Source organism: Hippocampus comes, unplaced genomic scaffold (genome assembly GCF_001891065.2).
Source record: "Hippocampus comes isolate QL1 unplaced genomic scaffold, H_comes_QL1_v1.1 scaffold267, whole genome shotgun sequence".
NCBI lineage: Eukaryota > Metazoa > Chordata > Actinopteri > Syngnathiformes > Syngnathidae > Hippocampus > Hippocampus comes.
Window position 1 is genome coordinate 17470 of NW_017805049.1, and position 71712 is coordinate 89181.

At 41.9% G+C, this 71712-nt stretch overlaps 4 protein-coding genes across 13 annotated transcripts in view; 2 read left to right on the forward strand and 2 right to left on the reverse strand.

Moving 5' to 3' along the window:
• The first annotated feature begins 22144 nt into the window (after nucleotides 1-22144).
• On the forward strand, nucleotides 22145-46216 carry myocd (myocardin). Of its 8 annotated transcripts, none has more exons than XM_019864442.1 (13): nucleotides 22145-22735; nucleotides 26878-26943; nucleotides 32607-32762; nucleotides 36514-36698; nucleotides 37021-37125; nucleotides 37191-37504; nucleotides 38429-38582; nucleotides 38675-39187; nucleotides 39878-40369; nucleotides 41080-41226; nucleotides 41426-41539; nucleotides 42402-42459; nucleotides 44784-46216. In XM_019864442.1, the coding sequence occupies exons 1-13, from the start codon at nucleotides 22681-22683 to the stop codon at nucleotides 45365-45367; spliced, it is 2943 nt and encodes a 980-aa protein (XP_019720001.1). In that variant the 5' UTR covers nucleotides 22145-22680; the 3' UTR covers nucleotides 45368-46216. The 8 variants fall into 8 exon arrangements, with proteins under 8 accessions (XP_019720001.1, XP_019720002.1, XP_019720005.1 ...); XM_019864444.1 differs by having other exon boundaries at nucleotides 22148-22735; nucleotides 44862-46216; XM_019864443.1 differs by lacking the exon at nucleotides 26878-26943.
• A 4796-nt stretch (nucleotides 46217-51012) lies between these two features.
• Nucleotides 51013-61635, reverse strand: map2k4b (mitogen-activated protein kinase kinase 4b). 3 transcript variants are annotated; one of them, XM_019864451.1, is made up of 13 exons: nucleotides 61395-61635; nucleotides 60157-60192; nucleotides 58837-58869; nucleotides 57475-57577; nucleotides 55687-55861; nucleotides 55313-55432; nucleotides 55069-55188; nucleotides 54922-54973; nucleotides 53633-53760; nucleotides 53265-53342; nucleotides 52979-53127; nucleotides 51835-51880; nucleotides 51013-51591 (listed from the first exon to the last, which is right to left on the reverse strand). In XM_019864451.1, exons 1-13 carry the CDS (start codon nucleotides 61504-61506, stop codon nucleotides 51478-51480), a joined length of 1266 nt encoding a protein of 421 aa, XP_019720010.1. In that variant the 5' UTR covers nucleotides 61507-61635; the 3' UTR covers nucleotides 51013-51477. The 3 variants fall into 3 exon arrangements, with proteins under 3 accessions (XP_019720010.1, XP_019720011.1, XP_019720012.1); XM_019864452.1 differs by lacking the exon at nucleotides 58837-58869 and having other exon boundaries at nucleotides 61395-61633; XM_019864453.1 differs by lacking the exons at nucleotides 58837-58869; nucleotides 60157-60192.
• Nucleotides 61636-62603: 968 nt separating this feature from the next.
• Nucleotides 62604-64735, reverse strand: adprm (ADP-ribose/CDP-alcohol diphosphatase, manganese-dependent). The gene is made up of 3 exons (XM_019864454.1): nucleotides 63989-64735; nucleotides 63544-63669; nucleotides 62604-63249 (listed from the first exon to the last, which is right to left on the reverse strand). Exons 1-3 carry the CDS (start codon nucleotides 64560-64562, stop codon nucleotides 62957-62959), a joined length of 993 nt encoding a protein of 330 aa, XP_019720013.1. The 5' UTR covers nucleotides 64563-64735; the 3' UTR covers nucleotides 62604-62956.
• A 4663-nt stretch (nucleotides 64736-69398) lies between these two features.
• LOC109512599 (myosin-1-like) overlaps nucleotides 69399-71712 on the forward strand; it is a 17148-nt gene continuing 14834 nt past the window's right edge. The window contains exons 1-2 of the mRNA XM_019864441.1: nucleotides 69399-70353; nucleotides 70422-70565. Of these exons, the coding sequence (XP_019720000.1) occupies nucleotides 70156-70353; nucleotides 70422-70565 (342 nt within the window). The 5' untranslated portion in view covers nucleotides 69399-70155. The remainder of the gene's footprint in view (nucleotides 70354-70421; nucleotides 70566-71712) is intronic.

The following is a 71712-nucleotide window of genomic DNA, read 5'->3' on the forward strand; positions in this document are numbered from 1 at the left end:
TTATTTATTACATATGAGAATTTTCAATTTTGGTACATATTTTAGCAAGCATCATGGAAGTTGCCATGTTTGATTTGCTTTCGCGGGCCACATGAAACGATGTGGTGAGCCAGATCTGGCCCCCGGGCCTTGACTTTGACACCAGTGGCCGAGAGGAAACCTGTGAAGCCAACATGCTACATTCACGAATGAAAACAGATGGGAAAAAAACAACCTATTTGATTGATTGATTTTTTTTTTTTTTTTTTAGATGAGATGGAGAATTTTTGTCCTTACCTGCCTTTTGAGACCCCAAGATCTCAATCTCAAACGGGATTGACTTCATTTCCCTAATATTTTTCATTTTCTACTCCCTGTCATCATCCGCGAAGGTAGAAAAAGAAATCAAGGAACAAAGTAAGCAGTCGAAAGTAAATATTGGTCATAAAAGTCCAAAGTCGGCAGTCGAATACATTTTCAAGTAAGGTTCTGATCAGTCATGAAAGTATTTGTACTTGGTGATTTTCCACCACTGCCAATGCGCAACAGATTGACCTCAATCAGAGAACAATTTGCTCGATTGGATTATTTTTCTCAGCCAACTGCCCCTTAAATAGTCAAGTTTTTTTTTTTTTTTTTGAGTGGGGGGGGGGGGCGATGATGTCAGGGACGAATAATCAATGATGTCATGGTATTGCTGGGAAATCAGGTGTCTCGTAATTCCTGAAGACCCATTATAGGCCTCAGATCATTCCATTCTTTATATATTGCCGCAACACAACAGCATCTCGCTGCTTCCACAATCAGAAAAATACCGAAATAAAGAAATAATACGTTTTGAGTTCAACATTAAGGGAGTTAAAATAAATATTTCCAGTACAATTAGATCCTGTTTTCCAAGCACATCTCATGGACAGACCACTTTCCATCATTACTTTTGCGTCGAAATTTCACTTTTGACCTTTGACCCGTCATTTACGGCCACTGAAATCGCCCCCCCAACAAAAAAAGCTGCAACTGCAACACGTTTTTTATTGAGCGTTTTTTTTTTAACTGCAATCACAGATCATAAAAATATCACATTAAAGCCTTTCTGCTCAGGTTTTATTGCGCTCTTTGCATAGAAGCGGTAACCCCCAAGAACGTAGACATTTGAAAGAAATATGTCGATCGGCCAAGTACAAGTTGTCCTGCTTCTAATAACCGCGTGCCAATCGACACAATGCAGCAAAGGAATGTTGCATGCGAGGCAAAAAAAAAAACATTCTGTGATCCATTCCATTGTATTCTCGCAGCCATTCCACTAATGAATTAAAAAAAAAAGTCAAGTCATTTTTACGGGTTTACTCACCATCAGCCCAGGTAGGCATTCGTCAAAACATGGGAGAAAGTTCGAACCATATGGTAATTGGAGTTGGAGACACCTGGTTGTGATTAGGGCGATGCAGCAAAAGCACACGCATACACATATTAAGCTGAAACACAGACACAAAAAGTGGCCAACAATGAAATAACAACCACGTAGCACGTTCATGCGCAGTGTGCTGATAGCATGGAGCGTCTACCAAAATAATATACCTTTAATATTTCGAGGATACATTTTAGTTGTTTTTTTTTTTTTCCTGTGACTACACGCTACCTTCTACACTTAATCGACTTTCTGGCGCGTCACTTAGGGATATTGCAATAGAGCTGCAGGAATTAAACCTGCAACATTCCAGCTTGCCAGAGCGTTGTTGTTGTCAATGCAAAGCGACGAGTTTGTACCAGGATGGGCAACTGAAATGATGGAAGAGACCAGAATTTTTTTTTTTTTTAAACAGTGCTACTTGGGGTGGGGGTGGATATGGCCACTCACTTCCTAACCTGAAAAAAGATCCACTATTTAACAACAAAATGGTTTGAAGCAAAATAAATAAATCAATAACCACCTCTCTACTTAAAAAAAAAAAAAACATTCAAGGATGGCACAAAACTGCTGAACACTAAACCAACATGAAGTGCAAAAACTATTTGGTGCTTTTTTTTCCTCCCACAAAAATTAACTGAATAAAAATCTTAGTATAATGGAGGTACTGTATTTGTTGTGAATATTATTCAAAATCGCAAAAAAAAAAAAAAAAATTGGCAAACTCACATTGTAGTAATCGTGGGAGGGACGGATGCAACAAAATTCCCACGTCCACATCCCTGCAAGTTTATTAACCACCCTTTTACATCTTAATAGAAATAAAAAATGTCAGGAACGGCCAGGGCTAAAGGAGGCTTAACCAAAACATAAGGGGGCTGAGAAAATAATTGATAAATATATTATGGAATATGGCAACCCGGTGATTGATTGGTTTGCATGTTCTCCCCATGCCTACGTGGGTTTTCTCCGGGTATAGTCCGGTTTCCTCCCACATTCCAAAAAACATGCACGGCAGGTTAATGGAACTAAATTGTCCCTTGGTGAGAGTGTGAGCGTGGATGGTTGTTCGTCTCTGTGTGCCGTGCGATTGGCTGGCAAACGGTTCAGGGTGTCCCCCGCCGACTGCCCAAAGACAGCTGGGCTAGGCTCCAGCACGCCCCGTGACCCTTGTGAGGACAAGTGGATTCGACAATGGATGGATTATAGAATATAATACAAAATGGAGGGGGCTTAACTGGGGCTACACTGATTTCTGACAGGGCCCGAGGTCCGAGTAAATTTGAACGGCTGTGACATGACAGTAGGATGAAAAGCATCTTCGTTAGTTTGGCTAGTTTCCTAGCCAAGTCCACCCGATGCATTCTTGGTTTAAGCTACTGACTAACTGACAAGAACAACATATTGGGTATTCTTGGTTTTGTTCAACTTTCTGTTGGAACAGTACTTGGGCCGCGACTGACGACATTTTACGAGATCACAAGGGCATAAGAATGAACAAAAACGACAACTGAGAAACAGCGAACGTCTATTCCACATGAGTTCCAAGTGATACAAATGAAGGCCAAACCTTGCACACTCCAGCCAGTTATTGAATTTTTACTAGCGTATTTAGAAGTGTTATTAGAGAATTTAAAGGCACATTTAGTTTGAGAAAGAGGAGCACAATAGAGAATTCCAACTTGGAAGCGAAATACAATTTAAAAAGCTCGAGGCAGCACGTGCCATTAAATTGAGACCAGTTGAAATATTAGCCTTGTATGACCCGTGAAGTTGTTGGCGAAAAATCCTCCTTCTGGCTTCAGTGTGCTTATGGATGTTTTTATTTCAATCCGATTTTCTTTGACGCTCATGCAGAATTTTATTTTGGGGCATTCAAATCCATGAATCAAGCTCTACAGTGGCCAAAAGATTTATTTTATTGCAATGCAAACTCTCGGGAAAAGTTCAAGTGGCTTGTGCTGTTTTTTTTTTTATGTGCTGTAAAAAGTGAATTGACAGTGGAATAAAAAAAAAAAAAAAGGCTACACATCCCTGTTCAAATGCCAGATTTTTGTGATATAAAAAAAAAGTAAGGACCAGATAAAGGGGAGAAAAAAAAAAACTTTTCCACCATTAATGTGACTTACAACCCGAATAACCTGTGTGAAAAAAAAATATTTCAAAGAGACTCTTTCAGTAGTTCATTTTACAATTGCAATTTTAAAAATAAATGAGTACTTAGGCTAAAAAGTCAAATGCCGGCACACACGCACACACACGCACACACACACACACACACACACACAGAAAATTATATTTATATATATTTGTTTATTTATTTGTTTAATGTCGGTGGCACGGTGTTCGAGTGGTTTGCACGTCCGCCTCACAGTGCAGAGATGCAGAGTTCCATTCCGGCCTTCCTGTGCGGAGTTTATAATGTTCTCCAAGGGCCTGCGTGGGTTTTCTCCGGGTACTCCGGTTTCCTCCCACATTCTGAAAACATTTATGGCAGGCGAATAGAACACTCTAAATCATGGTGTCAAACTCAAGGCCCGGGGGCCAGATCTGGCCCGCCACATCATTTTATGTGGCCGGCAAAAGCATTTTCTTGTTACCAAACCCCTCATTACAGTAAAAGGTGAATAAACCATTATTCTTAACTTCTTTAAATGGTTTCAGTCGTAACGGCCCTCCAAGGGAAATTGTAACTAAAATCAGGCCCGCGACAAAAATGCGTTTGACACCCCTGTTCTAAATTGTCCCTGGGTGCGACTGTGATGGTGGATGGTTGTTTGTCTATGTGTGCTCTGATATTTTAAATGCAATTTTTCACTCCCGAAAACAAGATACTTGATGCGCGTACAGTATCACAGTCAGAGTTTTGCTCAAGTGTGAACACTACTCCAATGTAACATAACTGTCACATCAGTTGAAAACAGAATGCGCTGCCTTGACTTAAGCAGACACTGCATTAATAATACCGCTCCCATTGTGTCACCTGCTACCAAGGAATATTAAAACACTACCACAGAAGCTAATATTAGCTCAACGCTTTCATGCCCTGTCTTCTGTCGGGACATTTGTGCGTCATACCCATGTTTCTATTCTGACAATGTGACAAACATCCAAAAGAGGCCCAATCAGGAAAACGTATGCCCACCATGTGAAAATACCCTTACGTCGCTTTTGATTATGACCTTTGGATCATTTTAGACAAGTTCTTCATTAAAGCGTGGAAAAGGGAATCCGTGAAACGTTGCCTCCAAATATCTCCTAAATGCTGTCCATCCCATAGGCCAAGTATAACATGGCAGCGAGGGTCATATTTTTAGAGTTTTCGCCGACATACCAGAAGCTATGGGAATCAGCTTCAGCAAAAATAACACAATATCAACTTTTTATATTGCGATCACACTCGAGCCGATTGTATGTCGATGCTATCAGGGATAAATGTAGATGTTCTTCAATTAACGCTCAGGACAGCAATCTAGTCTGATCATTTTCTGTTTATGTATGTTGTCCTTCATTTTCAGAAGACCTTGGAAATTTCATTAAAAACCAAGAAGAACTAGAACAGGTATCTGGCTTTTGATCCTCTGTTTGCTTTGGTTTGACAGACGGCTGTCCGATGATACCAAGACACGCGCTGCTTGGCTTTACTATGAAATTATAAACGGCAAAGTCCCGCTGAAAGAATGTTTTGCATCTCATAAAAAGAGAACAGTTGGGTAAGATTAGTTTGTTTTACATGTAAAGTTAATCGGAAACTATCTTATTTACTGATTTAGTACTTATTTCAAAACTACCTCCAGTGTCCTGCCATGAAAACTTGAAAGATTCAGGAAATATCAGAACTCGATCCCGCTATACACGCGCAAATAATGTTTTAACCAAGTTTATGTCAATAGCGTAGTTTTGAATTTTGTAACACTGTACCAACATTTCCTGCCATGAGATAAACATGCTAATGAGATCCAATTTTGGAATCCATAGGCAACACCATTCATATAATTGTGAGTTTGACTTCAGCGAAATTACCTTTGGGATATCAGGGAGGAAGAAAATCAGTGCCGAACAAAGAGCTTTGTGTGTCTGCTCAAATTTTTGAGCAATAGAGAACAACAACCCCTGGTGACTGTTCACCGAGTGTAGAAAATTAGCATACGGGACCGGAATGTGTTGGGAATTCGATTTAAACTTCTCAGATTTGTTTTAATGGTACAAAATTAGAAGTAAAACATACTTTTGGGATGTTAAATTATTCCTTTGTCGGACACGCATACAGCCTTGTGGAGGCCATACATACAAATTAGCATGATGAGCTACTAGCTAGGCGGTGTGTTGTTTGTGCTCCCTTTTGTTTAAGCAATGTACACTACACCCTTTCTGCATTCCTTGTATATTTACTGTCAGCGTATTTTTGTGAAAAAAAGCCCATTTTCTGGATTTCAGTATATTTTATTTAGTGGAGTAAATGTAGTTTTTCCTCATCCAATACAAACAGCAACCAGGTTGTAACTTCACAACCGCTACCTTCCTGTCTGCCTGGTATGCAAGCCGATGGCCAGCGTGATCTCTGACCTGTCGAGTCTGAGCCAACAGCAGACCTTTAGAGAATTTCAGACAGCCGTCCCCACAGGCCATAAGCGTTCCTTGTGTCTGACAGGAAGGAATGATAAGGGTCGCCGTGCACCACGTTCCCAACCACTATGCAGCCAAATCCAGCCATTAAATACAAGGTCATAGAAAATATTCATACCAATCATGAGACGAGCACTCAGTCCTGGACAGACTTCAGGCTGAACTTCGCAAAAAAAAAAAAAAAAAAAAAGCAGCTTCTTCCTCTGTGAAAAAAAACCTCTTTGCTTTCCCTTTGATTTATTTTATTTTTTTGCGAGGGAATATATTTTTGAATTTGCTTTTATGTAAATCCAGGTAATCTACTGGGTAAACCAATTTTATTTTAGAGAGAATTGAAAACCAGCAGTTCCAAGCCCCCTGTCTGTCTTTGACATTACTGCCGTTTGTCAAACAGACGCACGTTGGAGGTTATCGGCGCCAAAATGACGTGGAAGTACATAGACGCTCCTTTTAAAAAATAAAATAAAATAAAAAATGTGTTCCCTCACAATGATTTGCGTTCCCACGGGGCAGCTGGTGAGGGAATTTAAAGTTGTCTTTGTTTGGTTTTTTTCTTCCACATCTCCTTAGGGGCTCCAATGAGGGCAAATGAGTGGTGGACAAATTGTGAAATCACAAAATGGCTGGAACATGTATGTATGTATGTAGGTAGGCAGGTGTGTGTGTGTGTGTGTGTGTGTGTGTGTGTGTGTGTGTGTGTGTGTGTGTGTGTGTGTGTATGCATTGCACCATGAACAATTATTTGACCAGTTCTAATTTTTTTTTTTTTTTTTTTTGGTAAAGTTTTCCCGCTACATTGTTTTAAGATCATCAAGCAAATGTGAAGATCAGACAGTGGTCCCATAAGTAAACATAAAAGGCAGTTTTTAAAAGGTGATTTAATTTTTTCAGGAAAACCAACTATTCAAACCTGGAAATTTGAGAACAGTTGACCAATAACGTAATTGACATCTATCTACGTTAGCTGTTTTTGTTAAGAAAGCTGCCTTAGGGCTACGGCTGAAAACTAGCATTTATGCTAAGTTCGGCGCATTTGATTCATGTGCACTGTCCCAATGACATAAAGAAATATCAGACAGGAAAGGGTTACAAAGTCATCCCAAAGCGACAGGACTCCCAACAAGTCACGGCGAGAGCCATTCTCCGCAAATTTGAGAACGCTTGGAACAGTCGTTGAACCTTCCGAAGTTTGTTAAGCATTGTGCACCGGCTATCTGTCTTAAGTCCTCTCCATCTGACAAGTGAGCAGACGCCTGGTTTGAGAGGTCTTGTTTATCTGACAAATTGCGACCTTAGACACGTTTAGAAGCCCAAACATTTCCGAAGCTGTCCGTCATGCCCCGGAACAACGGCTGAGGGGAGATTGCAAGCTCGTGTCAAGTATGCAAAGTTTGCAGTTCTCGCCAGTGCGACATGTGAAGTGTCTCCCCGCAGATATGAGTCACCAATGGGACTTTTATAGTCCGACAGAGAAGGAAATGTAAATGTCCAGAGTTGGTGAATGGTAAACTGAATGTAAAGAAACAACAAAGACAAATAACGGTCACGATTTAAGTCTTATTTGGTCGATTCACCACGCATTCCTACACTTGTGCACTGAAAATGTTTGACAAACGGAACATTTTGTCACACTGTTTTTATGTACATGTTCTCTTTCGAATACAATCTGTGGACGTGACTTGAGCTTGAATTCGTAACTACCTTGTTAGCATCTTTGTTGTTTTTCTATTTGATGATATGAAACGCATGTGTGTTTATTGAACGTAGAAACAGCTAACAGAAATTTGGCAGGAAGTAAAAGAAAAACTTTAAAAAAAAAAAAACAGTCATCATCCAGCACAGTTGACCTGTTCAAAGGAAATAGGAAGAAATTTACAAAAAACAAACTTATCTAGTCCTACCCCTTGTTCTTTGTGAAATTTTAAGTTGTTTGGTATTAATATAATAATAGAGCATTCATTTTGTACATCTCAATCTTGTGTGTTGCTTTTATTCTGCTCTAATAATGCTTGATCATGATCTCTTTTACTTGTTCTTATAATATTGACACATTTGTTTTTTATAGGCCTTATACTTTATTTCAGCATCTTTGGTTCTCAATTGTATGTATTTTTAAATCAAATAAATAAATACAATTCACACCACCCAACTTGGGAAAACAAAGTTGTCATGTGCATGCCAAATCAACAAGTGGCACTAGAGTTCCAAATATGTATTTTGTGTGTGTGTGTGTGTGTGTGTGTGTGTGTGTGTGTGTGTGTGTGTGTGTGTGTGTGTGTGTGTGTGAGAAGACTCATGTAGCTTGTGAGATAGACACAGTAGGATCAAGGGGTTTTAATTTACAAGTGTCGGAACACAAATGCGCACACACAGTCTCTATCGCTAGCTTATGCTAACGCTAGCTCATGCTAACGCTAGCTTATTCAAACACACAAGTAAAATCATAATTCAGGGAAATATTTGAACCAACAAAGAACAAAACACTTTTAAGATATGAATCAAATGAAAAGAAGAACTTTACTATGTTTGGCTTGCACATTGGATGGCCTGCTAACCGAGTCATTGTGTCTCGTTGACCTCACAACATCGTACAGCGGGACTGTCGTCAACCGGGAACGTCTTCAGGACAGATTTTGCCCCCCAAAAATAAAACCAATCTAAGACCCAAGCTGATTCTCCATAAGGGTTGTAATAGATCATTCGAGAAGACTCACACACATAAAAAAAAGGCTTTCAAAATCTATTGCTTGCGTACTTTGTCAAGTGCTCTCAATAGTCAGACGTTTGTGTAGATAAATGCAGAAAGTTTGTACCAGCAGGACATTATTCCGAAAGGAAAGTGCTGTCAAGATGTGGGTTCCGTACAAGGGTCGATGTGCTGTTATGTTTGGAGGCCTTGATGGAACGACTGGAAACGTGTGCTCAGTGCGTACATTTCTGTGCGGTCGAGGACACTGTGGGGTCGTCACAATCCCTCCTTCCGTGGCGTTTACGCTCTATCCCTCCCCCCCGCTTGTCCTCCTAGCCCTTGTGGAGTCTATGAGTTGTTTGGCCTGCGATCGTGGCGCTATTCCATGACTCCGGGAGCCAGTGACATCATCCAACATCATTTGCCGTGTGTGTGGAAAGTGACACCTCTGGTCACTGTGACACACCATCGCCTTGTTCACACTATAAAACGCCGATGCCGGCCCATAAGAGTAGATCTTAAGATGATCTAAACAGCAGAAATCACATTATAATCAGACCGCAGCGTTTATGACACGTCATTGATCATTTTTCAGACCCAAGTTGCCACTTCAAACTTTTCATTACATCATTTCACACGTCTATTGCGGAATGCTAAACCGCGAACTGATGTGAAAAGCGGCGTAGGTTTTAAACTGCGTGACATTTCACATAATTTGCGATGGCACCGCTGTCATTTCGGCGGAGCAAGTCCTTCGACGCTGTTCCAAACATTTTGGACACCGTGACCGTACACGGGGTAATAATCAGGGAGTATGGGAGCAATATGTGTTGCAAACCTGTCTGCTCGGCAAAGAACGAAAGGTCAGTCATAACTTTGTTCGATCCTGAAAAGGTTGCAGGGAGAGCCATGAAGCTTGGCGTGTCATTTTTCGTATGGCCGCGTCACAAAATTTAGTGTTTCAAGTGATAAGGTTAGACAAAGCAGACACATTCGTTTACAATGCAGCTATCTGTTGTGTTTTTCAGGATCCACATCCGACAGATTAGGTAATAATATTGCAATAACAGTGTTAATCACTCGTTAGCAGTAAACACTTACTGCCTCCTCCAACTCCGAGACTAATTGCGCATTAGAGAAGAAGAAAGAGCAGGTACCAGCGAAAAGCAGCACAACGACCAATTTCGGTAAAGAAAATTGTGGGAATAATGAATATGCCCTATGATTGACTGGTAACCAACTAGTCCAGTTTACTGTTGGTCAAAGTTAGCTGTGATCAGAGATGGGTGTTCCGCCTCTCGGATGGACGGACGTCCATTTTGGGAACAGAGGACGAGATGTTTTTTTTAAAAAGGACGAACTAAGCTCGGACGGAAGTGGGTTTTCATCTGTTCCTTTAATCGCCCCTAACCAGGTTAAGTATCTGGTGTCAGGAGGCAAAATAACAAGGCCAGAGTGTTTTTTTTTTTCTGTGCAGGTTTCTGACAGTTTATCTTGGGCTTCAAGTTCAGGGTAAAAATCCACGCCGAAGAAAAAAAAAAAAAAGATGTGTTGAATTTAAAGAATGTTATTTCCTCAGTGGCTACACAAAATAAAATCATCTGGATTCAGATCCATTTTCTAGTTGATGTATCGTCTTAAAAAAAATGTACCTGGATCCAGATGATTTTATTTGAATAAAAAGGAATTAAATACAAATAAAAATAGTAAGTAAAATTCAACAAAATATTTTTCAGTGCACTATATATGGGGGGGGGGCGGAATATTATACAATTTTATATTGTGTATTTTATTTGACAGACAGTTAGTGCTGATAAAAAATAATAATAATAATAATTGGAGCGGGGGAGGATTATCATTCAGTAACGTTTATTGTATATTATGATATAACAAACTCTATTTCAGAAGCTTTGAACAAATACGGTTCAAATTCTGGATAGTGTGACCTCAGGGTTGTTCAACTACAATTGTTCACATCATGAATCGGTTTGTATTTCAAATGAACTTTACAGGATTTTTTTTTTTTGGGGGGGGTATGTACACAAAAACTTTAATCAAATTAACAGCATACAGCCGCAATCAAACACATTATGACGGCCTATGACTTGAACCGTGACTCTTGGAAGTTTGTTTTTGGTTTGACTTTCATTCATTCCCCAGATCTTTTACTTAAGCAGTCTGCCACCGGGGGGGGGGCTGTGAAAATTGCCATAACCAATGAAGTAAAGGCACTTGTTTTCCACTAAGCCTGTTAGCCAAGTCAACAAAACCAGCTGGAGTTGATCCCATCAGTCTCAATCATGACGTATGTCAACATAAAGCAACACGCAAGGCTGGAAAGTTACACTGAGGAGAACTCGTACACAGACTGCAAAATGGACAATTTTTTGCCGACTTTAGAACCTAATTACATTTGATCACTATCAGTAAGACATACCCAGGAGACCAAAAGCTACCACGACTAAGTTCCTATCAGTGAACCGACGTTGTTGCAGCTTATTAAATCGGGCAAGGAAGAAAGAAAGGCTCATCGGACTCAAAAATAAAAAGGTCCCGGGACTGAATTATTGGGCTTTAGCATGACCGTGGTATGATTTCTTCCTGACAAGTTGCATAAGTCAGACCTACGAATGTTGCGCTGAATGGCGATAGCGCATGAGGGCATGTGTTTGCTTTGAATTTGGAATGGTAAGAAAAAAAAAAAAATGTCACTCCTGATGAATGCAAGCTAGTACAGATAAGATGCGCTCCCTCCCTCTTGGTGTCCATGCAAACACATGCGACACACACATGCAATGCGCGCACACACACACACACACACACACACACACACACACACACACACACACACACACACACACACACACACACGGTCCTATAAATAAGTCTTTGGTATTGAAGGGTCAAGTGGAGTCCAGTCCCGCAGATACCAGCCCTGTACTCAGGAATCAGTCTGTAGCCCTTGGCAACCTCTGGTTCTGTTCTCGATCTGTCAAGCACCTCCAACACTGTACCCAGATCAGATTACGTCGCGGCGCAATCTCCGCGAGAATGTAAAATCTCATAACTGATCGGGTATCAGCGTCTGAGGAAACTGAGTGTAATTATGCCATTTTATGTCCCTGCAGGGGTAGAAGGTTTTTTTTTTTGTTTTTTTTTTTTTAGGAGGTTGTGGGGAGGACGGGGTAGGGGCATACCAACAACAACATGGCTCTGTTTGACCCTCATTGAAAGAAAATATGTGCTGGCTGACAGTCCATGTCAGTGACACAACATGGCTAAATATTTGCACGATTGGGTCTTTATATTGGCAGCACTGCGAACCAGTGGTTAGCACTGTCAACCCCACAAAGACATTTCCGGGTTTGGAGATTTCTGCTTGGAGCTCGCATGTTCTCCACAAGCACTGTCATCACCTCTCCCAGAGTCTCAAAACACGTACAGTTGTAGCCCTGAAAATGTAACTCTGCCAAAGTTGCGCAATTTTGAATGTGCTAGACTTCAAGAAATAAAAAGACAGTCAAACAAAGTATCAGACTGAAGATAAAACAATGTACCAGTAATTTATAAATGATGAAAGAATGAAATCTGAAGCCCCAACCCCCCCCCCCAAAAAAAATCAATACTCAGCACAACCACTAACTATACTGAAAAATGTGTCCAGTTGTATTCTCATTAGTTTGTCCGAACAGTACTTTGAGGATGACAGTAAGCCGGATCTGAACAAACAAATTCAGTTAAAAAAAAAAAAAATTGAAGATTCAGTTCCTCCAAAATCGAATTTATCTTAAAGGGAATTAATTATTATTATTATTAATTATATATATATATATATATAATTATTATTATTATTATGACTATTAGTGAACGTATACTTTTTATTGCTTGTACACAAATAACACAGTAAATTTCATAGAGTAATATACTGTATTTTACTCTTGAAAGACGATATTTGGTCCCAGGCTAAAGAGAGTAAAAATTGAGAGTCTGATTTTTCAGAGTAAATTATTTACACACACACAGACAAAAAAAAAATTGAGTGATATTTATGTTGAATTTTTTTTTCACTCAGAGTAAATTTTACAGGGAGAGTTTTTGAGGATTTTATTTAAATATGAAATGACAAAAGTAAAATTTACTCAAAAAATCTCCTTGTAAAATTTACTTTCAATTTTTGAGTGAAACAACAGAACCGTTTTTTTTTTCAAGTAAATTTCGCTCCGTATTTTTTTCAGTGTAAAGTTTACTCGCAAAGTTTTACTCTTAAAATGGACCCTGTTCAGACTGGGACCAAATATAGTCTTTTTGTTGTAAAATGTACTCTGTGAGCAAGCCGTTATAATTTTCTGCCACACCGCCGTGAAACAGTGGGACTTGGCCGCTAGACTGAGCACAGATCCAGAGCCACTTTCAACTGACGGAGTCCTGCCGCCAAATTTCATTTTCAGAAACAGGACATCAGGGTGGCGGCCCGGTGATCCAGTGATTAGCAGATCGAGCTCACAGTGCAGAGATACCGGGTTCAATTCCAGCGGAGTTGCATGTTCTCCCTGGGCCTGTGTGGGTTTTCTCCGGGTACTCCGGTTTCCTCCCACATTCCAGAAACATGCATGGTAGGCTGATTGAACACTCTGAATTAACCCGAGGTGTGAGCGTGAGCGTGGATTTTTGTTCGTCTCTGTGTGCCCTGCGACTGGCTGGCAACCAGTTCAGGGTGTCCCCCGCCTACTGCCCGAAGACGCCTGGGATAGACTGCAGCACCCCCCTCGACCCTTGTGAGAATTAAGCGGATCGAAAAATGGATGGATGGAAGACATCAGGCTAAGCAGCGGAGGTTTTGCATTTTTACTGTTTGGGAAATTTGTACGATGATTTGCAGCTTAGTGATGAAGTGCTGCCTCCAAGAGTGAAAATAGAATCAATTTGTCTTGTAGTGGCTTCGAAGTGCTGTTGTTTTTTTTTAAAGATCTGGTGGGCACTAAATGCAGCCACTCCTTCGCCCTAATTGTCATAGGAACAAAATCTATCCTCGCCATTGGCGGTTTGGTGTGTTCAACGAAGGCTTCAGATTTTTTTTTTCTTTTTCTGAACGACAGCAAGACAATAAAAAGTGTGCATTAAAAGTGTGGTATAATTGTTAATTCTTAGGATTATTTTGAAAGCTTGTCAAGGACAAATTGTTAAAACACATGGGAAATGTTTTTATTGGCAAAAAAAAAAAAGAATAATTTTAAAGGCATATTACAAATTCATTTAAGGCCTAAAAGATTCAGCGTTGCAGCCGACACGCACGGCATGTCTCGTTTTATCCCTAGCGGTTGACCCGGTGTTATTTCAACTAATATTGACACGCTTTTATTTCAATTTCACCAATTTTTACTTCATCAGTTCCTCTTCATAATTCGTCAAGCATGATCATGGAAATCGAGTGAGAGATGATTGCTCGACTAAATGTGCCCTTTCATCTGGTCCGTTTCGTCACGGGTACACGCGTTACCAACAACAAAGTCGACTTTAAGTTATTAAATTTCTGATCGAGAAAAAAAAAAAAAAAAATCCAGGAATGCCCCGCAAAGCTGACAACGTAGCCCCTCGGTAATAGGCAGGTGTTAGGAGTTAAGCCGTGGGCGATGCGAAGCTCGACTCCGAGCTTGAAGCCTCGCAGACGTGGACCCCCGCTTCTTGGTCAGCCCACAGCGCCGTGGTGGCCCCTGGCCAGGCCCTCGCAGACTCCATCTGAGTCAATTGCGAAAAAAAAAAGAAAAAAAAAAACCAAAAAACTAAACAACCAAAAAAAAAACATAAAACAGTATCTCCCGGCGCTGTGTTTACGTCCAAGATGGGAGACAACCTATCTCCCTCCCAGAGCTCTCGCAGTGTTTGTGGATTCCATTTGGAATTGGCGGCAGACATGCGCCGCTCTCGCTCCATGGGTCCAAAGTGAAGGTGACCGAGCCACAGCGGCGGAGATAAAGAAAAGCAGAAAAGATTTAAGAAAGGGGGACAGGAGGGGAGAATCCTGGCGAAGCCTTAGTTGGGTTTTCTATCACTTTTGGTTTGGCTTTTCGTTGAAATGTCTTTCTTCTGAAGCCCAGTTTGAAGACGGAGGAGAAACGGATGGTCAAATCCACACCCCTGTCCTTGCTTTCCCAACTCTTCTCCTCCGCTCCTCGGAAAATATCGCCGAGTTTATTTTGTGCGCTGTGCCCTTGGCCTCTATTTTCTCTTTTTTTTATTATTATTATTATTTTTATACCTAATTTGTTTGCCTTCATAATTCCTCCACTCCCATCTTTTTTTCTTTCGGGACTGCCAGCTCGCATCGTGGGAAAAGCTCACCGATTTTCTGATAAGACTGATTGAGTACTGAGAAAATGACCGAATCGCGTTCGCTCTAGCGACTAACAAATGAAAGTTCCATCATTCAATGTCGCAATGCCAGCATGGCTTTGTAAATGTGAGGAAGAAAAAAATTACGAAATGACAAATTATGAAACGTAAAATACATTAAAAAAAAAAAAAAAAAAAAAAGGCAGGACTATTTAATATTTGGAGAAACTGAGTTTGACCTTTTTTTTTTTTTTGGATGCTTCCAGGCTCTCCTCACAATTGTATAATTTATTTTTGTCACCAAAATACAGACTGTATGCCTTTTTGTGGTCACTAATGCACTTCGATGACCTGACATGCTGCTTGAGGCCTACAACGTTCTGGAAGGCAACTTGATTACTTTTTAGGTTGACTGAAGAAATGGTCTCTCTCTCTCTCTCTCTCTCTGACAAGATTTTGAAAATGTTGCACCTTATTGGCCAATCGTCCATCCATCCATCCATTTTCAACACCGCTTATCCTGAAGGGGGTCGCGGGGAATTGCTGGAGCCTATCCCAACTCTTTGGGCGAAAGGCGGAATAACCCCTGAACTGGTCGCCAGAAGGTCACAGGGCACGCAAAGAAACAAACAACCATACAACCCCACATTCACACCGTCACCGAGTGGGAACCGATCCCACGCTGCGCGCACACAAGTCAGGCAGGTGCACCGCTACACCAGGGGTGTCAAACTCATTTTTGTCATGGGCCACATTGTAGTCACAATTCCCCTCGGAGGGCCGTTATGACTGTGAAAATGTAGAAATGTTTAATCACCTCCATATATTTTTACATATACAGTACACAATGAATAGATAAATCATTTTGAAATCAAAAGTCAAGGGGAGGAGTTTGTTCAACTGTTGTTCAAGTTTCTGTCATAATGTAAAACAAGAAAATGCTTTCAGTAGCTCAACACGATGATTTATTACATATGGCAATTTGAAATTTGGTCCAGATTTTAACATGCGTCATGGAAGTTGGCCTGGTTGATTTGCTTCCGTGGGCCACATAAAATGATGTGGGGGGCCAGATTTGGCCCCCGGGCCTTGAGTTTGACACCAGTGCACTGCACCATCAGCGACTGTTTCAATCATGTTTTTCAATTGTGTAAAAAAAAAAAAAAAAAGGAAAAAAAAACTATGAAACAAATGGTGTTGACTGGAATAGCATTTCCAAACATATTTTGAGGGGCTTCTATGTCCGCAAAAATCCCCAAAATGCAAATTAAGCCTACTTGAATTCCACAGGTTGCAGATTGGGGATCTGCTCTCCAACACTCTTCTCAACACAATTCCAAATTGCTGCTTATTAACCCTTTCCCGCACCCTGTAACCTGATAACATGTTAAGCCGTCCTCTGTAGTGACCCTCAAAGGGTTGAATTGTATGCACGACAACTTAAAATGCAAATTTGACTTGTTGTTTCTCGTCATATTTCATCATTTCTTTGCAATATGCAAAGCAATGCCAACTTGCCGCTTTTCTGACCCTTTAAGCAACTCCTTTTCCAACTTTTATTGTGCTATTAGAGACTTTTTGGACAATCTGAGACTCCCCTCTAGAGCAAAGGATATTCACAGGAAGAAGATCAACGGATAAAAGGAGTTGTAAGCCTTCCAGTTTCCTCTCATGTCGTATTACAGCCAAGTATCAAGGTGTCTCACAATTGCTCCATTCAAAAGTACAATTACGGCATTAGGTCGTTGGCTGAGTGACAGTTTGCTGCCCGTCCTGGCCGATCATAATTTACACGGCAACCCCCTGTCAGCATAAGTAAACCCGCCGCTATTTCCTTGATTTATCAGGACGGACTTCAACAACGCGAACGCTGACATTCCAAACCGAGTTTATTCGGCGTCTGTAATTCTTGTGTTGATTCCAGATGTCAATTAAACAATATCGTGCGCAAATTTTCGCCAGTTACGTCGGCGTTCTCTAAAACACAAGAAATCACAGAAAATACAAAATGTCATTCGGTGATCTAGATGTCTGTGCAGATGGCCAATAAACATTGTGGGGTGTGTTATTCACATGGCCAATGCGAACTCCTTATTGTATATTATATTTACAACAAAAAAAAAAAAAGTGCACTCATATCAATCTATTTGATGTTTGATGATCTTTGGCTTTTTCTTTTGTCTCGCAACTACACATGAACTTGTCCAGGCGGTTCAGATGAGACTTGTCACGACTGTTGACATAGGGCCCAATTAAAGGGGAGGATTAAACCAGGGCTGGGTGACCTCTTTCGGAATCTCTCCAAAATACTCTGTGTACACTGTCAAACCCTCTGACAGACCTTCCCCCTAAAGCACTTTCACCTGCTAATTAAAGACACCCATGCGCAGTGTAGTGTGCGCTTGTGCTTTCATTCACAGCAAATTCGAGACAAATGTGCCCGTCCGTCTGTGTCAGCGACAGATTTGCAGCCCGAGTAGCATCTGTGTAAATATTTGAAATTTTGTAACATTGTATGGCTCTTTCTGGCGTACGTTCCGACACCCGTCGAGTACGCAGGCAAACAGACAGGGTGTTATTTATGCGATGAAACGATTCGATGCTGCGGCGCATGCATCTTATGGGTATGCGCGTCGAGGCTCTTCTGCAACAAGGGTCGAGCGGTGTTTATGCTTGGAAGAGATTAAAATGGATAGTAAAGAGCAGTGAGCTGGAGCTGGGCAAAGCTCTCAATGCTCTGTGACTTATTAGTGCTGTGTCACAGCGGTCTCGTATAGAATTCGGACAACAAAGGTCTGTCGTAATGTCATTGTCGGACGTGAGGCTGAACGTGTGGCCGAAGGGTCCATTTTTCACTAAAAAAAAAAAAAATGTAGACAGATATTGTTCAATTCAAGATGTGAACGGTGTAAAAACTGAACTTGACAACGTAAAATCGGAATTATTCATTTGTTTCGAATTATTTGTGACCAGTGTTCCAAATCCAAAGTGCCTCAGGTTCCCCCCTGTTGAATGTCAATGAGCGACTGTTCGTCCTAACCGGCTGACCGGGGGCGGAGTTAAAGGTGGAGCTTGTTGTGATTAAGCCGCTGTATTACATTTTCAGCTGTATGGTCATGCAGAATGGTGGCTTTTTTTTTTCGTTGCAACAGGAGAGCTTGAAATATTCTCTCAGTGTTTGTTTTTTGTTGTGATATTTCTGGAAATGCAGCAAGACAGTGCCACTGGTGTGTGGCTCTGTAGGCACTTTAGGAGTGCAAAAGAGAAGACAGACCGGGGGAGTTGGCGTAATAATTTAATCTAGCCACTGTATTTGTGAGTGGCCACACATCAAGCAACCAGATCCTATGTCTACATCGCAGGTGTCAAAGTCAAGGCCCGGGGGCCAAATATGGCCCGCCACATCATTTTATGTGGCCCGCGAAAGCAAATCAAGCATGTCAACTTCTTGAACAACTTATCGGGTCTTTGATTGCTCCTGACGGGCATGCATCATATTCAAATTGAGAAGACACTTGGAAAAAAAAATAATACAATCACGCTCAACGGTTTGAACATTAAATATCTTTTCTTCCAAATGTTTTTTTTTTTTAAATACGTTCGGAAAGGGTTTAAAAATCATGGTTCTGTTTCCATTTACAATACATTATACAAAACACACCAAATCATCAGAGTTTGGGTTCGTATATGTGCACTCGCAAACCAATGAAGGGTCTGTACTCAAAATTCAGTATGCCACTTAAGTAGGTGATCCGGTGAGCTGAGGAAATTACTTCATATTGTTGTTGTATCATTACATGACTAATATGTTCCCCCACCTCCCGCACTAGAACAACAATAGCTGTTTTTAAAGCACTCAAACAGTCTTTACTGTAAATGGTTTTTGTGTCACTCGTTTATGTATTACTTTACATTCCAGCCTCAAATGAAGCGAGTGGATAAACAACCACAGAGAAGGTCTTGGCATGACCAGTAGACATCCCCTTGTTGACGGATGGTTTGGAGGAGAGCGGGCAAGCAGCTTAGTTCTGCTCTGACAAATGTCTGGCTGGTATGTAGGAGCTGGAGGAAAGGGGTGACTTGTTAAATACAGAGTGGAGCATCTGCATCAAACTGCTGATAAGATAATCCCGCAGCTCAGCTGCTGGGAGAATGACTAAACTGCCAATTCTATTGCACGGTGCCAGTCAGACTCATAACTGAAATTCGACTGATGTTTTTATAACTGTTCAGTTATTTCCGTTTCTTCGCGGTCCTCTGAATCGGGATCATCACTCAGCATGGAAGAATTACTTGGTTTTGTACTCTTTGATTATTTATTGAGGCACACAGCAGGTACACAGCAACTACAAAACTAATGTACCTATCGTCATGCATCACAATTTAAATAATGTAAGTGATAGATATGAATTTGTAAGTTGAGGGGTTCGTTGTTTTTCATTGGATGGCTCTTCTTTACGAATGACAAAAGGAGAGATGGAATCCTTGAATGCAGTTTATTAAAAGGAGAAAGAAAAAAAAACGTCTGCACCTCCGAACGGATGAACGAGAACAGACCCCCCTTTCAGTCACGAAAGCACTTCCTGTTTCTCTTTAGCCAATCAGACGCAAGCAACATAAGACTGTTTCAACAATCATTAAACAGAATATAATTTAGATAACTATAACATAAAAGAATATAATGCTCAAATATAAAATGAAAATAATAATTTAACATAAGCTTACAAATTCATTAACTTAATACCTTCATCTTCACAATAATGTGGTCAAACTAAATATTAACAATCGTGATTTTATCACAATGTATTGACTTTTAGCATGACGTACTGTCATTGTCATCGTTATTATTCGTAATATTTTACATTTAATCTCAATTATTCCTCGTCGAAAAACAATGAGTAATCATACAAGTGGCACCTGAAAAAAAGGACTACAAATCCCAGCGGTCGAGCCCGAAAGCAAAGCGCCAGTACGATTAACTCCGTAACGCAATACCGTCATTCAAACATTCCAGTGCAACCGGACAAACGTGACATGGCAACACTCCAACAAAACAGAACCAAGAATGGACACCACTGCGATTGCAAGCCTTAACTTGATCATTTTTGCCCACGTCGTTTCAACGCTACTCGAGCGAGTCTTTGCACCGCCGATTGCGACTGCGAACAGCAAGTAACGTTCAGCGATGCAGCAAACAAAAAGCGCGACTGACGCAAAGCAAAGCGGACAAACAAAGCAAAGAAGCCAGCATGATTGATTCTAAAAGATAATTCTCTAGATCTGACAAAGAAAATCGGACATAACAAACGTAGCTTACCATTGGGGTAATGCTGCCGAAGTGTTTTTTCCTACTGAACCAAACTGCGACACCTTTTTTTTTTTTTTTTTTTTAATACGTCAGGTGAATGGTCACCTGTCGGTGGGCGGCCCCGCCCCATTTTAATGCCCCAGGTAAATCCAACAATAGCGCTGCTTTGCCTTGTTCCATGACATTGTCATTTCGACGCAGATGCACATTAGGTAAGGCTACAAAAAAAAAATAACCATTTCCAGAATAGCAGAAAAAAAGCAAATAATGGTGGAGGCCAATAATTTTCATCAGTGCTTCTTGGAGTCTGGTAATATTATTCCAAATGTGCATTGATACATCCATTCATCCATTTTCCGATCCGCTTATCCTCAGAAGGGGGGTGCTGGAGCCTGTCCCAGCTGTCTTCGGCAGTAGGCGAGGGACACCCTGAACCGGTTGCCAGCCTGCACGGCCAATCGCAGGGCACACAGCGACAAACAATTATCCACGCTCACGCACCTAGGGACAATTTAGAGTGTTCAATCAGCCTGCCATGCATATTTTTAGAATGTGGGAGGAAAACAGAGTACCCGGAGAAAACCCACGCAGGCCCGGGGAGAGCATGCAAACTCCACACAGTGAGGCCGGAGCTGGAATTGAACTGCACTGTGAGGTCGACGCGCAAACCACTGGACCACCGGTCCGACGCATTGATACATAAGGAAGAAAAAAAATTACTGGTAGTTAAGGAAAAAAAAGTAGTAACATTTATTCTTAGCATTAAGCAAAACAAATGATTCTGTTCACATCACATACCTGTCAACTTGTACGTTTTCCCCGTATTTTATACGTTTTTTTTTTAATCATTTCAAATCATGTACAGCGTATTACAACATTTATACGGGAATTTTTTTTTTAGTATTTTTTTTTTTTTTAATTGTGAACCGATCTCACAAAGACCATTTTGGCTCAAATCCAGATCGTCTCACCTGCTGGTAGCCAACGACAATGCCGTCGTCGATCGCTATTATTGTCACGGCAAACCAGCAAAAGTAATCCTCAATCGTACATTTTTTTTTCCATCGCTATGTACGGTAGGATACATAAAGCATGATGTGGGCATGCGCAGGAAGCCATTGTAAGGGTTGTTTTTTTTTGCTTTGTAAGGGGGATTGTAATCATTTATAAGGGCAGCTATTAGCCAAGGTTGACAGGTATGACATCATAGTACTATTATGACATATTGAAATGAAGTTATCAGACTTATTGGACAAAAATGTTTCATGTTTATTGCTATTCAAATGCGTGCAAAGGGAAAATGTACTTTTCAAGTCCTGTTGAAGGAAAGAAGAAAAAAACGTTCACATTAATGGCCTCTAGATGATGCCTCCGTTACACCTTTCTGTTCTGTTCCAACAATATTTTGCTTTCGGATGTCATATCACAGGCTGAATGCTTCCACATCAGACACTCACTCTTCCCCATCGTTGTTTTAGCAATATAATTTAAGCCTAAAAAGGTTTTAAACATCACACCAGACGCGAGGACTTCATTGTGATTTCTTTGAATCGACATGGAGGTAAAATCATATCCCGGACACGTGGGTGTGGCAATGTGCCGTGTTCTGTGTAGGAAGCAATGGCGGCCTATTGAGGGATGTTCTGAAATGGGTTCTCCGCCTTGTCTTTATGCTACCACTCGATTAGCACCATAAATAATTTGGATCAAATGGACCTATGAGGTCCCTTTTTTTTTTTGGGATATGTCTGGAAGTCTGATTTATCGGCAGTGTGAAAAGTTTTTTTTTTTTTTCCCGTCCGAAAGCGGAGCTTTTTCTATACGACTCTCCCTCTTCTGTCCCCTTCAATAACACACAGCAGGGCTGATAGGCAGATATATTTACACCGGTATCATGGGAGGAAGAAGTCATCGGCCAAACCCCCGTCCAGCCTCCGTCTCCTACGGGCGGGTCTGTGGCGCAACCCCCAGGCCGCCTAGCCCCTCCCCAAGCGGGGCATATCTCTGTGTGCTTCGCCTGGCTCCCAACTCAGAGCTCTCAGCTTAGATGGGACCAAAGCCTCGGCGAGACTCGCACTACTTCCACATCGAGCCCCCCGGGGGGAGAGAAGGGGAGCACCCGGAGATCCGCTTGCTAGTGTCAACACCGGCGACTGAGAGAAGCTCTGTTCTTAATTTGTCTCATTGGTTCAATTTTGCCAAGATCTGTAGATGAGGTAGGCACGGTTTGCTGCAACTCATCTCAGTCTTGGGGTCCAGAAGACGCCAAGGCCCGGGGGCCCAGGTGTGCATGACTGTATCTTGCAACTTTTGAACCCTGGAACTGTACTCCAAAGCATTATGACTCTTCTGGGCTCTGAACACTCCGTACTGATACGAAGCAAGTTCAGATCAGGTAAGGACTTGGTGGTTTTCAACACCCATTGTTGTTATCCGATAGATATATTCCATATGCGCTGTCAGATTCTCCAGTGAAATCTTCGCGGTCATTCCGTACGTGCCTTTGCGAGCCGTTTGGCTCTCAACACTTGACATTTACAGGCGACGCTGTGCTCATGATGTCCTTTGCCCGTCCCTCAAGAAGGAGCCGTGTTGACACTCACAGCGGCGGCGCTCCTTAGCTCCCAAGTGACAGGTGCTCGTAATAGACGCGGGGGGGAACAAGCCGAACAACGCCAGGAAAGTTAACTAGCTGAAGCTCTTTGGTCAGTGACATCAAAAGTGTGACATTCAAGAGTGACGTTTGGGACAGGTTAGGGGCACTTGTGGCGTGTCAGACGCTGAGAGAAGCCAGTTACGTTCACACTCTGGCTGGATGGATGCTGATAAGGGAGATTAGAAGGTTGGAGGTTATCTTAATAAGGTGGAATTGGAAGCTAATGGTGCATGTATGTGTGTGAGTGTGAGTGTGTGCGTACCTGGTCTTATCAAAAGGAGGTGAAGTACGAATTAAAACGGTCGCTGAAGACAGCGTGGCGGTTCCGTCTTTTGTATTCATTGAGATTTTGAAATCCAAAACGCCTAATTGGGAATCAGCAACAAATTGTTCATCTTGTATTTTATTGATTTATTTTTACGCATACCAGAATTTTTTTTTCACACACTGGGGAAAAAAAAAAAAAATGCCCAGAACGAGTTGGGTGCCAAAAATGCGACGTGTTCATTTTGTGTCCGCAATAATAATTTTTTTTTTTTTTGTGAAATTTTGTTGACAAACAAAAAGGAACAGCATCCACACAACCTCGTTGGAGGAATGGAAAACTGTCTTTGAGTTTTTGTGTCGCGCACCCCAAAAAAAAAAAATGCATACGCTGAGCAGTAAGCCAGTTGAAAGTTGGATGGATGGAGAAATTCAAAGATGTCAACTGAGCATTTGTGCTTGCGTCGTCGGCTTTGTGTACAGGACGCGCGTGTGCAACACTGCCATCTCCCTGAGGAAAATGTAACGGAAGGTGGCGCGGATAGAAGCTCAAAGCTTTTTTTTTTTTTTCTTGAAAGTTCACCTTTTTCCAAGTCGAGACTCGCGATGCTGCAAGTACTCGCGGATAACAAGTGCGCCTCTTATTTCGGTGTCTCCGAAAAAAAAACAAAAAAACATGTAATTGCGTCGCAGGAGTGGCAGACAAAATGGGGCTTTTCCTTTTTGTGCTGTTTAGAGTAGATTGGCAGGGTGGGAAATGACCCACAGTGCTCAAGGGAACGCGGGCGGAGGGTTCAAGAGAAATGTGATGGTTCAGGTTGTGTGTTGCTGGGCGGAGGGTTGGGGGGGTGGAGGAAAAAAAAAAACCACACATGGAGAAAAAAACACACACACACACACACACACACACACACATGCAGGAGCTGCCTTAATTTGTCACAGATGTGGAGACGTTGTCTTTATTCCCATAAAGGTCATTTTACTCCAGATCTGATTGATGATACGGTCGGGATGGATTAATCTCGAGCGGGGCCGAATTCATGAGTTGAAAACCGTCCGTCCGCGCGTGAAGTCAAACGTCTTGTAAATTCAAGCGGCTTTTTGTCGCTCGATGAACCCGTTTTTGTTGTGTTTTGGAATTGTAGCTCACGTTTTTTTTATTGCGCGACCGAGACGAGGCGATTTGTTGATCGTTTTACAACCCACTTGAACTATACTATCAAAGCCATGGGAACTGTCGCCGCATGGTTGAATTTAAAAAGAATCGATAACGATCTCGCTTAAGTGTCCCCCCCGCGGGGACCGAGCGGCGTTTGTCGCGAGTCCGCGGCGCGGAACTGACTGGTTCTCACGTTGATTTGATTCGCAAGTCCAAGAGCCGACTGATGTTACGTAACGCGGAGCGACTAAGGTGTCCAAGAAAATCAAAGTGGTGTGACAGGGGTGCCCCCCCCGTATTCCAACGCCGGAGCTAAAAAAAAAAGCAGATTTGATCCCTACAAAAATTAGATTGACATTTTCAATAAACCTCTCTGTCAAAGTTTTGTTTGACAAATAAGCATCACCACATCAAAAAAAACGACAAGCTGGGCCGAACGGTAAATCGTGGCAATTTAAAAAAAAAAAAAAAAAAAAAAAAGGGGTACACCCCGACTCAAATCTGACTTGAACGTGCCGCCATGTTTTCTTTATTTGTTAAGTTGTCGCCGTTGTATTTTCGATGAATGTCTGAAATGCCTTGAAAAGTCCCTTGCAAAAAAAAACCTCACAAAAAAAAAAAAAAAAACAGTCGTCTTGGTTCCGCGTTGCTTTTCTATCGGCGAATCGACAATCGTCCTGCGTACCTCAACATCACTGCAATGTCCAGCTGTTGCCTTTGAGTCACTGTCAGTGGATCTGATCCCAAAATCTGTATTTTCGCCGTGACCTGTTGACTCTTCCGCTTTACTACCTTCGGGCTCATTTTCACAAATCTGCCATAGATTGTCCCTCGTGCATCGGGATAAGACGGGGCGAGTTTATGTTTCGTGGAAATTCACTGGTATGGGTTTAAAATAAACAGTAACATTCTATTTAGGAATACCTGTTTATGAAAAGTTATACAGTTGTGCTCATACATCCCCGCCCCGAGCACATTTCTGTCTGCTCGAAGGGAAGTTCTGGGAATTGATGAAAGCGACTAGTTTAGCGATTTTCACTTCATTCCTGCATCGCGCCTTTCGTAAATCACGAAATCGCCACGGGTGCCGCGCGGAATTAGCGCCACTTTACCAGAGCCAACCAATTTATTTACGCAATCAATCTGAAATGCTATAAATACGGCATTGCGTTTGTGTACCAGAGACGGGCCACGCGGGGAAAACAAATGTCCTGAAAGAAGGGGGGGGGGGGGTCATATGGTTGAAAGTCCGCTCTCCATAACAATGAGGATTTCATGGCAGCTGGTGCGCGTCTCCCAATGAATTATTAACTTTGAGAGGAAGAGTTAAAATCATAGACGATGTGGTGGGTTTTTTTTTTTTTTTTTTGGGGGGGGGGAAAAACACCTTTTTCTCTAGCACAAGTGAGACCGAAAAGAGGAAAAAAAAAAAAAAAAAAAAAAACAAAACAAAAAAAAAAAACCCCCAATGGGGGTTGTTTCCGTTCCATGTTTTTGGTCGCGGCGCATTCCGCAACTACATCCTCTGTGTTATGATGCGACGAAGGGGTCGTGACCTCGGGTCACTGTAAACTCACGGCAGATGTCAGAGGAAGGCAAAAAGCGCTTCGAGCTACGTAACAGAGGTGCTTCGCCGCAAGGGATGGCGAGTTGATAGACTGACGTCAAATGAAGAAGGCATTACAAAGTTCGGATATGGGAGCGGGGGGTCAAAGCTGCGTAAATGCAGACCACCTGAAACGGATAATGAGCAATCGGAAAAAAAAAAAAAAAATGAAATTAGGATTCGGATAGGAGGAACATTTCATACTCGCGTATCACATCCAAGATGTCCAAAGACGACCGACCTTCAGATCGCGGCAGGGAGGGGAAAACGCGCCGCGAAACAAAGAGCCGGAAAAAAGGGATAGCCACCGACACGAGTCGACCGACAGACGTGGGGGAGTCTTGATGTTTATGACCCCGCACTCCCACATTGAGTCTTCTTCGTCTACAATTCGACATACACACATTTGAGCATGCGTGGAGTGTGCGCGCACCCCTCGGGGACCACACACTGCTTGAACAGATCTGTTTAAAGCCAGGAGCAGTGTTTATCACTGCCGACATCCTGCTCGCAGAAATATTTGTGAGCAAGCTGCTTTGTTTTTTTTTGTTTTTTTTTCGTCCCCGCCCCTGTTTTGAACCAGCATGCATAGAACACACGCGCGCCTATCCATTCAGGATCGATTTCATCACCAACCTGTTCGTGTACTACAAATACGCTCCATGCTTTGAATTCATCTCTGCGACAGCAGACGGGCTGTATAATTTTTCCCAGCTTTTTAAGAAAAAAAAAATATTATAACTGTCCCTTTTCTTTCTCCGTCTGTTATTTCTTGCCTTCTGTTGGTCTTTGCTATCTGTCTGCCTGACTCTATCATCATCCTCTTCCTCCCTCCCTCCCCCTCACCTTCAGTGCTACAGTTAAGACTTCAGCAGAGGAGGACACGAGAGCAGCTGGCAGACCAAGGCATCATGCCTCGTGAGTAACACCCTCCAACGCAGCTGCAGACAGCCATATACACACACACACACACACACACACACACACACACACACACACACACACACACACACACACTTGAACATACCCCTGACCCCGTCTAAATGGAGTCTTGGTAGGCCTCTGCATCAGTTCTAGGTCCCTTGCAGCGAGTCCTCACGCCTGCGCAGAAATACCAGCACGCACACACACACACACGCACACACACACACACACACACACACACACACTCATACGCACGCACGGTTGTATAGTTATTATTAATCATCAGATTGAAATAATGTGTAGCCAAACCTGCAACGCTTTTGTGATCGCGTCGTAACAGAAAAAGATGAGGGAAAGCAGAACGCGCGTGTGGAACTATGAGGCGGTGAAACGGATCAGGGTGGGTCGATAAAAATTCAGATAGCACGGATTTGGATTTCATCGGTTGTCGTTGTATTTTTTAAATTATTTTTTAAAAATCAATTCTTCAGGGGAATGACAGTTGTTTTTATGAACACCGTAACAATCATACACCAAACAAACACAATCGACATCACAAAAGCCCACGTTGACAAAAAGACACTAAAACTTGAGTGCATCAAGGACAAAAATTGAAGTCGACTCGTGTCTCAACGAAGATCAATAAAGATCAAAATCCAGGCTATATCCATATTACAGCTGCTTGTCCCATTTTTTTATTTCCTTGTTTGTTTGTTTGAGCCATGAACCCCTCCGATATACGTTATGTCACCTCATATAACTTTTGAAATTTGTTAGAAAAAATGTTGCCAATAGCATAAGTGAGTTTAGAACATCAATATTCTGATTCAAGGTGGATATATTGATATCTATTCGCAGGTACACCAGGTCTGCCCAAACTTTTTTGACCAAAGATCTACTTTTCGATCAGCCAACCTCCCGCGATCGACCCGTTACCACACACGGGCATATGCACACCCTGATGCGCAATAGCCATAACCGAAAAATAAAGCAGACACAAATGTTTGTGAAAAGCAAATCACTGCCTACCTTAGCAGAGAACTGACGCGGATGCATCGGACGCACTTTTGCAGCGTCGATCTTTTTTTTTAACCGGTCGATCGCAATTTACATTTTGGGCACCCTTGAACGAAACTATGCAAAACTGTGCCGTTGGCCCATAATTTTTCCCAAGATGAAAGCATTTTCTCCAGTCACTTTAAGGTTAATTACTTCGTGAATAATGCATGAACCTGAGAGAAAATGTATTTGACTCATTTATCCAGTAGGTGGGTTTTTTCGAAGCTACATTATTTGGTATTGACCCAAATTAGGATTGCTAAACCTTTTGCTAAAATCCGCTCCGCTAATTGCTTGGGTTATGCGCGTGGCTGTTGAGGAAATCAGGACAATCTGAAGCACCAGGCAGAGATGCGACGAGACAGCAAAGGCCGGCGACTCGGCCGACGGTCCGGTGAACAACTGCCGAGGAATGCTTTCATGTGGAAAACGCTCACATCGAACGCGACCCGTTGACAACGCTGCATCCGAGGAGTGCCGCGTGGCTGCGGAGGCCTTTGCCGACAGAACGGCACCAAACGGGAGCTGCCAAAGAACTTTACTTGAATGCTAAAATGTCACCTGAAGACATCATGATGAGGACATGAAGACCTGACTGGACTGAGAGTGCACTTAAATCTTTGCCATAATCCAGATGAATGGTCTCCGCTGCTTTTTCAGGTCAGGGCTGTGCAGTAAAACTGCAGCAAATTTGTTTAGTATTGATTGCCAACACCCAAAAGGCCCATTTATCCGTTCTACACGGACTGTCAACTCTTCATATTGATCGTTTCTCAAGTTGAGAGTGAAATACTCTCGTGTTATTCCGTTTGCAAGGTTGTGGGTCAATATAGACTAAAGATGACTTTGGTGTGGAAGGACCCAAGGGTCTTTACCTCAAGCCCACCGAACACCTTTGAAAAAATCCAGAACAGGTCGACCCTTGTGTTCAACTTTGGTGACTCTGAATCTGAAGTTCTCACAGACCAATTCCTAAATCTTTGTTGAAACTCTGAACAGAAGACTGCGGAATCAGACACATCTTCAAATGTGGAAAGGGGGGGCTTCCTTTCCCTTGTTTCTGGTTCCTCTCTGAGCAATGATGAGCCGCCCTAATTCATTCTTTTGTTGTGTACTTGAAGTCATAAGCTAAAAGCAGTCATGAGCGGGTTTTCGTATCGGCGGGAGTTATTTGCCCGCGGGATCAACAGGACGGGCGGGGGCTTGAACTTCAAGCAAAGGATTTGTTGAACGATATCTTTGGCACTGTTTGCCATTTCACTGAGTCCCCCCCCCCAACCCCCCGATAAAAACCGTTGTTGCTAAGTGTGTAAGGGAACAGAATCCAGAGGTCTGGCGCTGTCCTATCAGGTTGTTGGAGTCTGTCGCTGATAAGGCGGCAGCAAACGGAAACGCGACGCATTTGAATTGGCTTTTTAATCTCTCGATTGCGGGAAAGTCGCATCGGTTTTAGTTTGTCGAGGCCTTCAATTTAATGTCGGGGTATTTGGCCTTTGTGTTGTTTTCAGAGCAACGCGTTAGCCCTTTGTTAGCATGTTTGCCTGGCAGCATTATTCCAGTTGGGTAGATCGACATGGCACCCGGTTTTTGGATATATTACCGAGGGAACATCTGCCGTTTATTATCCTCTTTCAAACCATCTATCAGTTCTGACTGGCGTGTGGCCTTACCTGCCGGCCGCACACACCAACGATGCGCAAGCTAATATAAGCGAATATAAAGTGTGGCTGCGGGTTGAGTGGACGTCTTCTTGTACGAGTCCCCAAGTAAAAAAACCCGTTTTCATCACGAGCGCCATGTTTAATCCTTTGCGGATCGCCTAATGCACCATACGTCCTTCCTCTTAGCGTCGTGTTTACATTTAAATAAGACGGTCAAAGGGTATACGTACTACAATAGCTTTCAAGTGACATCGCCTGTTTTAATTCGACCGGTGAATGTTTGAAATTGGCGTAAGTCGGCTTCAAAACTCACCGGCTCGTGTTACATTCTACCTATGTGGGCCCGTTTTTGCAGTTGTTGGACAGATTTTTAGGCAGTTTGGTTACACAGTTTAAACACAGTTAAAAGTCTGTGATATTAAATCAGGCCAGGCAGAGACAGGAGAGGTGTTTGGGACAGCAGGGCAGACTCCGCGGCTATAAACAGATGATGATGTCATTGTGACGGTGGGCAGCAAATGGCTTTTCAACGTGACAACTTGTTCTTGAAGGAAGCGTGGTTTATCCCTGAGGCTGGATCATTTGTGGATATCAATATACCTGACAGTAAATCACCAATCGCATTTGGCCTGGAATTGCTGCATTGAATTGTGTTGTCTGACAAACTTACATTTTCGTCATTCAGAATATTAAGAAGCTCAACGCTTCATGCTTCAATATAGGTCCCATTTTCACTTATGTATTTGGAGGTGGAATCCAGATAAACACACAAAAAAAAAAAAATGTTTCCCAGAGTTAAAGAAAAACCCCATAAGATAATCCTATTGATCAGGGATGTCAAACTCATTTTTGTCACGGGCCACTTTTGAGTTACGTCTTCCCTCAGAGGGCCGTGATGACAGTGAAACCACAAAAAATGTTTAATCGCACCTATCGCATTATTACTTTGATGGGTAACAAAATTATTGCAAAATATCAACGTCATTTATTAAACATCACAATTTGACATTTCAGTGCATTTTTTCACAAGAATCATGCAAGTTGACGCACCTGATTTTCTTTCAGGGGGCCACATAAAATGATGTGGCGGGCCGGATCTGGCCCCCGGGCCTTGAATTTGACACCTGTGCTATAGATGCTCACTAAACTGAAATATCACAAGATTTACTGGCATTTTACGGGATGTCACCCATGAAGTTGTTGCTTGACCTTTGAGGCATATATTTTAAAAAAAAATTGTTCGACTTTGGGGTCAAGCTACTGTACAAAACACTTACAGAAGCCGAAAAAAAACAGCTTGACATTAGCATAGACATAATCTTGAAGTATATTTGTAATATAATGCAATACCTTTTTTAATCAGACATGAATACCATTACCTGGAGTTGTCCAGCGCAGATCTCAATATCCTTCATTTGCTTCTGGCACTCGATCCACAGTTATGGCCTGTCAAAAATCAGACTCAAATTCAGTTTGACCAAATAAGTTTCTGTTGCTCTTTCTCACACTCAGATAATCAAAATGATTCGGTGCGCTCGCTTCACTTCCAGGTAATCGCTCCTGCGAGTGCTGCAGCGAGATGTTTAAGCCGGTTTGCCCTGCGTGTGATTATTTGGACTAGCTTAGCAGAGCGAGATTGGTGAAAGTTTGAAAATCTCACCTGCTGCAGCCCTTTAATTACAGCCAGTTCATTTATTTTTCTAGTAAATCAACATATCTTTGGCTGCACAAGGCATGAGGCCACTGGACAGATGACAGATACGGGAAGAGTAAAAAAAAACACCATGGGGAAAAAAAGTAAACACTTGCAAAGTCTCTTGGCTTGGTTTGGTTGCATTTTTAACCACTCAAAATATGCACAACTAAAAACAAGATGGTTAAAAAGCACACACACATACAAACAATACAGATAATATTTCAATATGCATGTACAACATTCATTTCAAATTATTTATTGGGATTCAATGCACACTGTGGAAAATGAATCAAAGATCCATTCGTCCATTTTCTGATCCGCTTTATCCTCACAAGGGTTCCCAGCTGTATTTAGGCAGGGGGACACCCTGAACCGGTTGCCAGCCAATCGCAAGGCACACAAAAACGAACAACCATCGGCGCTCACACTCGCACCTAGTGACAATTTAGAGTGTTCCATTAACCTGTCATGCGTGTTTTTGGAATGTGGGAGGAAACCGGAGCACCCGGAGAAAACCCACGAAGGGCACGGGGAGAACATGCAAGCTCCACACAAGAAGGCTGGAGCCAGATAGTTAGCACAATGTAGGACTAGCAAGTCTGCCTCACAGCCAAGGTGGTGTTTTCTCATGAAATAAAGTAAATCTTGGTTTGAATCTTGGCTCAGGTGCTCTTGCCCAGTTTGCACGATGTCCCCGTGCTTGACTGTGATTTCTCCAGGTAATGCAGTTTCCTGCAAAACATGAATTGCATAGTTGGTGAGTTGAAGACTTGGGGTTCTACTTTCGTCGACAAGCTTGTGTATCTTGAATTTCATTTCGTACGAGTGCAAGTCTTGTGTTGGGGGCGGTCTACAAACGTCAACTTCACGCAGTACACCGTGTCGAGCAAAAGAATGATCGGAGCCGCTTTGATTGACCATGAGAGAAGTCGGCTGTGACCACTCCCAGAGTGGCGCACCACCCCACTTTTTTCAGATCCGCCAGCCTATGTTAATCTGCAAAATTACCAGCACCGGGTGGCACCCACCTCAGTGCAGTTACGAGGTGTGCCAAGCAAAACGACAAGCAGTTCTTGATGTTTTTATTCAACGGAGTCATTTCGGATCTGGTGAATGTTATTAAGTTATCATTTCTCTCACTAACGGCAGACTGGAATACAAGCCTGCAAGTAAATGCGATCCAATACTCGATGTGTGGTGTGACCCCTGTTGATGGTGTGGCCCTGCTGTGTGTTCTCCAGACTCGGCCTCAGTCAGGTTCTCACTGGAGGACCAACTGAGGGTAAAGCGAGGCCGTCTCGCAGAGGAACTCAATGAGAAGCTGGCTCTCAGGCCGGGGCCCCTGGAGCTGGTCCAAAAGAATATCATTCCGCTAGACTCTGCCCTCGCCATGACAGGTATTCAGAAGAGAGATGTTCCACTCGTGTATGAACACACCATTGAATGCACCTGCATCTCAACCCGAGTGGTCCCACATTAGCATTCTCAGCATGCTGAATTTCAAAGGAGAGCATGCTGCTTTTCTAATTATACCTGAATAAATTGGAGCACACTTGAGACACAGTAGTATGGTGAGTGTGCACTTGAGTTGATGTGTTTTTCCGTGTCTGCACCAACTAAAATTAAACGCGAACTTCGAGCTCAGCATTATGACTCAGATTACTACACTAACATACTGTGTACTATCCATCCATCCATCCATTATCTGATCCGCTTATCCTCACGAGGGTCGCAGGCGTGCTGGAGCCTATCCCGGCTGTCTTTGGGTAGTAGGTGGGGACACCCTGAACTGGTCGCCGGCCAATCGCAGGGCACACATTGATGAATAACTATTCGTACTTACCATTGGACAATTTAGTGTTCCATTAACCTGCCATGCATGTTTTTGGAATGTGGGAGAAAAACAAAATACCCGGAGAAAAGCCACGCACGGGGACAACATGCAAACCCCACACAGCAAGGCTGGAGCCAGAATCGAACCCTGCACCTCTGCACTGTTAGATGGACGTGCTAACCAGTTGACTATTGGGTGTACTAATATAACCATATATTTACTTCATGTCAAAGCAACAACTGGTGCAACAAAACAAAGAATCTTCGATCTACAGAGTGTCTTCTTGAAAAAGCGGATTTTTTTTTTTCATGAGGAAAAAGTCCTTTTGTGATTTACATTGCAAGTCCATTGAATATTTTATTTGTTCCAAACAATCTTTTGGTAGAATTTCCGAAATGACTATTATTATTATTATTATTATTATTATTATTATTATTATTATTATTATTTCGAAGAAGTCTACAATCTTTGAAAAAAAATCCGTGATGCTCTTAAAATCCCTAGCCTGTGAAGTCGTATCAAAAGAAAACATCAAAATTGGCCATACTGCACATGCTAAAGAGACAAAAAAAAAAGAATTCACAACTTGCCAAAGATATCAGTGAAAACCAAGATCAACTCTGAATCTCCCAAATTCGTATTTTCATGCATTAAAGCCATTTCTTTTGGTCTCAAGGTTTTCTCATCGTTTACTGGGGGGGGGATCAAGTGTTTGGGGAGCCATCTTGAAACGCCCTCCCGCTCGCCTCTTTGAAACGCGACTTGATTTAGCACAACGCGTTACGTTGGGTCTTGGGACTGTTTGTCTTGTAATTCTCCCCATCCATGTTTTGTGCTCTCTTTATATCATTCCTGACAGTGTAATGTTGTGTACATGTTTGACTATGGCGGTTAGTGGTTTTGTTTGCCTTGATCATTCGGTAAACACTCGGCGTTAAGAAAGATGCAGTCAACGAGTTTACACGACCGCCGCAGAGGGATGGAAGTGCTTTATTGGGATGAGCAACAGCTGTATTTAGGCCACCCTTTTTCTTTCAAAGTGTGTTTGCAAGCATGCGCGCGTGTGTGTGCGTGTAAAAAGGGGGGTGGGGGGGTGTACGTGTGTATGTTTGTAACAACCTCCCCACCTTTTAGCACTTGTCTCAGCTTTAACAAGTCCGCGTGGCTCCGGCGAGCCACCTACAAAGGTTTCTGACGCGACCAGGCTGTCGCTTGCCTGCAGCGTGAACCCCTCACCTTAAAGCGGTTAACCGTGAGCACAGTACTTCCAACCTCGGTGTGGTAATACTGGAAACTATGTGACCCCGCCATAACTCCTAAACAGCCACTTGAACAGTGGAAGTGGCCAAAGGCTCGTAGAAGTCCCTTCATTGTGCCACCTCAGTCTCTTCATGCGATCCGATTGACGCGGTTTCATGAAGTGGACATGTACTTCACTCCCTGAAGCTTTGTGTGCGTGCGAATGTGTGTTGCGAAGGGGATGGGGGGGGGTCAATGGGTTTCATAAGCCCATGGCAGTGACTGAAACCAGGGATATGTTCTTGGGCGTCACGTGTGGATTCAAAACGGCAATCTTGTATCCCTCACACGTACGCGGCAATCGACACCGCTGCCCTCTCGCAGATAGGCACTCTCGGCTCCTCCAATCGTGGCTCAGGCTCTTGTCAACCCAGCCAATCAGGATGTGAAGTGGCTGTGTCAGTGTTTCACCGACTCGACTCAACTGTATTTATAGAGCACTTTAAAACAACCACCGCTGAAAACAAAGTCCTGGACGTGCAGCAAAAAGAATTCAAACAACAAAAACAAGAACAGCCAAATTAAAAATCAAGTCTCGTGGTGAGTCAAAAGCCAAAGAATAAAAATGAGCTTGGAGACGAGTTTTAAAGATGGGCAGCGGAGGGGGCTTGCCGAACATTCAGTGGGAGGTCATTCCGAAGAGAGCGGCCATAAACGGAAAAACCAGTGAATGGATGCCAGAGTTGGGAGTTATGCAGCATTCTGGACCAACTGGAAATGCTTAATGGAGGATTGACTGACTCCAAAGTAAAGTGCATTACAGTAATCCAGCCAGGATGTGACGAAGGCATGAATGACTGTTTCAAAGTGCTCTTGAGAAAGGAGTGGCTCATTATAGAATAAAGAGTAATTGCACATCCACGGTGACATTGTCGCTTTCACTGTCAGAGTGTAAAAGGAGTTGGAGTTTGGTTTCATTCCTTAAACTCGCCTTATTTCAGCAGAAAATGATTTTCAGGTTCAAACCGTTTTTTTTTTGTTACACCCCTAATATATAAAAAATAAAGAAAGGAAATTTTTGTGGCTTGATCCCTTTGACCATCCATATCGTCAAAGAGCGCAAGCCATTTTCAACACTTATTTTTATGTAAGAGAGCCGTTGCACTGTGGGAAAAACCAAAAACAAAATCATAATATGCAGTTACATGATTTTCTGTTTTAAACCCTTTGTTTGGGGTTAGGATCATGCAACTTTTACACATGCATAGAGAAATGCATGATTAAAAATAAAAAAAAAAATATTAAAGAGCATGTATGTTGCATGTATATGGTCCAGGTCTTTTTGATTGAAGTTAAAGAATGAAATGATATAATGGCCTCAAAAGAATCGATACAGTATTTCTGTTCCTCTCAACTTGTGACAATGGATATCTGGACATTTTGTCTCACAAATTTTGACCCACATATCAATCAGCAACTTTATCGTCATCTTGCCGCATATACCAGGAACATTTTCAAAGGCCCGCGGCATTTGATTTGTTCCAACAAAGCAACTGTGATAGCGGCCTTTTTATGTTGCGATTCTTTGCCATTCAAACAAAGCGGACGGGATGACTTGAGGAGCGCGTTTTGAACGACAGTTGGGAGAGTAATAGACACGTGGTGTTAAAAAAGGTTGCGGTCTTGACACGTTTACAACAGGCGGGAGTTGTGAAAATAATCTTGATGTGAAGAGTTCACGTTTTTCATCAGACAGCAATGATATTCAAGTATGAAAAATAACCCACAATGGGGTTGTTTGGTCTTGGCGGAGGCCGACTGTGATATCATTCACGTAGAGGAGGATTTCTGGTTCAAACTCATTGGTGGAAAGGTCGATCTGACTTTTTTTTTTTTTTTAACGGCAGAAAATTGACAAATCCAACTATTGGGTTCACACTCTTTTTTTTTATTTATTTATTTTTTATTGCGACGCGCCAACGCTTGAAAGAACGAGTGCGGCCTTTCCTATTTCCACTTTATTTGGCTTATATCGCATGTCTAAAATGCTTCTGGGTCTTTTTTTTTTTTTGCAGTAAACCATGGCAAGTTCCCCAAGCAAGAGGACTCGTACGCCTTCGAGGAGGACAGCAGCAGTGAGAGTTTGTCTCCCGAACATCATCACAGCGACGAGTCTCAGGGCTCGGCCTGCCCTTCGTCGGAGGCGGTCGGCAGCATGCAGTCCTCCTCTTCCTCCCCTGCACTCGCCGGCGCACAGCAGGTACAGACGACCTTGCGCTGTCTTCAAAACATAGTTGCGAGATTTATTCGCGTCGCTGATGTTTGCCTCCGGGTTTGTTTCTGCCCACTTTGACATTGACGGGTTGTGACGTCTGTTCCAAATATGATCTTAGCCTGTTCTCCCACCATGTGGCTTCACAGTAAACTACCTCCCACATTTTTATGCGTAATATTACCGGGCAAGCAGTTTACCCCACCCGGTGGTACAAAACAAAAATAAACCCAAATGTATAAATCTGTAGATTACGAGACGCGGCAAACTGACAAAATAATTATCTAGATGTGTTGACGTTTGCCAACAGGAAGGCACAACCAGAGACCCGTCGGACCAAAGCCAGGACGAAGGACTATCTGGAGTTTGCAACAACCATGCCAACCCCCCACTGGCAGTTCCCGCTATTGTCAAGGTGAGCAATAAAATGCTCTTACATTTGACAGCGGATCTAAATATTTTGTTTGACTTTCCGAACAGTCCAAGACATCAGACAAGAACCGCCATAAGAAGCCCAAAGACATGAAACCCAAAGTGAAAAAGCTCAAATACCACCAGTATATACCGCCGGACCAGAAGGCTGATAAGTCGCCTCCACCTATGGACTCGGCGTACGCCCGACTACTCCAGCAGCAGCAGCTGTTCCTACAGCTGCAGATCCTCAGCCAGCAGAAACACGCTCACACTCACTCCCAGTCTCAGCAGCACACACACGCAGGACAGATGCCGAGCCAGTCTCAACAACGGCAGCCTGCCTTCAGTTACCAGCCGCACTCGCAGACGCAGATGCAGAAGTAAGCACGTGGCAAAAATCAAAGTAATGACTGAACAAAAAAAAAAAAAGTGACACACTGTCTTGCCTTTCGGGTCAGCCCCGAATTACACTTAATGTAACATCAACATGATACTCTGCAATCGAGAAACAAGTGTTAGTCGAGTCAATATTGGAGTATCAAGTACCGTATTTTCCGGAGTATAAGTCTCACTAGCCATAAAATGCATAATAAAGAAGAAAAAAAAACATATATAAGTCACACTGGAGTATAAGTCGCATTTTGGGGGGAAATTTATTTGATAAAATCCAACACCGAGAACAGACGTGTCATCTTGACGAGCAAATAAAAATAAAAATATAGAGAAGAACAGGTTGAGTAAGTGTTCGATATGCTAACAATACATGACGTATAAACAACGAACTGAGAACGCGCCCGGTCTGTTCACGTAACATTTTAAGAGTTATTCAGATAACTATAGCATAAGAAGATGCTAACAAGTTTTTCCAAACGTCATTCCAAATCACTAAATCCAATGAAATCTTCATCGCATAAGAAGATGCTAACAAGTTTACCAAACCACCGGTGTCACTCCAAATCACTAAATCCAATGAAATCTTCATCCTCCGTGTCACTTTTAAAGAACTCTGCCAACTGCGCTTCCTCTTCTATGTCACTTCCGTCAAAGTCATCGTCAGTTGTTTTTAATCAGTTCCAGCCAATGTGGAAAGTATCAACACAGGCCTAGAGCGCCCTCTTGCGGTTTCATGTGAAAATAACATGTGAAATGATAAAATGTGTTCATCATTTCACACACAAGTCGCTCCAGAGTATAAATCACACCATCGGCCAAACTATGAAAAAAACTGTGATTTCTAGTCCAGAAAATACGATATGCTGTGTTGCTCTTCTTCTTAAGTAATGCGTTCAAATCTGTGATCCCAGAGGGTCCGGCGAGCAGCTGTCCGTTTGTACGGCCAGCGGTCCATCGAACGCCGGAGACGGCAGCTCTTCCTCGCCAATCAAGACCACGTATCCCAACCAAAACATCTCCCCCGTAAAGCCTGGACCCCTGCCATCCAATCTGGACGACCTAAAAGTAGGTGCTACAGTTTCGTACCATTGTGTGCTTCCGATTCCCTTCCTGGAAATGCCAAAGCGGGTCAACATACATTTTTTTCTTTTGCAAAGGTATCAGAGCTCCGGCAGCATCTGCGTATCCGCGGATTGCCCGTGTCAGGTACCAAGACGGCTCTTATTGAACGACTCCGGCCCTTCAAGGACTCCAATTCCGGCTCATCTCCATCGGGCTCCTCGGATGTCACCACCGTGACCTTCCCTGTGACTCCGACAGGCTCGCTCTCTTCTTACCAGTCTCCATCCTCTTCCCTATCGCAAGGAGGCTATTACCCTTATCCCAGCACCTCTTCTACCCCGCCAATCTCACCAGCGTCTTCGGAGCATTCCCTCAGTGGCTCGCTCCCAGACAGTTTCAGCGACGTGCCCATGTCCTCTCCGCCGCAGTTTGCTCTGCAGGCATCTCCGGGCCAGCTCGGCGCGGATGATGCGCTGGGAGCGGGTGGATCGCGAGCAGGAGAGGGTGGAGGGATGGATGGCGTGGACGCAGAAAAAGACAAAATGCTGGTCGAAAAGCAAAAAGTGATTGAAGAGCTGACATGGAAGCTACACCAGGAGCAAAGACAGGTGAGAAGAGCAAGTGTTCGGTCACATTATTTGCAGCGTTGCTAATAAGTGCACATGCTCCTCTCCAATTCCCTTTTTATTCAGAAAATCTACGGATTTGACACACTAGTTATTAATAGATATCAACCAGATAGACTCCTGGACAACTTAGCATGCATCAGTCGCACATGGTCCAATATTTTTTGTCAAACGTGAACAATGGGATGGCTCAAACAAAAAAAACAATGATCTTCTAAGTTAATATACTGTATCAGATTTAGAAAACAATCAATCTCTTGTCTCATATTAAAAAAAACAAAAAAACTGACATCCCTGTTCCGATACTTTTGAAAAACGATGTTCACTTCATAGTAAGTTTTCTTGAGACGGTAATAATAGGAGAATGCTAATTTTTGTTTGATCTCTTCACATGGGGACAAACATTCATACTGTATACTGTCAGAAAAATATAATGGGGAAAAAAAAAAAAAACGGTTTATCTCTCAACTCAACTTTATTGAGAAAGCGCTATTAAAACAATCACGGCTGCGTAGAAAGGCCGAACACTTAAAAATGTGTTTTCAGACGACAGACAAAGCGGGGGGGGGTGCATTTAAAATGATCCAAAGAGAGCTTCAATTTCTCTGGAGACATCGTACAGTACCAATCGGAATTCAGTCAAACGTTTATTCCTCTGCCCACGCTGTTTAGGTTGAGGAGCTCAAGATGCAACTTCACAAGAGAAAACGCTGCTATGGAGCAACCGTCGCTCCATCTCAGCCCCACAATCTGTCCATGCATAATCCGACTCCATCGATGATGGGCCATCACCCCTACGAGGTGAACATCAAACAAGAGCCGATGTCATTGTCCTCAAGCTGTCCGCTCTCCTCGCCCAAACATATCAAGAGCTCCCCGGGGAACTGCATGGAGGACATGGGACAATGCAACGCCATGATTCCAAATATGGGGGGAGATTGCGGGCCACACTGTATGAACGCCGCCCCTCCCTCGGCCAGCCCGTCCACCATGACTGCTTTCCTCAGTCCGCAGTGCTCACCGCAAGACTCACCCATCGGAAAGCCTTCCGGAAGCCCCCAGCCATCGTCACCAAGCAACCCTTACATGCTATCACCTCCAGTGGGGAGGGACGGCTGCAGTCACCCCGCATCCCACTGCGGCTCCAGAGGATGCATTATGCAGGTATGATGCAGTAAACTGGAAAAATGTGAGGTCGAACAGTAATCCGCAAACCTTAAATACCGTATTTTCCGCACTATAAGGCACACCTAAAAACATTCAATTATCTCAAAAGCCGAGAGTGCGCCCAGAGAAGCTTTGATAAGGTCAGATCGATACCATGTCAGTCAGTACACTTTTGGCGAAATGAAAATGGAGGATTACCGTATTTTCCGTAGTATAAGGTACACCTAAAAGCATTCCATTTTCCCAAAAGCCGCCCTATAATCCGATGCGCCTTATACATGGAGTTACAATCTCTTTATAGTCCCCATTGAGTTATTTCCCGGTTGGTGTTCCGATGCCATCTAGTGGTGATTATTAGCAGGAACCAATTGTAACCTAAAAGGGTTCTGCCCGACATGAATTGACATGTGCATTCGCTAACACACACTCCGACAACTACTTTGTGAGCTCTGCGCAGCCGTTATGAAAGGACGACAATACCAAAAGCATAGTTAACTACTGACTAAACGAAGGAAGAAGGAGACAAGCAAGATTTCTCAGGATATTTAGCCCTTTGTGGATGTGAGCCCACGAGGTTTTTGTGCCTTTTGTCGGATCAATTGTTTGTCTTTCATTTTTTTGTTTTGTCATGCCATTTGTACGTATATGTTTCATGTCCGTGTTTGCGACCGCTTCTCTTTAACATTGAGCATGCTCTCTTCCTACAGGTACCTCACAAGGGTGCTTGTCAACCCATCAACTGTTCTTATCCTACCGACCAAAGAGGCCTTCAGGGAGTTTATTCCAATCCATCAGATTATAGCCTCAATCACAATGGCTCAGCCAAGCCTGTCAACCCAAATATGCAACCAAAGGTAAACAATCATCACACAGACTCCTCCTGCTTTGTACTTTATTTCAGTGACATTATCGTCGCGTTCGCAAAACCACATCATCCCATGAACAAAGACAACCATTCATTGTTCCTTCCACTATTTTTCTCACGAGCTAAAAGACACCCGGGTGGTAAACTCCAGCTAAGAGCTAATGTCACTTTTCACCTGTTTCATGTAGATGTCATTTTTGCCCCCTCCTCGTCACGTTGGCCAAAAGTGCCACGTCTCCTTCAATAGCTCACATTCGTCTGACTTAAGCCGGCCCCCATGCTATGAGGATGCAGTCATGCAGGTAAATTTGAATCCAAGCTTAAAATTCTACAAATCGTGGCTGGCCCTTATTTTTTTTTGGGGGGGGGAGGGGGGGATACTGGCATTTCTCTGTATTCTGTTTCCTGAGACCCCTCACCTGTTGAATAACTTTCTTTTTGCATTTGCTCTGTCCTCTGCACTGTTTTTAGGTTGGAGTATATTTTTTTTAAAACATGCAAAATGGATGCAAACTGTCAGGCAAAAACAGCAAATATAGCGGCACCTCATTTCACGAATACCCTAGTCTTGGCATGGCCGCAGAAGGTTCATTTGTGCTATTTCTTGCACTGCGCAAACCCCATTTGCTCCATGCGTCACACATTGTGGATATCTTTGTTTTGGGGGAGATTTGCGAGCGAGCAATAATAAAGTGTTTTTCACCGGTTTTTATATTGCGCTGTCTTTAGCTTGAACCACACATGATCAAAAGAAGGTAAATGTAACTTTGTTTTGGGGCTGGAATGGGGAAATGGCATTTCCATTACCTAAGTTTTCTCACATTTCAGTTTACGAATGGTTCTCCCTTTTGAAATATATGCTTTTTTTTAACACAATGAATTGTTGCTCATGTTCACCAGTAAAACTACAGAAGCCTCATCATCATCAGACCACAATTCATAGCAAAGAACCGAGATGGCACCCACTCAAACATTTACCATTCCATAAATCCAACTCTCGGAGAGTAACAATTTAAATTTAATGCAAACAGTCTACAGGTCTTTGGTTTTAAAGAAATGATTCTATAATTGCTCTGCTAATCTCTTGACTGCTTCCTGGCTTTTGTCTTTTCCAAGTGAAATCACTCAACGCCATCATTTCAATTCACCGTTTATGTGTTACAGCAACTGACCAGAAGTCAGCAGATGGATGAACTTTTGGATGTCCTCATAGAAAGTGGCGGTAAGGTCACATTTTTTTTTTAAATGTCAAAACTAATTCTACCACTGTACATAAAATACACATGTAACCGCAAGTACACTCCCCCAACCTAATGGGATCCAATAAACAAACAAAAATAATAAGTCCAAAAAATTGCTTATGCTCCAATTTGACAACATCAGCATTCATATACAGCAATACGATGCATTCTGTTTCATTTCGGGTTTATGTGACTTTTCTCAGATTTTCCTGTTTCGTGGGCGGCTCTGGTCCCCATTAACCGCGATAAGCGAGGGATCCCTGTATTTTGTGACTTGAGCAGAGCAAAATATTTGCGACACGTCCTCGTATAATGCCGAACAGTTCAACACCGCTGTTTGTTTTGAATATTTGGATTGAAGTGACACTTGGTTGAATATGCTATTTGATGCGAAGCAGTCGAGGTATTTCTTTGCTAAGCAAAGCAGCCCGTGTTATTATTTCCTCATAAATATATGGGGCAGGTTCTCGGAAAAAAAAACACTACCTCGAACTGCTGCTGAGCAACAGTGAGCATGTTTGCAGTTTATCAATTTGCATTAGACAGATGACTTGACTAGGCGGGGACATATAAAGTCTTCAGCAGTGCTCTGCGTGGCGACAACTCACTGTCCTTTCGTCGCTACGTCAGCAGTGTAAGAAGGTGCCTGACTCCCTCGTGCTTTTGTTCGACGGAAAATTCAAATTAAATTAAATAATAAAGCTTTGCTTGAATTCCTCGAGCACAAATTATTAAGGCGTTACACAAAAAAAAAAAAAAAAAAAGGTTAAACATTACTGGGTAGTGTAACGTTCGCCCATTCACCCGATAACACATTTACACCGTTCCACGTTTACACGGTGAGAAAAATTACGACTGTCTTCACAACGATTCTTATGCCACCACCACCCACCCGCAGCTACCCTCGCTTTTCAACAGGCCAAAGGCAGAACAACTACTGGAGCCTAGATACTTAAATAGTCTTCATAAAATTGCTGATACAGTGAAACTCCTCTACAACGAAACCTACATGGGCGAAAATACCCCGAAGTGTGTGTGTGTGTGTGTGTGTGTGTGTGTGTGTGTGTGTGTCTGTGTGTGTGTGTGTGTGGGTGTGTGTGTGTGGTGTGTGTGTGTGTGTGTGTGTGTGTGTGTGTGTGTGTGTGTTTACATCTGAGATCAAATTTGCTACAGTGGAAAACCCCCTGTTGTGAAAAATTTTTTGCTGCAAACATGATTTCGTTGTCGAGGAGTTTCACTGGAGTAAAATAGCAACAGAATAAAACATCTTATACAAGCCAAACAATTTGCAACTGGTCAATTCAAATTTCTCAAATGGAGAACAAATAGTTAAATATATAAATTAACCAAATGTTCTCTCTGCATCACTTTCGCGACGTAGGTATCTTACTACACGATACCATAAATTCATTGTGCATTTTGAATTGCGCATCCATTGTCATTTGATTGTCATACGTGGGTAAGATGGAAAATTCCTTTCAATCTGTCAAGTTTGCAACAGCATCTTACTCCAGGATAGCCTTACAAAAGAATAGAAGATGAGCATTTTTCATCAATTCTTATTTTTAAAAAGTACCAGAATACAGCCCAAGATGCAAAACCCTTGTCAAGAGGCCTAAGCACTTTCTCTCCTCTGGTTGATATTGTCTATGATTAGCTGGCAACCAGTTCAGGGTGTACCCCACCTACTGCCCGAAGGCAGCTGGGATAGGCTCCAGCACACCCGCGTGCGGCTAAGCGGCTGAGAAAATGGGTGGATGGATGGATGACTGGTTGATCTTGTATGTCGGGACTTGCTATATATTGCATACAGTGTGTTAGCATTGTGTCCATTTTCATTGCAAATAAAGCCTGAAAAGAGGGAAAGCTATAAAACCCTTAATCAGCCTGAATGCATTTTGACTCAGTTTAATTATTGCCCGAAGTTAGCATAAAAATGTTAGCCCTTTAGTTTTCAATCATTCCTCATTAGACGTAGTACCTGGTTGCTTTTGCACTTTCTCCACTCTTATTCCTGCCTTACTATATCAGATGTTGAGACAAGACTTTCTGATATAGCTCTATTGAATCTTGTTAGATAATTCAGATGAGCAATCATGAGCAGGCCAATGTGTATTTTGGTCACTGTTCAATTAGCGATGGTACTCAAAGGCATCTGTAACAAAAGATTTAGCCTAGTATGGACCAATTTTTTATCTGATAGCATTGACATGAAACAAAGATTGCTTTCACAAAAATCAGTCGATATCTTGGTAACAAAACCGTGAAGCTGATGCGATACTCCCTCGTCTTCTTTCTCTTCAAGAGATGCCAGCTAACGCCAGAGAAGAGAAGGAGAGGTCCTCTGTAACCAAAGTCTTGCCTCACATTACTGTGTTCCCAGGGTACCCCAGCCTACTCGTCCCAAGGCTCCACCGCCACTACGAGCACCACTCACCCACACAGCTTCATTTTGACCACCTGGACACTCTGCTGGGTCCAATGAGCAGGGGAGGGGAGGCAACCTCTGTTAAGATGGCCACAGATGACAGGCACCAAGAAGACGAGGGAAACCGAGACAGCGAAGGATACAGCAGCCCCCATAATCACCAGCGCCATCCTCACCACCCCCAACAGGAGAAAGTCGGGGCCAACAGAGATCTGCTGGACACACCGCTTTCACCTCTCAACAAAGTGTCTGCTATCCCCGAAGTGCAGGGGATGGTCAGCATGGCTTTCAGTGAAACCCCGTGGGAGACGATGGAGTGGTTGGACCTGACGCCGCCAACCTCAACCGCTGCCTTCAATGTCCCAACGCCCATCGTGCCCAGCATTTTCAACGCAGAGTTCTTGGATGTCACTGACATGAATTTAAATTCTGCTATGGACCTTCAACTGGAGCACTGGTGAATACAGACAAGCCAAAGGCCAAGACACCAGCTTTTTTTTTGTAACTGTACAGATCACAAGAACCAGCTACGGCATTTTAGCGAAGAAAATCATCGAACTCCGAAGAGCCCAGGCCCCTCCAATCTTGATTCAGGCCAATCCTGATTCGTCACCAAAACGGACGTTATCATGATGCACCTTATGTGTATATGCTGCGGCATTCAGATCAATCCATTATTTAAGGAAAATATTTCTCAAACACACGATCGTGCCTGTTGAAAAAAATAATATGCAAGTTTTGGACGTTGTCCCTCGGCCCACCGTTATTCAAAGTTTTATGGAAATTGGTCAAGTAGTTTTTTGCGGTTTTTTTTTTTTTTTTTGCGGAGCAATCACATTCGACACTCAATGACACAGTTTTTGCATAAAGGAGCCTTTGAGAAAAAAAAAACATCTCATATACAAACAGTAATAGAGTCATAGATTTAAGACAGTAAAGTTCTCTCAAAAGACAGTGGAAAACATTGGTTTGTGTTTTTCCAGACGAGTTGTCGATACCACTTTCAAAACTGTATTTTTTCATCATTCAGTCATCCCTGAAAAAGCGAATTCCCGGTGAATATGAATTAAATATTCTTCAGACAATTACAGGTACCATAAAGCTTTATCATATACAACTGAGAAAACGTTGAACGTGTTAACAGCGTCGTTACTCGAAGCCTGATTTCTATTTGTACGTTTTGGGGCCTATGTTTGTGTGAATAACTTCAGTCTTTGAATGTAAATATGAACAAAACTCACTGTGCACCTTTAGTTTAATTGATACAGTATTTCATACACTTTGCTTTGTGGTATTAATACAAATATGCAGTGGGTATAAAAAGTCTGCACACCCATGTTGAAATGCCAGTTTTTTTGGTGAAAGAAAAAAAATGAGACCAAGATCACTGAATGTGACCTATATCCGATACTACCCAATTTTAAAAAATGAAATTAAATCTTTTTCAATCGGGAATGAAAAATAACTGAGATAATATTGCTGCACAAGTGTGCACACCCTCATATAACTGGGGATGTCGCTTTTTTTGTCAGAATCAACCAACCACATTCTAATTTATGATAAATGGGATCAAGAATATTCCTGCCACCATTTAAAATAACGTTCAATAAATGCAAATAAAGCTCAGATGTTCAAGTCGCCTTTCCATGATATAAAGGATTTTTTTTTCCGATCAAAAGCCTGAGGGGTTTGTTTTTGATTGATTTGTTGTACAAATACAAAAAAAAGATGTCAAACATAAATCAAAAGAAAAAAATTCCTCAATACATATTTTAATTCGGTGCAGTTTAGATGCTCAGTTATTAGGGGGGTGTTCACTTGTGCAAACACATTTAATCAGCTCATGAAAAGATGTCAATGTGCTTTTCAAATGGGTTGTAAAATTATAGGGCACAGTAACTGCAAAAAAAGATGTCATGATTTTTTTTTCTTGGTCTCTTTTTTTTTAATATCACAAAAACCTTTAAACGGGTGTGTCGATTTTTTTATATGCTCATGTGTACAGATGCCAGCATTCTTTGGAGGGACCCTTTTAACTCTTTAAACTCGTTTCATTGTTTAAAATATGTATCCTTGGAGTGACATTATTAAAAACAAAATGCCTTCGATTTTTTTTTTATCGTATCTATTTTAATCAGCAGAAATTGTGCATGTAACTATCATTTCTGCTTCCATGCAAACATTTAAAACAATGTCAGATCAATTTCATTGTAACCTTTATTTTTCTAACAAATACTTTTTATCCTTAAATGTTCACCCTTTACAACTCCAAGCCAGCCAGTTATTTATTTTTAATAATATTTGTATCCTTACATGTATTTATACCGACATTCCTTTCAATAGAGATTGCCGCCCATTTTGGATTGAATAGCAAAGTTCAGTGTTGCCATTTGACTACAGACGTTCATCTTTTAGAACGTGACGCAAACTGCAATACCCACTTCAAAATTAATCGTTTTCATAAATCATTTTCCCATCATAAATTGTCCATTACTAGCACTTGTGAATAATAAATGTGATATATAAGTGGACCTGTAAACAGACTTCTACTGTGAATACTGCCTGATAACTCACCACAGCTGGCTTTTACAACGTCGGTGCCCCAAAAAGCAAATCCACTTTGTTGCACATGTAAATACCACGCGTTTGACAGCTCTTTGCTTTCTTGCAGGGAATTAGTTTGCTCAGATGCAAGCCTACATCCGTTTCCCAAAATGTCAAACTGTAGCTTTCGGCCCATTTTCCATTTGTCACATGTTCTCTGCAAACATTGATCACCAATTTGTTGTCGCATCGGTCATGGTTATATACAACATTTTTATAAAAGCAGAACATTTCCCTGCTCCAAAGAAAGATAAATGGCTTCACACAGATCATTCGCTTCTTGGCATTTTTTAGGAACCGTGACAATATGTACACGTGATGAAAACATGTTTTTTTCTTTTTACAAAACAGTCATTGGGCGGAAAAGGGTTTATTGGAGATAAGAATATAAGAGAAATGGAAATCAATCATCCTTGGACGCCGTACTTTCGGTTTTATAATGTTTAAAGGGACCCTGACATGAACTTTGCAGCGACAAGAATCATCCTTTGGACGCCCTAAGACTGTATCAAAACACCTTTTCACGATATTCCGCCTCATTTTCGAAATTACAGATACCACTTGAACCGTCTACTGTTCGCCTCGCACTAAACGAGCGGATTTGGGTGAGCGTGGTCAAGTCTCGCCCGATTCCACATGCTTGTTTTCACACCGAATCTTTCACGTCGACTCTTATCCGTACCTGCACAGTTGATTGTCGGTGAGGGCGGAGTTCGTGCTGAGTTGAGTGACGTTTAAAATCGCGTATTTGATGACGTAAACCGAAAAAGGTGTGGTTAGTGACGTATAACTGATGCGCCCATTTGATAGTGCTGTTTGGTCGATGTGGACAAAAACACGGGTCGTTTTTCTCACTTAGTCAGGCTGGGCAATGCATATTAATGATTTTTACAAAAAAAACAATTGTTTTCAAGAAGCAGTTGTGAACTCCGAAATAGCAAGCCCAATGTTTAACAGTGTGCCATCTAGAGGAGTCAAAAAATACAACTGGTTCATGAAGGAAATGTGAAGCTTTGTTTTCCCACCACTCCATTCAATACTTGACATACCAAAACATAAATTGATATTTAATATAGGTCAAAACAGCAATTAAGTTCTGGAATCATTCCCCATCGTTTCACAACCTTACGATCAATATCAATGAGTATTGTAGCTATTCTGGAAACTTATTTTTAGCCTTCTGTATATTAAGATGATGTGTCTACCTTGCATCCGTGGCATCTGTTTTTGGGGGATTTATTTTGCAATAATTTTCCCCGCCCATGACAAAATTTGTGAAAAAAAAAAAAAGAACAAGAAAGAAAATAGTACATGCCTGACAGAAGCTGCAATGTTGCTTGGCCACTGACTTTCTGAACATTGCTTTTTTTTTTTTTTTTTTTAATTCCTGCATTCCTGTACACGACAGTAAAACGGCAATAAATTCACCACAGCAAAATACAGCGTGTACTTTTTCTTTTTATATTAAAAAAAAAAAAAAAAACACAAGTCCAGTCTTTTCCACAGGAACTTTATTGGTAACCCTCGATAGACATACAATATAATATTAATTGCCCTTAATATTATTTTATAATCTAATATGAACATTCTAGTAGATTGCAATTTATACAACATGTATCCCAGTGATCTGCATTCACTAGGGCGAGACAACATACCTCATAGGTGAGGAACAGATCAATTTTTTTTTTTTTTGGTAGGTTTGCACCATCTCCGCATTACAGATAAAGACAGACAGATAGTGACAGAATCTCCAAGTTGACCTAAAAGAGAGTACACTGACTCTAATGCAATGCATCTCAATGAATCTCAATAGTCCTAATTTATGACCTCTCTGGCCCCTATTCGGGAGATTCTGGCATTTTGATTGAAATACATAATCATGTAGTTTTTTTTTTCCATCTTCAGTGCAAGCCAGAGAGCGACATGCTTAGAAGAACATGCTGAGTCCACGGTTGAGTATCAAAGTTAAAAGTGATCTTTCACCACTCTCGACAGTTGTGGCTAAAGTGGAAGAGGACATCATTTAGCAGCATTTATTGGTGTTTTTTTTCTATGAGGTGGAAACCCTTGGGAGGCTATTTCTCAAATATACATAATTACACCTGTTTGTCTTTGTAATGCAGCATGGTGGATCTGTGATCAGTGTGGTTGAGCAATAAAACTGTACAGTGCCAAGACAGGATGCTAAGAGGCACCAGGGCCCGCTCACTCTCAAATGGAAAATTCCACTCCTTTTCTCTTTTTTTCTTTTTTGCAACCTGCACTCCCCCACCCAACATCTTTGCGGTTTTGTTCGACTCGGCCTGAATGGTCTTGCAAAACCTGCTAAGAACAGCAGATTAGATGCACTATATACATACACATATACATCAGTGGACATCAAGTAACTTTACATCAGGCAAGCATTGCATTAGCCAGTTTGTGGGTTGTCATTATTTTCAAGTCACAAGAGATAAGCATTTATTTGACGTGAAAAGAAAAATTTCCTAAACCCTTTTAGGGACAGAGGTTACGACAGTGGACAGCCGATCGTGTTATCAGGTTACAGGTTGTCATTATTTATGCGTCAAAGGGTTAATAAGCCCAAAAATATTTATTCATTCATTTTCCGATCCGCTTATCCTCACAAGGGTCGCGGGGGGTGCCGGAGCACCATCCCAGCTGTCTTCGGGCACTAGGCGGGGTACACCCTGAACTGGTTGCCAGCCAATCGCAGGGCACACAGAGACGAACAACCATCCGTGCTCACACTCACACCTAGGGACAATTTGGAGTGTTCAATCAGCCTGCCATGTATGTTTTTGGAATTTGGGAGGAAACCGGAGTACCCGGAGAAAACCCACGCAGGCCCCTGGAGAACATGAAAACTCCACACAGGGTGGCCGGAGCTGGAATCAAACCTGGTACCTCTGCACTGTGAGATCGACGCGCTAACCACTCGAGCACCGGGCTGCCGCCAAAAAATATGTTCAAAATATTTTTAAATCTGTTTCTCAAGTGAATCTGTTGAAATAGAAACATACTGTCCTTAACTTATGTGTTAACACCTTGCAAAATGATCAAGAATGAATGAATAACAACTTCCTATTTCGATACATAAAAAGATACACAAAATGGAGACGGTGTTGATTCCTTCGCAAAAGACAAAATGATCTGTCGGACGTTCGACTTCATCCAAGCAGACCGTTCAGAAATATTCTGCCTTCCTCTTGATTTTCTTGAATCACACTTGTCAATCGCTACCGTAAAAGTTATTGAACCATTCAGTCAGGTTCCGCATACAAAATCACAAACGAGACTCATGACGGGTTTCGAAATCTATGTTGTTGTGGCCAAAGACTCTCCCAAATAGTTCTAATAATATGCGAGGAAAAATGATGTCTATCTCAGTGACTTGAATGCAATGGCAGTACAGAAGAGGTGCAAACTAGGACGACCTTGAGCGTGAGCATTGCCTATTGTCCTCATTGTGTGGTTAAGACAAACACTCACAGATTCCACATTGAAGAGAAAAAGGAGGACATAAAGCCACACAACCATATTCATAATTATCTACCCGGACAAGCGCGTTTTGCATACTCATTTAGTTACCGTGGAGCCAAAGTCCAAGACGGGGCCGTGTGTGTGTTGACAGAGCTGAACACACAAAAGCATACGTACAGTCTACAACGCACAATCCAAAAGGTGGCTATTTTTAGTCATAGTCTGTTTGTTTTATTTGGTAGATTTTTTTTTTCTTTCCGTGAACAATGAGTGACTTGAAATAAGATGACGGTGTGGTAGAAGAAGGGTTGGCTTCACGATATCTATTCCATTGCACCACTCGTGTTCCTCTCTTCTTTGGAACGTGACTAAATCGGTGATTCTGTAAAAGTCCAGGAGCGAAGAATGCGGGCGTCACCGGGCGAAGTTTCTTACCCGCTGCACGGGTGGGGAGGACAGTGCGCGCTCACCCCCAAAAACGCCCTCAGTCCACATACATGGGAGAGGTGGGAGAGGCGGGGATCTGATCCAGTATGCGGCACACATAAGTGGCGACATCCACAAAACGCTCTTCATACATGAGAATGAACGGATGTTTCTGGGGAAAGACAAACACGCGCGATCGTTAATAATATAGATGAAGACAAAAACTTATATTATCACTCTAACGGGACAATTAAATCCGGTTCCACCAAACTGTACAACTCTATGTGCTGCTAATGAGCGGAACCAAGGACAAAGGGGAAATCTCTTTGAAGTCCAACCTCCCCATGTATAGGTTGGAATTCTCAACTCAACTCCATGACATTTGATATTCACTCCGACAAAAGGAGACACTTACCAGCAACTCCCTGTACTTTGGCCTTTTAGATTCATCCTTTGTAAGGCTGGGGAGATAAGAGCGTAATTTTAGATTCCTCCCCAAAAAAAAGCACGAAGTCATACACAGAAAGTATTCTTCAAAAAGGATGTTTAAAGACCTAAATTCTTTTTTAAGAGCCGTAAATGCTATTGCATGCCTAGGTTGTGTTTCTAGATTGGGGATTTCACTTATTGAAGTCGTGTTCTGGAACGTAACCCTCATGGAGGGAGATTTATTGGATTTTTTTTTTTCTACGTAATAAATTTATAACAACTACATTTAAAAAGTCATCCTAAACCTCTTTCCTCAATTACATAGAGAGTACAAGCAGTTTGTGGAGGAAGTGCTCCAACTGACAAGAGCCCTCAGCTATCCTGTGTTCTCCCCTGAAAATCTGATCTGTTGTTTTTCTGCTCAAGCTAAAACAATGTTACTTTGGCGCCATCTGGTGGCACATTTTGCATCGCGGCAACCTGAAATGATACTTCTGCTTCTTTCCTTACGCAGCTATTACTAGACTAAGTTTGTAAATGCCAAAATGTGAATTTAATGACTCACTTATTGTTTTGTAAAGTGCTAGTGATATATTTGCTTACCCATGTGTGATGTCACGTTAGTTTGCGCTAGCATGGCATTTAGGCTAATATGCTAACTACTATCATGTATTGATCTTAACATTTTTTTATCCGGGTAAGGAAGTTGAGAACAGATTCTCATTTGCAATAGCAACCAAGAGGCACTTTGACTGAATTTGAATTTGATGAACCTCATGTGATGAGAGTTTGTTGTGTTGAGGAAAAAAAAAAAAAAAGTACTGAACAGTTGCTTGTTGTTGGCATTAGGCGGACCCCTCTCGCCTCCAAAGCCATTACTTTTCAAGAGACCAAAATAACGACATGTTTGTCCAACTATTCACATTGTATCCATTTTCAACACTTTAGATTGATCAATCATTTGTTTAAAAATTACTTTCAAACTTTCACTATTCGAGACAGGGCTCGTAAGACTGCATGAATAAGGTGACTTGACTTGGATGTCATGTTCCAATTTTATGGTTGGTGCCTCCAGTGTGGCAGGCATTGGGAGAGACAATTTAAATTAAAACTGCATGACTTTTGCTTACCATAAGTTCACAAAATTGATGAACTTCGGGGAGAACTGCCTCTCCTCAGAATTACTGAGCTGTGGAGGCTCTCCTTTCACCACTTGCGTCAGCTGATCAAAAACACTGTTCCACTTGGGGTATGGAAACCTGCCAGTGGCCAGCTCATACTGGAAGCAAACACAAAAACCGTATGAGTTTAAGATGCCGAACAATCTGAAGTTGGATAGCACTGCAATTCCATGTGGTGCCGACATGATACAAAAAAAGCCGTGATTTCGGTGGTGGAAGGAAAGGGATTTCTTACCAAGGTGATTCCCAAGCTCCATACATCCGAGCGGACATCGTAACCTTGTCTAGAGGCACTGGGGTCTATTCTTTCAGGCTGAAAAACGCACAATCACAGCATAGCCCTCATGTAGAGTTGATGGTTTACACTCGATTGATAAAAAAAAAATAAGTAAGGACACACCGAGTTCCAGAACACGACACAAATACAAACATTATGAATGTAAAAAGTAATATTGTCAGCAGATCGTGATGTTTCGTTTACATCCATGTTGATTATTTTTCTGCATTTGAGCCCACCTTCTTTCATCAATCTGATACATAGTTGTAACGGGTTGGCATGTCGGATAAAGAGATGGATGTAAACTCGTAATTCTTTTTACTTACTGCCATGTAGGGCCTGCAGCCGGCATCTCTGGTCTTGGCTATGGAGTCCACGAGCTGGCCGCTGATCCCGAAATCACACAGCTTGATGTTACCCTTTCGGTCCATGAGAATGTTGGAAGGTTTGATGTCTAGAATGGTTGAGGGTGACATTTTGGTTCAGTCCAACTTTCAAGAAAATTCTGTATCATGACGATTATTATGCAGGTAGAAATTAAAACCTCACGTACAATCAAAACAAACAAAAAAATACGATCAGGGAGGCGCATTGTAATGCAATTTTTTCAATGAGAATTCTGTTGATCATGTGGGATTCAATTTTGAACAGTCCTAACAGGGATGTGTAATTACCGTATTTTCTGCACTAAAAGGTGCTTTGGAGTATAAGGTGCACCCTCAATGAATCCCCTTTTTAAAAACTGTTTTCATGTATACGGTGCACCACATGACATGGCGCATAGAATAGAAGCTACTATAGCTGCTGCGGTTGCGTTAGGCATCCACTAGATGGTGCTACGCTAAAGAGAATACAATACAATACAATACAGCGTTTATTTATACAGAGTGTTCTCAACCGTTGCGGCTGTAACAAAGCGCTTTACAGAACATTTAAAATACTTCGTCCAAGAAATCAGAATCTTCTTCTTCTCCTTTCGGCACGTCCCTATTCAGGGGTCGCCACAGCGAGTCAGTAATTTCCATCCGCCCCTGTAAACCGTCCTACCAACTCGCATGGTCGTCTTGGCAAAAGTTTTACGCCGGATGCCATTCCCGACGCAACCCTCCCCATTTCTCCGGGCTTGGGACCGGCACTGGGGAACAGTGCACCCCCAGGGGAGGGCACTGCTCCCCAACGGCTGGGTTGTCCAAGAAATCAGAATATGGATCCATATATAAGGCACATCGGATTATTAGGCGCACTGTCGGTTGTGGAGAAAATTGAATGTGTTTAGGTGCGCCTTATAATGCAGAAAATACGGTAATCAAAATGTGAGCGGGATTTTGGCTTCTCACGATCACAAAATATCAAGAAACGCCATTAATGTGCTGAATGGGGTGTTTACAAGTGCTGACATTTTGAAACAAGCAGGAATGCATCGTGCTGCTTATACGGCAAATTTGTGACAATGTTATTCCGCCCTCTCTGAGCATGCTTTAAACTGCTTTATGAAACCCCATTCGACATTAACTGTAAAGCTTAACACACAACAAAAAGAATTACACACAGTGTATATTTAAACACAAGACATACTCCCTATACACAACACATAAAATACAAACAACGAGCTCACCTCTGTGAATTATTTTCAAGTTTTCCTTTAAGTGGTTCAGTGCTTTCACGGTCTGTTAAAAAGGCACAAAACCCCAACTATGATTCTGACAATATGCACAGTATCACATTAAAACACACAAAGGAAAAAGCGTCATGCTCTACTTACCGCTAATGTTATTTTGCCTAATATTTCCTCTGGAATAACATCATCGAATGCACAATATACATATTTATAAAATTTGTCTAATGAGGTAGACATAAGCTCCATGCAAATCCAACAGTCCCCCTGAAACAAAAATAAAAACCAAAACGTTTTAACACAAGACATCTTTATAAAAAACAAAAAGATGATAAGACACACACAACACACCAAGAGCACATTTTGCCATGTTGCCCGAGGTTTGTCATACCTCTCTGAAGAGCGCCCCGTAGAACTGAACAATGTATGGACAGTCGCTACTCCTCATCACCACGTCGAGATCCATCAACAGTTGCTTTTGCTCCTTTTCATCCACAGTGGAACGAATCCTCTGAGGGCAAAAATAGCACAACCACACATCGCATTTTTGTGATCGGTTTTAACTTTGAAGGAGTCAAGATGCAACCGCGATCTTCTATTAAGACGCGTCGATGATTCCGACGCACTTACCACAGACATCGGCACTTCAGAAATAGTACGTCACTAAGTGTGCACCTGCTCTAACGTCAACTTATTTTATGATGTGGGTCATATCTTCGAAATTCTGTTGTCACAAGGGCAATATTTGCCAATTTCGGGAGTCACCTTGACTGCCATAATCTGGCCCGTGGGTTTGTGGACCATCTTATTGACGGAGCCGTACGCCCCACGGCCGATCTCCCCGAGGTCTCTCAGGTCCTCAGCCGTGAAGTCGCAGTGCTGCTCAGGAGAAATCTTCAGCTTCCCTGACGATTCAATGCTGTGTGTCCTCAGCCGCTCTCTACAGGACCGTAAGGATGGGACAGAAGGGATGAAACAAGACGGAATCAATTAGCAGAGGAAGTAGCAAATTAGGAGGAGGATGAACCCAAGAGATAACTGTCATTATTGATTTAATATTATCTTATATTTTTCGAATCACAAGGCGCAGTTCAAATCCTTGAATTTTCTCAAAAATCAACAGTGCGACTTGTCATCCGGTACGCCTCCTGAATGGATGTCGGATTTTTAGTTTGTCGTCTGTAATTCAAATTCACTTTCATCGCTCCCGGGCAAACATGTTTTCATCATACCATAACTAGAACTACTTCCTGCTTCCTTGTCTATGAATCATGAGAAATGTAGACCTACCAGCCTAAAGCTGTAGTCACAACAAACGGCGTGTTTCAATGTTACAAATGTGGCACAATATCATGGCGGTCGATGTAATGGGCAGATAAACAACAAAGCAAAGTTCCAATAGCTGCTGGGATTGAGCAAAAAAGGAGCAGGTTTAGATAATGGCGAGCGAGGAAGTTAGCGTATCTTCTCAGTGTACTGACTTGTTGATAGCTGCTGAATTTTCAACCAAGATTGCATTTCGCAGCCATAATAACAAAAAGTACCGTATTTTCCGCTTTATAAGGCGCACCTAAAAGCATATGATTTCCTCAGAAGCCGACAAGGGTACCTTATAATCCGATGCGCCTTATATATGGATCAATAGTCTGATTTCCTGGAGGTATTATTTTAAATGTTCTGTGAAGCGCTTGTTACAGCTGCAGCGGTTGTGAAAGCGCTATATAAATAAAGCTGCATCGTATTGTATTCCATTTAGGGTAGCTCCATCTCGTGGATGCATAACACAACCTCAAACACTATTGTAGTTTCTATTGTAACGCGGTGCGTCCAATATATGAAAACTGTTTTAAAATAGGCCGTTCATTGAAGGTGCGCTTTATACTCCGAAGCGCCTTATGGTGCGGAAAATACGATACTTTTATATCATTGTGCAGGTAATACGGTATAAGAACACAACGACCGGTCACCAGATTGATGAGCAATGTCCAAACTTTTTTTTCGACTGTCGGAGGAGTCCCCTCCTTCTCGCTTCTCCGATCGAAAACAAACTCCGCGTGCACGGTGAACAAAAGTGCATGAGGTCTGGTGTGAACCTAGCATAACAACGCTAAATCTATCAAACACTCATACGGTAAAATTTGAATAAACTATTTGACATACAATGCTTCACAAAGATAGTGCGCCTCATGTCTGAAAATGTACGAAATTGGACCCGTTCGTTTATATTGTGCATAATAATCTGGTGGGCCTATTGGTGCGAAATATATAGTCGTCATTTTAAAGGTGGAAAAGGTTCCATGAAATGACGTTAAGAGTTCTGTTGGGTTGTATTGAATTAGTCTCAGTGAGTAAAGTTTCAAACTTGAACAAAAAGAAAAACATTTTTGATCTGTCAATAGTTGATGAGATGTTGACTTTGGGTTTATTGAAGGAGGTATGTGATTTCAACTCTGACACACACTTGAATCACGAGGATTGATTTTTTTATTTTATTTTTTTTGCCATGACAACGGCCAAAAAATTATAAACCCAACATTGGCCGAGCCTACTCACATGTGGGGGTTCTGGAAGGAAGGGGGCGTCGGATTGAGCGGAAGGCGGGATGCTGGCTTCACCGGAGGGCTGGCGAAATTCAGCTTCAGCGCTTTACGTTTGCCTGGCGGAACAAAAACACAGACGGGTCCATATTGCCACAACCATGCACATCTCAATACGATGCACTGCAAAACATGGCGTGACGTGTCAAGCGATGCGGCGTTATATAATGCTCAATAACTTCCACACTAAAGGGTACAGCACCCAGCCACAACATTATATGACCCCTTGCACGACAGAATGGCATCTGAGACGAGAGCTGTACTGTGAAACCATAAAAATGAACATCTGGATAAATAAATATCACTCAGATAACGTCAATCAAAAAAAAAGGCACTAGATCATGAACATTTGAGACAACTGGATATCATTTCATCGTGCAAGTGATAATAATTCAAGTTGTGGAAGTAATTTGACACCAGGCAGGTCAGTAACTAATGGAAAGGAGGAACAGAACGAGGAATCACCCATGTTAAAAGTTTTGGGGAAATTAAAAAACTAATTAAGTGGCTCTGCGCATCATTTTTGACCCCGTGAGGATTCGAGAAAATCCGAAATACATTCAAAATGATTCAAACTCGCACGCCAACATCATATATTTTTTTTTAAAGAAGCATTGACGATAGATGCTCAATACCAATAAGATGTTAATTAAGTGGCTCTGCGCATCATTTTTGACCCCGAGGATTGGAGAAAATCCGAAATACATTCAAAATGATTCAAACTCGCACGCCAACATCGTATCTTTTTTTTAAAAAGCATTGACGATAGATGCTCAATACCAATAAGATGCATATATGTGCGTAATGTGAGGATCCCACTGGGTGTGACTTTTATGACCATGAGCCACAAGTAATGGATCATGGGAAATTGCGATTCCCAGGATGACACCAGCTGAGAATCCCTGATCTAGAACAAATCATTTCCCCCCTGTGACGGAAAGTGCCTGCCACATTCACAAGTGTTACGTCCTCTTTGCCATGCCCCTGTTCAAATCAAGCGCAAAGCGATTCCAATACTATCAAGTACTACTCCAAACATGGCGTTCTTGGGCAAAATTGAGTTAAGCAAGTGGAGAGTGGACAGACTCCCAAATTACCAAAGCACCACACAGGCTGCCTCAATAGTATACAGTGGCTTCCTTCCCATCCATTTTGACGTGTCAAATAGAACAGCTCTCCATTCAAATGTGCCTCTGACAGCAGCCCGTCATGACGAACGGTGTCCAGAAGCCGAATGACAGAAGCGAGGGAAACCACCTTAGACTACTGAGGTGTACGTGTACCCACAGAGAGATTAGCGTGCAAGTTATTTGCTTACTTTGGGAAACTCCAGACAGGCTTATCTGAAATCCTGAAGTAAGAATCAAAAGAACACACATTTACTTTCGATTTGGTTTCCTTTACGACTGCGTCGCGATTCAAAAGTGTATTTTAGGTGGGTTGGTTGATTAAAACACTGTGAAATATTTTTGCCGTTGCGATGAATGTGATTCATGACGGGATCTTGCCATTTTTTTTTTTTCGTTGTCACTACACAACACCACAGACACCTGTTGAAAACGGACAAATTGGATCATGTTATGTCTGTGCTGACACTGCCGCTGATCGGTTGAGTTTTTAAACGTGTCATTTGGGCGTCTGTGCTTGTGGGTTGTTGCATGTCTTCCATACGCCTTATAAGAGACGTTTCACTCAAAATGTACGTGGAAATAGACCGACAGTATATCAAATATCCGAATCGGGCCCTTGGATCTGGATTGTAAATCCAGCCTGAACGTCTGTTAACATGAATAAAAGTAACGGTACGGTATGCTGTCCAGTGTATTATTGTCTAAAAGAAAAAAAGAAAAAAAAAACATTTAGAAAAGGAAACTTACCCAACAACATGCAGCTTCACGATATAAATAAAGATGCAAAGGTCAGTCAAACCTCAGTTCATGAACTTCATTTGTTGTGTGACTCGGTTTGCAAACCAAAGCAGATGTTCCCCCTCTCATTAAATAGGAATAGAATTAATCCGGTCTAAGCCCCAAAACAAATGTATGTTTACTTTGTTTTGTGGCTTTGCGTACGACATCTTTAGCTGCTTTTACTCCCGCTTTGCTTTTAAGAATAATACAGATCCCGCCAAACAAAATTGTGGAGCAAATTCAGAAACACGAACACGATTATGTTCAGGTATTATTTTTTTCTTTGTCCAACTGTAACAAGATTAGACTTCCTAATAACACCATGACTTGAATTTTCACTTTATTGGGAGCCATACTAATGACTTTGTTAGAGCAAAATGGTGTAAGTAAAATTTAGTACATGACACTGGCAACGAACGTATGTTGGAGAAACCATAACGGTTTATTCTTTGCTGACGCTGTGACTGCTCGTGAATGGATGCAAAGTTCAAGAACCGAAGCAAAAATAGTTTGAAAAGCTTATTGGTAATTTTGTTTGCAAGTGTCATTCATGAATCGAGGTGTTGACTGTGCACATAAATTACAATTTTAAATAATAATACCATAACAGAAGAGTGTTTGGGTACGTTTTTAGATATTGATCGTATTTGCGATTATAAGACCCAAAGAAAGTGTAAAAAAAGTAAAACAGATCACTTCCAACACCCTAGTAAGATAAATGTGAATACCTGTTTCATTTTGACATCTCCAGCAGCTGTTGGTTTCTGTAGGGTTTAGATCAAAGATTTGATACTACACATGTGCCACAGCTTAAAATCATGCAAATACACATTTGTGAATAGGACCATGTTGCTATTTATCATGTCATGATGGAAGGGGGTGGGGCAAATCATTCAATGGAAATGTCATCCATCAGCAACCATCAATGCATCCCTCACCGAACATGATGCTGCCTAATGTGCCATTGCACTTTGTCAAGAAAGTGTGAGAACATTGGATCTGCAGATTGACACATTTGTCATTCTGAACCAAGGAAGTGACCCTTCCCATGATCCTTTCCGGAGACTTTAACAACAATATAATACATTTAAGAATAGATAACACATCCAATAATAAATCAGGATTGAAAGCAGATTTACAACTTATAAGGTGGGTTTAATGCTTCATGGAAATAATACTTGATCTAAATCTGTATTGCATTAGGAAAGTGTAATTAGCTCGGGTCAATCACTAGCATTGATTCATAAAAGTCGGGTGACGAGACGCATGTATTATAATTAATTTGTAGTTCAGTTGTAATGAGATATTGTGCGCATAACAGTGGCGTGGCTGAAAAGAAATACTTTCAATGCAGGCCTGGTTTGCTCACTGCTAGTTTCAGCAGAACGGCAGCACCGTCAGTGACGTTGGTCCTATATTTACTTATTAAATGCATTATTTGCGTTTCTAAACATCCTAGTTTTGTAGTAACGGGGATCGTGACAAACGAGGGCAATACAAGTCTCCAAGATGCCAAACAGGCCCGGCGATGCAGCAGCTAAACGAGGCTACTGCATCATTGCTAACCTGATAGCTGTGAGTTGTTTGTGGAGCTGTTTGAAGTTAGCTAAACCAAGCAAGGGCGTATGCGGAAACGGTTAAATGTATACTTCAACGTAAAAGACTACACAGACCTTATTGTTATTATTATTCGTGTTATAATTCACAAACACGTGACACGGTGTTCATAGAACGTTTCGTGTCTATATGGTTTACATTTCGATTTGTAGTCCATGGATTTATTCGCGTGTCAAAGCAATTCATTTAGGATCCAACAATAATTAGGATTTTATTTTGAAAAGTCCAGGTACATAGTCCGATATCAATCTATCTACTTTTACAACTGTTCCTACTTATGGGAGCTACTATGCTACATTTCCTTACAGCTCGCGTTTTAAGATAGACAAGATAAAATATGTTTGTGTACCTTGCATACTGCTACTCTGTGTCTGCTGGTGGAATTGGTGCGACGCGGATCCTACAATGCTGAAGCTGTTGCTGGAGCTGGAAGAGGTGCTGTCAGGACTGGGAGTCGCCATTGTTGTGTTGGGTTCCGGCAGCAGCTCTCGGGCTGCAATGCAGATAGTGAAACTTCGCCCTCTCGCTGCCTCCAGACGGGACACTGCGCAACTTGAACGCAGCAGACGCGATATGGCCACGTCTTTGCTGACGCTGCCTTCACGTACTGTCGGACAAACCAAAATCTCATTACCCACCGCGAACAACGTCCACAATCTTTCCCCCTTAAAAAAAAAAAAATAAACATCAAATGAATCCTGTTTATTACTCTAACTATTGGCTCATCTTGGACAGCAATGGTGTATTAATTTCTCCGTATGAGTCATATTAATCTCAACGGTGCCAGATTATGCCGGGAGAAATCATGAGGTGTGCCGCAATTAATTGCACATTTACACTTAATTGGTCCGGGAATTATTCAAACCGAATGATGTATTATCTGTATTAATGCCAATGATGTCGAGAGACAGGCAGACCGATTACAGTAAATGCGCAATCCGCTAGATGGCAGAAGACACAAATTAATCACTGCATCCCACTTTTACTTTTCATTCAACAAGCAAAAGATTTGTGACTAGCAAAGCAAATCCTATTTTCACAGCGAGTACATTTCTGAAAAGGTTGAGACGATATATATATATATATAAAATGCAACTCCTATGTAGCCAATTTAACCAACATGATGTCATTTAGGGAAATGTGAAATTTAAAAAATATTTCTCCAACAATAATTGCTCTTCCTTGTTCAACTCTTACTAATGTGGTCAGTATATTTTTCTGATTGACTACAGATTGCACCAAAATAATAAGATGCTCTTGAAAGCTACTGGTGGGGTTGGGGATAAAAATATAAAAACTGAAAAATATTTTACATTTTGTTTTTGTGTTTATCCTGGTGAGTACTAGTGAGTCCACAAATGTCTTTTGTGCTCTACTTCACATCTTGTCAGTAATCTCAATCAACATTTTCGGTGTGAGCTTGTCATGTCACCAGAAAAACAATAGCTTGCAAAAAAAAAAAAAAAACACAAAAAAACAGTCGCCACAAACGTTAAGACAAGGCATGTGCATATAAGAGACAGGTAAAATGCCAGTGATTTAAAAATAATCAAATGAATAAAATGTCAGCAAACTGTTTTATTTTTAATCAAAATGTTTTCCAGTGCATTCAAAATTTACCAGATATTGCAAGTGAAAATAAAAGTGCTACAAGTGTGTGAAACATATGCCCTGATGACACTGTGTCACCTCATAAAACATTTGTTTGACAATCATTAATATTTACTCAGTTCAGTGCAAAATAATTCATGTCCAAAGTGGAACAATGTTGCCTGAAAGATTCATCTTCCTCACGATCACCCACCTTGTAAGTTTACATACATTATGTCAAACGTACATGCAAAATGACAGCCGACACAGTAAATAAAACGTTTAGTAATCTTTGGTTGTCACTGCCTCACAGACAGGCAATCAAGGAAAGAAAATGTCAATATCTGGAATCCTCCCGACCCCCTTCAAGACCATCTTGTCATCATACACGGAGACGGTGCCGAACGCGTTGCTGTCTGGTGGCGTCTCGATGACTCCCTCCAGCGTAAGGTGGTGGATTCCTGTCCTTTTATCCAAGCAATATCCACCATCATGATCATGCCCGGCAATGAAACACACCACACAATTGTGGGCCTGGATAATGGATAGGAGCTCATCGAAATTCCAGGCCAGGCACACGGGCGTTGTGGAGAACGGGTGGACTGGGAGGTGACCTGCAAAGTCAAACAGGGCCATAAACGACTTTTGAGATCTCCAAATATTACATTTATGTTACCTCAAATTGGAAATTTTTCACTTTTTAGACACACCCACGCTTAGTAGCATTTGTAGTACAGTATAAGCCACTAGCTGACCAAAAATGGAGAACGGGCCACAAATGACCCACAGGCCAGACTTTGGGCACCAATGCCTTAGACAGATAAAACGATTAACTTTTCTATCACTGTGATCGATGGATGCTGACGCAAAGGTAGTAAAAAAAAAAAAAAAAATACAACAGGACTTACTGACAATGGTGACTTTCTCACGTTTCTTGTCGGCCGAGGTCAGAACAGATTCGAGCCAGTCCAGCTGGGCTTTGCTGAAACCACCATTGAACTTTGAGAACCTCTGCTCCAGGTCATCAAATGATACTGGGATAAGTACAAAAAAAAGGAAAGAAAAAACATTCAAGCCATTTGTTTGGGGAAGGAGCAAAACTAATAGTGTGACGGCACAAATTTAGTTTTTATTTGTGTGTGTGTGTGTGTGTGTGTGTGTGTGTGTGTGTGTGTGTGTGTGTGTGTGTATATACAACACATTGTACAACTTTAGGCCGGCTCGCTAATGATTGTTTACATGATCATGAGACAATTCATGTTTCGATTAGTTAATGTGCGTTCGTTTTACCACAAGGGAAGTACGTTTGACGTCATGGAAAAAAAACGTCTACATTATGTTATGTGTGGTTACCCGGAGGGGAGTTGAGATCCTCGTTGTTGTTGTGTTGTTTTATCCAATTTAAAGCACCGTGGTACTGCACACTGTCCTCATCGACACCAAGCAAGCTCACGTCATAAGCGTCCAACACGACAAATGTGAACCCGGGGAAGGGAGTGAAGCTATAGGCGTAGATATCTCCACCGGCCCGGGTTCCACTGAGGCTGGTGTCGGCAAGGACGGAGCTGTTCAACTTGGATCGCAACAGCTCGCTTCTAGTGAAGTTGTAGAACTCGTGGTTGCCCCAAACATGATGCACCTCTATGGGACTGAGGCTGAACTCTTCCAAGACTTTCTCCACTGCTCGGCTGGAGGCGCCGCGATCCTTGTTAAACCCGTCGATGATGTCTCCCAGCTGAATAATGAACTTTGGACGTGGAGCCGAGTGAGACCAGCTCTCCCGAGCTTTTCTGAGCAGCTCAAGACTACTTCGGTAGTATCGCCTTCTTGTTTGGCTGAAATTGAGCCCGTCGTCCATGTCGGCGTACTGAATGTCGGCTATCACGCCGAATGTAAACAGTGGCGCTCGCTGACAACTGTCGTCCATCGCCGGTCTTTTCTTGGCTCACAACGGTGTGCTTATGGGAGTGTTGCAAGTGTACAGTGTACGTCATCCCTTCACGTGTTACGAGAAGTCACGTTCATCATTGCTTGTCATTTCTTACACGTCAAATTCCGAAGACGTTAGCTTCACGTTGAGTCAGTGGTCGTGTGCCCTTATTTCATTTCCGGCTTGGTACCTTCAAAAGAAGTAAAAGAGTGGCATCAGAGGGTAAAAGTGCAAATCAAGAAAGTTTCAATTAACGATTATCTTCAGAGGCGGGAGATAATACAGAAACATGACTTTTATAAGTGTAAATTGAGGGGTTCGTTGTTTATGAATGGATGGCTCTACGTTAAGAAACGGCAAAAGGAGAGATGGACTCCGTTTAAACGCGGCTTTATTTTGAAACGCCTGCTCCGCAGTACGATCGAAAACACACCTTCCTGCTTTCCTTTTCTTCAGCCAATCAGAAGCTAGCAACATAAAACCTTGTCTCAGCAATTCTTAAACAACAGAATGTAATTTAGGTAATCTTAACATGAAATAATGGGACGCTCAAACATGAAATGATAATCCAGGTACTTAATAATATAACATAAATTTACATAAACTTGGGTGATTTCTGTAAGCCACGAAAAGTGTTTCTCTAAACACTTGCGTTTCTCTTAATGGCCAAAAGGCGGCGACTAAATTATTCTGACAGAAGTTGCATCGTGACGTATGTAAAGTACTGCGATTACTAACCAAAGATTTAGAAAAACTTTATTTATTCTAGTGAGCAACGTGGATGCATAGAGCAACAACGGTATTTGACACACGTTTGCAACATAAATAAACAATCAATAAAATAAATACATTTCACAGGGTACAAAGGGTGTGGTGGAATCAACACACTGGTATGCACGATGCATTTACATGTCTGCACTAATAAGTACTCATGACATTACATTAGGTTACAACACACATTATATATTGTAACACTGTTTATATAGAGCAGAGGTCTGGACTCTCAGTGTTCTGTGAGTGAGATAATCCAAGATCCAGAGAATGATCTGGTCATCCAGGTTTAAATTCTGATGGAGTCAGTCTGCTTGGACGTGTGGCTGCAAGGTGTTCAATGCAGAGAATTCTGTCAAAAGACGTCTGGCCGACGTGTTGGAAAGCTTTGAGTGTTTGTGGATGGTACTGATGATGTCCGTGGACCTGATGTACAAATTGGAGGTGGTCGAGCAGTGAATCGGTCTAGAAGAGAATGTGCTGTTCATGACCCTCAAAAATGGCCGTCACCAAGACAGAATTATTATTATGATTAGTGATAATAATCATAATAATATTAACTCATTCAGTGCAGACCATTTTCAGACCCTCCTTTATCCTACCACATTAAAAAAGACGGACCTGGGATTGGATTCTTGGATTCATAAAAAAAATAAAAAACGTCCCCGAGCTGAATTAGTTCATTAATTAATTTAATTTAATCAAGAATCAAGAAAACATGCAAACTCCACACAATGTCCATATTGTCCTAATTGTATATATTCTTTTCATGCTCTTCTAGAATGTTCCTGTATGACTGACTGGGCGGTTTGTTTCTTGCAAAAATTGAAAACAAAAATACTCAATTAAAAAAAAAGAGTTTGCTTATCATCACAATATATGATTGGGATAATTTACTGTTTTGTGCATTCAAATACAGTATTATTATCCACCCATCAACTTACTAAACTGCTCGCTCTGTTCAGGTTTTTGCGGAGCTGGAGCCTCACCAAGTTTACTTTGTGTGAAAGACAGATGACACCCTGGACTGTTTGCCAATCAGTCACAGGGCTATTATCCATCCATACATTATCTGATCCGCATATCCTCACGGAGGTTGAGGGACAGGCTATTATTATTATTATTATTATGATCATGATTATTGGTGGTGATACAAAATCATAATTCCCATTTGCATACTGACAACACACCCTTGCATTATGGCAAATGACATAAAATAAAATAAAATAAAAGCCATATGGAAAAACAACTGTAACATTGACCATTCGCAGGCAAATGATTGGCTGCATTTGCACAAATGAAAGTCGTAATCTCGTAGCGTCGGGAGAAACAATTGTATCAAAACACAATCTCAGACAGATAATAGAGCGCGACCCCGTGCTTAGCACCCCCTTATTTAGACAACTTGAACTCGACTTGACATTTACTCATAAACCATGAGCTTTGACCATCTGTTACATTACAGATTACAATAAAGTCTTGTCGCGATCCGTAGCATTCAGCCAGGCTTTCTTAGCCATATGACGAGATGCTGTTCAAAACCATTTCGATCATGAGAGACACACACACACGCGCGGCTGTTAAAACAAGGCGGGGGGGAATTTGTGGCCGCGGTGCTAATCCACTTAGTATCACGCTGGGCCGCATTGTCAACCTTGAGGACAGTCCCTAAGAATATCGAACTCGATGGACTCCCACACTTAAGATGGAAACAATGTAAGCTGAAGGTTCAGAGCCTGCTTGTTCATGATTTAGCACCCTTCTTGTCAGTTTACAATCATCTCATTTTCTCCTGCGTGACCCTGACAAGGGATTTTAAACTGAGTGACGGTTTAAATGCATCACTTCAAAGACTATCATAATAAGAGGGGTGAGAGGGGGGTCGGGCTTGTTGTCACACGGGTAAGTTGTCACATAACTATTACAGTATCTTATCCACCAGAAGGCACATCGAAAAAGTGGAATGCAAGTATTTTTTTTCTTTATATGATCAGGGGTCGTGTCCTAACTGAGAAGAGAATAGCACATTGTGCGCTGAGATGAGTGCCTATTAATTACTTTCGATCGCCAGAGTAAAAACTAGATGAGCGCTTTTCGACTACCGGTACTCAAAGCGCTACACGCAGTTACCTTTTTCACCAAGTGATCACGCAGAGGCAGCAGGAGCAACTCGGGGTTCGTTATCTTGCTCAAGGACACTGTGACATGCGTCAAATGTCCGGGGATCGAACCAACAACTTTCGGGTTGGCATACCTGTCAACTTTTCGGAGCGCCAACCTGTATAAACTACCAAAAAAATCCTTCTAAAGAGCAAAAAAAAATCCTTATAACATACCAAAGCATTTTATATGTCAAAATAACGGCAGGAAAAAAAACCCACGAAATATGAATGATATATTTGTTTCCTTGTAGAACTTGCTTGTACACTACCGAAGTATGCAATGAATACTCTGCTGTTTTCAACTAGGAACCACGTGATTTACTGGAAAGTTACCGGAAATGAAAGCATTTGAGTAGACTAGCACCATTCTGGGCAAAAGCAAACGGAACTACCTGTTAGGCGGGAAAAAAAAAAAAACGGAAATTTTCAGAATCCGTATGATTTGTGCGATATGGCCATATACGTAAGATTCACCACAAAATCCGTATGAACTATGGATAAACCGTATGAGTTGACAGGTATGGGTTGGGGAACGACTGAGCCACGCCTCCCCGCACTTGGATATGTTTTTGAAACGAGCACCTTCGAGATAAAAAGCCGAGCAGTGGTACATGGACCTGTCAGAGGAAAGATTCACGCAATTTATCACAATGCCGTCATCGTTCCGTTTTAAGATAACTTTAACGACAGCTAGTACAAGCATACATGGTAGTTTGGGTCAATGGGTATCAGTCATTTTGGGGTTCAAGTCGTCACGTGGTATCTGCAAAGAATGTGCCAAGTATCACCGATGCAATGGATAAGGACGAAATGACATCATTTTAACATCAAGTGAAAAGTATTGCCCAATCATTTGCATAAGAAATGCGTGGCCTGTGAAAACAAATTCATTTTCATTTTCCTCATCTTGTTATGCTTACCGACCTTACGAGTTGAATTAAATCCTTCCGTGCACCCTGGAACCCACAGGTGTCAAAGTCATGGCTCGGGGGCCAGATCTGGCCTGCCACATCATTTTATGTGGCCCGCAAAAGCAAATCAAGCATGTCAAGTTCCATGATGCTTGCTAAAGTCTGAACCAAAATTTCAAATTGTCATATGTAATCCGCAATAACAGTCATTCTTCTTGACTTCTGATTTTAAAACGAGTTATCTATCAATTTGTTGCGCGCTGTGTTTGTCATATGTGGAGGTGTGATTCAACATTTATATGGTTTCCCAAAATTCATAACGGCCCTCCAAAGGAAAACCGTAACCACAATGTGGCCCGCGACAAAAATGAGTTTGACACCCCTGGTGTAACCTGATAACATGATAAGCCCTCCACTGTATTAACCGCTGTCCCCTGAAAGGCTTCATAATATGTATTAGATTGTTAGAATTATTGTAAATTTTATTATATTGCAGCTGCTATTGTCTGCTGAGAAATCCGACGTGTAAATCTGTATTAGTGAGTCCTTCTCCTTTGCCAAGGCAACCCATCCACCTTCCAGGTATGGCATATGTTGGTCTACTCTTTCTCAATGGTGTCTGCTGAGTATGGGGTCCATGCAAGCCGTGGGGTGCTTTCAGTGTCCCCGGAATTGTTAATGCTTACAACACGGGGTCACTTGAAGAGTCAAGCTTCAAGAGGGTTTATTGTCAGTTCTACAGTTGTGCGCTAGACATACAAAGCACAGAGAAACTTTTTTTTTTTTTTTCTCTGAAGTGAACCACTGCCGTGGCGTGGGGTGTATAATCAAGAAAAATAACCATAGCGATTTCGACTGCTGCTTTTTAGTGGCATTTATTTTGATGCATATGCCATTCAATGCCATTTATATCTGCCTAATATCTCAAAGCCTAAAATTGGCAGCCTGCAAAAAAAAAAAAAAAATCAACGCCATTTATATCTGCCTAATATTTCAAAGCCTAAAATTGGCAGCCTGCAAAAAAAAGTCTATTGACTTAACTGTGTGCCCTTCAAACGTTAAGGATGGAACATTCGGAATAGTCCCTCGGTATTATGATGTTGTCTTGACACATACTTTGACAATAAGCTCAGTCGGGCCAGCATCCCTCCACGCCCCCGCCCCAAAACATGACTAATCAGGCCCATGATGAGGCATTATTTTAAAGCTCTTTTGACTTTGCTTTCTGAGATTCCCATCCGGTATACACTATGAGTGAAAGAGGACAACTGCAGCTCTTGTGTGTGTTGTGCTGGTTGCCAAGGCCGAATCATCTTCGATGGAGCCGTAATTGTTTCAAAGCTTTTGTATCGCTTGTAGAGGTCGCTATCCTTTGACATTCATTTTTATTTATTTATTTTTTGGAATCCTTAATCCCAGTTACTCCGTGTCTTGGGTTTACAACAAAAGCTCAGTGATATCCCCATTATACCACATGCCAAAGTAATCGCTCCCTCCTCGACCCGCCACATGGCTTTGACCTAAATATAGGTGTCGGAGACCTTATAAAAGACTTTCGCGCCGATGTCGTTTGCATTTTTCAGCTGAGACTTCTTCTGGTAAGTACGTTTGACTGTTTAATTGTTTCGGGGGCACTGAGTGATGGACTCCACGGTCATGTTTCCGGCAGATGAGTTCTTGAAAATCCCATTGTTGACAGAATAACAATTCTGATGTGTATCCTTAGAGAAAAGCGCAAATTTGAAAATGGATGCTGAAATGGCTGTGTTTGGGGAGGCCGCCCCGTACCTGAGGCGACCCGAACGGGAGCGGATCGAGGCCCAGAATCGGCCTTTTGACGCCAAAACCTCAGTGTATGTGGTGGATTCAAAGGAGCTTTTTGTTAAAGGCACGATACAGAGCAAAGACAAAGGCAAAGTGACTGTCAAAACCGATGCGGGAAAGGTACGGTCGAGCGGAAAAGAAACGCACACTCCGGATTGAGCTGTGTTCACCGTGATTAAACGTTGCAGGTCGTCACGGTGACGGACGACGATGTTTTCCCCATGAATCCGCCCAAGTTTGACAAAATTGAGGACATGGCCATGATGACCCACCTCAATGAGGCTGCTGTGCTGTACAACCTCAAAGAGCGTTATTCAGCATGGATGATTTACGTGAGTGTCGGAAGTTTGTATTTTATTGATTATTTTTTTTTGGTTTATGTTAAAAAAAAACAACAAAAGAAAACAGAAGAGTGGAACTTTTCATCTTGTGTTTGTCAGGATTTCTGCCCTGCAAAGTTGAATCTTCTCGACATACTTGTAGTTACCTAAAAATAATTGCTCTTAACAAAGCAGTCACCGAATATAGTGGGGACCCTCCCACCAAGACCAAACCATTTGAAATCAGCACGAAATTGGATAAAATCCTGGTAATGATTTTTAGTTATTTATTTATTTTCATTGAGAAGGACAATATTTAAAAATTAGTGCAAAACAAAAGCTGTGGATTAAACCCACTATTGAGATGCTGGATCTCCCTTGCTCTTTGCCCGGCCGGCCCTCTAAATTCTCATCAGAACCTCCTTGGCAGCCACAACAATATTTGGGGAATTTTCAGGTGGAAATCCTCTCAGGAATTAACCAAACTAAATCAATTTTTAAAACACCAGTTTAAAGTAGATCTAGTGAAGCTGCCCAGAAAAAAGAAGCTTCCTGCATTATCTTAGTTAAAATAACTTGGTTTGATGTATACAATCCCATATACGACACAGATATATATGTATATCGATATGTGTGTAGTGTTTAGATATTCAATGAAAGAAGGTAAAATTTAGAATATATTTTTTCAATATCCTCAGGCAAATGTGCTTTGGGAAGTTCCTTAATAGCTTTGGGATACTTAAATTGCTCCATATGTATGCATCTTGATAACATGAAAGTCAGATATTTGATCCTATTTCAGAATGAATTCACAATAAATTCATTGCATGTAAAAAAAAAAAAAAAATTAAAAAATGCATGGATGCAGTGGCGCCGACGCACCATGGATTTGCCGTCTCTTGACATGCGATTTTTTGGGCCCTTCCTCTTCAATGCCGCAAATTGAAAGTACTGAAACCAATTTCTACGGCCGCTTTCAGTCATGGCCTAAGCCAAAAGTGTCAAAGTCAAGACCCGGGGGCCAGATTTGGCCCGCCACATCATTTTATGTGGCCCCCGAAAGCAAATCAATGATGACAACTTTCATGATACTTGCTAAAATCTCTTCCAAAATTTCAAATTCTCACTTGTAATCAATAAGAGTGATACCGTAAGCAAT

Coding starts and splice junctions, on each gene's coding strand:
- myocd (XM_019864442.1), top strand. CDS start 22,681: ATGACTCTTCTGGGCTCTGAACACTCCGTACTGATACGAAGCAAGTTC. Junction 32,763..36,513: donor CTCTGCCCTCGCCATGACAG/GTATTCAGAAGA, acceptor TTTTTTTTGCAG/TAAACCATGGCAAGTTCCCC. Junction 39,188..39,877: donor TACACCAGGAGCAAAGACAG/GTGAGAAGAGCA, acceptor CACGCTGTTTAG/GTTGAGGAGCTCAAGATGCA.
- map2k4b (XM_019864451.1), bottom strand. CDS start 61,506: ATGGCGACTCCCAGTCCTGACAGCACCTCTTCCAGCTCCAGCAACAGC. Junction 53,343..53,632: donor GCTGCAGGCCCTACATGGCA/GTAAGTAAAAAG, acceptor TGCGTTTTTCAG/CCTGAAAGAATAGACCCCAG. Junction 51,881..52,978: donor ATCAATTTTGTGAACTTATG/GTAAGCAAAAGT, acceptor TTATCTCCCCAG/CCTTACAAAGGATGAATCTA.
- adprm (XM_019864454.1), bottom strand. CDS start 64,562: ATGGACGACAGTTGTCAGCGAGCGCCACTGTTTACATTCGGCGTGATA. Junction 63,670..63,988: donor GGATCTCAACTCCCCTCCGG/GTAACCACACAT, acceptor TACTTATCCCAG/TATCATTTGATGACCTGGAG. Junction 63,250..63,543: donor TGAGAAAGTCACCATTGTCA/GTAAGTCCTGTT, acceptor TTGACTTTGCAG/GTCACCTCCCAGTCCACCCG.